The sequence below is a fragment of the Miscanthus floridulus genome, chromosome 19, assembly GCF_019320115.1.
Source record: "Miscanthus floridulus cultivar M001 chromosome 19, ASM1932011v1, whole genome shotgun sequence".
Taxonomy (NCBI): Eukaryota; Viridiplantae; Streptophyta; class Magnoliopsida; order Poales; family Poaceae; genus Miscanthus; species Miscanthus floridulus.
In genome coordinates, this window is record NC_089598.1 from 75942419 (window position 1) to 76014507 (window position 72089).

Sequence of the window (72089 nt, forward strand, 5' to 3'; positions counted from 1 at the left end):
TGCATAAAACCACGATTTATGGGTGTCCCGTGGACAAAATTCTCTTTTCATTTTTGTTTGGCCCCTGCGTGCTGCCCGGGTACTGCTGCTCGTGTTGTTACTGTCGGGCTGTCAGTCAACAATGACGGCCATGGCCATGCTCTACAGAGCTGTACTACGTGTCCTTCATCAACTATCAAGAATGCGTACGTCTCTGGCGTATATGCACCGATTAATGGATGGGCGGAAGTCGCTGCGTTCTAGAACCAAGCACGGAAAAAAACAACATTCGAGTCTCGTTTGTAGCATGCAAATGGCAGAGTAACAAACTATGTCCACAACTGATCACCATAGAAATCCCGTGAAACTAGCATCGGTATATACCCATCCAAATTGTAGTAAGCTCACAGAAAGTCACAAACCCAGCCTTTCCAGGCTTACCTGAACGCCGAAATACCATAACCAAACGTTTTTTTTCTTCTAATTATTATATATACTCTAACGACAAACTTTTCTATGAAAAATCAATAGAATTTTGACTTTTTGAGTCGTCCCGTCCAAATCAGATAATCCAAATCAACCATATAGCCATATAAAAAAAGGATAGTTATATATGCCGTTGCCCCTCACTAAGATGACTGATTTGCTTTGTGCTATCACGCTAATAGAGTTGCTCCTCATTTGGAATCAACCGCTCCACTGCTGCTACTTTCTTATGAACTGGTCCCCACTTTTTTTATATTTGTTTAATCTTATCTAAAAAAATAGAGGAATTTGTAGGCTTTCCCTTCTAAAGTATAATTACTCTAGCTTTTCTAAATACTCCCTCTGTTCCTTAATATAAGCCATATAGATTTTTAAAGAAAATTTCAAAATATAGTACGTATCAGTTCCCACGCCGATTAGTTTGGAAACCTTCCCACCATACATAGCACATGCCCCAACCAATCCCTTAGATTTAGGAAGCAATCTGATTGGGAGAGAGAAGATTGTCTGATTTTCCTTTTTTTTCTCGGTCTCACATCCTTCCCCAAGCCGTGCGTTAATATTGGTGCTAAAAACTATATGGCTTATATTAAGGAACGTAGGAAGTATATAGTTTGGGAAATTATTTCCTCCTCCTAAAATGTAGTTACTCACATGTGTATATCTTATAGTGTATATGACCCGACAAAGTGTAAGTCGGAGTATATGACCATACTAGACTATTTAGGATAGTATGTATGTCAAGTATGTAATTATACATAGAGTATATGGTTATACTTATTTTATATAATACCAAATATATTTAAAAATATAGGCTCTTTCGAGAAAGCTCCACGCATGGAGTATCTTAAAATGAGTATATAAACATACTCAAACTGATAAACAAGTACACAATGTGGTTTATTGAAGACAGGAGTCACTGCTCCTAGGAGTAGAAAAAATGTACTATGTATTTAGATATGCTAGAATGATTTATAGTTTGGAACAGAGGAAATAGTTTTCGAGAAAGCAAGCAGACAAGTTTAGCAAACCAAAGTAAAGATCCGATCCTAGCCCATTGGACCCATATATGTTACACTTCCTACAAATCTAAGTTCCAGGCATCTCTCTCCATCGGCCAGGTTTTCACCTAAACAATAAGCAAATGCTTACATATCATTTGCTGCTTATTCAGGCTAAAAGATATTTTAATGAAATAGATGATCGATTAAATGGACATGACCGACCACCACGTAGTGTTTAAATGGGCTAATAATCATTTAGGGGAACGATGGCACTAGCTTCCACCTGACTCCACATCCTCGCAACATGTCTTCTCTGAATTGTCCACTATTTCTCCTTTTCCATCGCAAACCCAGTGACCCCCTCTGTGGTCCTCTGATGAGGACACCACTCTTTCTGATACAGACGTCGTTCCTCCAACCCCAACTATGCAAGGACCCATTACTATATCTTAAGCACAACAATTAAATTTACAAATGAGCTAGTTCCTAAGTGATCCTTTTTGTGGTTATAAGTATAAATTACTACCTAATGATGCTATTATTCTCAAAAATATTGGAGAGGATAAAAAAAGACTTGGAGAAAGACTCGGAGGCGGAGAGGACCAAATGGAGACACATTGTCCAACTCGAGTTAGAGTCCTCGGATTTCATGAGTAGGCCCCACTAAAAACGTCGTCCACAATGCATATGGACTCTGATTTTGATGTCTAAATATCCACGGAAAGCTAAGGAGATAAGTTTTGCAATGCAACCTAAATCAAGTTAAAACTCCTTGAGTCAATGAAAATCGTCGAAATAAGTGGGCATCTAGAATCTATCGGGTGCTGCTTTTGGGACAATGCCTCCATGACATTAGTACCAAACTGACCATCCCGCTAGTACATAAATAATTTTTACAGGCGCCACCTATTCTTTTTAAGGACGGTTTACTTTGTAACTGAGAGCACTAAAGCTTATAAACAGAGCCTGAAAATACATTTTCAGGGTGCCCGGCTTAAGAGAGCCGCTCTTGAAAGTATGATTTTTATGGACTGTTGCTTATATCATTTGTCTTTAAAAATGGATGATTTCTAGGGACCCCAAGAAATTGACTTTCAAAGGCATCTAACTAAGCGAACTGCCCTTAAAAATAGTTGTAGCAAAAAAATCATAACTTTTCAAATGAAGTCTGATGAAGATAAATTTATATTAAAATTCTAGATCTTGACAAGATCTAAAACTATGTAGTTGATAAATTTTTATTTAAGATCGTTTAGGATCCCATACGTATATATATTAAGTTCCCAGATTTTGAATTCCCATTTTTTGATTTTTTTCTTCAAATGACCTTATATGGAGACATGTCCTATATCAGTGTTATAGTGCTCGATGAGATAAAAAAAATTTATACATTGAAAATTTTGCCATTTAAGATGATCATTTAGAGTCAAATTATTGATTACGAGATTCTTATGTATTAGTGCAAATGGATAGCATCATATAGGAAAAAGTCTATGTGACCCCCAACTATTTAGGGTGGACCACTTCACCCCCAAACTATAAAACCAGATTTTCTACCCCTTGAACTTTCCAAAACCGGTCAAATAACCCCCAAGCGGTTTTGGGACGGTGGTTTTGCTACCGTGACGGTGGTTTTGTATTTTTCCTTTTTATTTATTCCCACTGAATCTTTGAAAAATCATAGTAAATCAGAGAAAAATCATAAAATAAAAAAATCTAATTTTGCTAGACTTCACATGAGTAGATCTATACAGTGAACACATAATATAGTTTTCTTTAGTACAAAGTTTTTGTTGTAGCTTTAGATCTATGCTTTTATATAATTAAATGAAATAATTCATAGCTGCAGCTTCTATGGTCCAATTATGGTGAAACTATGATGGGATAATTATTGTATGCTTGAATTATAGTAAAAATTTCATACTCAATGGATCATATATAACTTAGTTATAGATAAAGCATAGATTTAACAAGTATAAACCTAAATAAATCTATAACTAAGATACGCATGATCCAATAAGTATGAAATTTTTACTATAGTTCAAGCATACAATAATTAGCCCACCATAAAAATTTCACCACAATTAGACCATAGAAGCTGCAACTATGAATTATTCTAATTAATTATAGAAAAGTATAGATCTAAAGCTATAGCAAAAACTTTATACTAAAACATACCATATTATATATTCACTGTGTAGATCTACTCATGTGGAGTCCAACAAAATTGGATTTTCTATTTTATGATTTTTCTGTGATTTACTATGATTTTTAAAGATTCAGCGGAAATAAATAAAAAAGAAAAAGACAAAACCACCGTCAGGGTAGCAAAACCACCGTCCAAAACCGCTGGGGGTTATTTGACTGGTTTTGAAAAGTTCAGGGGGTAGAAAATCCGATTTTATAGTTTGGAGGTGAAGTAGTCCACCCTAAATAATTGGAGGTTATGTAGACTTTTTTCGCATCATATAGGTAGTCACAAGTGACTGTGTGCCCTGAGATGTGAGAGCTTGTGTGTTCGATTCCCTACGGCTGTACTTTTGCAAAATGAACCAAAAATTAAATTTTGTGAGTGGTAGTTTGTTCTGTAGTCTTCTGGTCGCATTAAAATATATTTTTTTTTCTTATTTTACGACTTCTAAATGATTTTTAAACAAGTCTAAAATCATTTTTAAAGATGGTTGACTAAATCAACTGATTCTAAATTTTTTTAGGGGCAGTGGACTCAACCAAACCAATTCTGAAAATCGATTCTTATGGGTGGTTGTCTTAAGAAAACCGTCTCTGGAAATAATTTTTTTGAGCCAGTAAACCGTTTCTAAAAATGAATTATTTTGACGATCAATGGCATAATAACGGTTTTACTAATTAGTTCTAACAATCATTTTTTATTGTATTAAAATAATATTCATGTGGTAGCGTCCACTATCACAGTTTTTCTCATAGGATCACTGCACTATGAAAACTTGTGGTGCATCCCTATGCCCACTAAGTTCACCACAGTTCATAGTTGAAATACACACTGTAGAAATGATTTTTAATAATAGAACTATTTTTGGGCGGCAAAGGCGGCACAATCCTTAGCCATCTCCATAAAGGTCTCCATCAGTTCCCACAAACTCAATCACCTCAAGAATACAACCGCCTCTAAAATGACAATTTATATCCGCCTCTATAAATAGGGCTAATTTTAGAGGCAGATCAATCTAAAATGCCATTTATAGAGGCAACTCGTCTCTACTAATGGCTACAATATATATATTACATTGCTCCTGCTTCTTCCTCCTTGGACAAATATTGCAGCCCGAGAAGGAGCTTAAGCAACTTTCCAAAAATTACAAATATAAGGGAAGAAGGTTTTGCTTTTGATTCCTTTAGAGAAAGAGACTCTTGAGGGTAAGTAAATGCTATTCCTATCTTTTTGAAGGTTTAGTGATATATTATTTGGTTAATTAGGTCTTTTATTTTCGCTCTCTTGCATAGTGATTGACACATTTATGAAAGAAAATAGACTAAATCTTTGTCTTTCCCGTATCGGATTCTCCCTTGGCAAATTGGCCTGGTCTACCCCCTCCTCGGCAGTCGTTTATGGTCTATATGAGAGTACAACCCGGAGTCTGTGTGTAGTCGACAACAACCTCCAGCGCACGCTGCTCTCTGTCTTCCCCGGCCTAGAGCAGCTACGCTCACATGCTTCTCGACGAGCAGGCCTCCAAAACTCCGTGCAGCCATAGTGACACCTACACGGGTAGCGGACGATCAAGTTTTCGGAGGGCACTTCATCCAGCATCGAAGTGAGAGTGGCGCCACCAATACGGTTTGGCATTGGTCTCACCTCTTGGTATATACCTATAAGCATTAATATTTTATTTTTTCCATATGCATGGTCACTATACTAGATGTCGCTAGCATGTTAGTCATACAAATTTGATAATATCACCATGCACATATTTCTCACGTATAACATTCTATTTTCTGAATTAAAATGTGCCGAATTTGCCTAAATTTCCGGCATGGTCTCTATTTAGAAATTTTCCAGCCTTCAAAGTAGTCATTTTTGCTGGCAATTCGTTGTAAACTGGCAATTCTTAGATAAATCCTGCAAGATTTTGTCACATTCCAAGCATGGTCACCAGTGACATCTTTCTCAGCTTGTTCAGCAAAAGCAATTTGCTATTCCTACGGTTTCCTGTTTCTCAGCTTGTTCATCGATGTTCAATATAATCAGTGACTTCAAAGGCCAGCAGAAACAATAATATCCTCGCGTAAAAAGCAGGACACAAACAAAGCGTTGTGAAAGTTCCTACCTGAAAAGGAGAAGCTCTATCCATCGTTAGATTTACCACTGGCGGCTTCCTCGAGTTGTTGAACAAAAAAGCAGTCCGTTCCTACCCCTTTTCCACAGACGAATGACCACCACCAACTCCCAGTTTGGAACTCACAGAAACGGTACGGTGTCGGTGTCCAATTGACGGATCAGAAATCAGATAAAGCTCTACTACTATATACTTGTATGAAGATGCAGGTCGCCATCACAGGAGAATTCCGGTAGGCGCGGTCGTCGTCAGTGACTGATGGTATGGTAGCTCCGGAAACGGAAGGGTTGGATACTGGTCGTGGGTTGGGCAGGAGACACATGGAGATAGTGCTCGAGTAACTATCACCGTCTGCGTGCGTGTGCGCGCATGCTGCAAGCGTTCGGCAAGCTAGCTTCTTCAGAGAGTGCAGTATGTTTTGGTGTCACCGAGTGCCGGCCCGTGAAGGAATATTGTGAGTTCAGGGATTCAGGCCAATGGCAAGAGTTTACTTGTGCGACTGATTTACCCGGCTTTGACCGTGGTCAGAGTATGATTTGCGGCGTGCGCTCACCCACCAGTCGTAGAGGTTTTAGACATGGGGTAGGCCAGAAATTAGGCCCTAGATATGGATTTCAATCAGGGTCAGTACTCAGTAGGGTTTCATTTCATGGTCGATCGACTTGATCATTTACTACAGTACCCTTGTTCATTTTTACAGGTGCAATTTTAATTTATTGCTCGAGTATAATCAAGTTCATGGGTTGACCAAGGATTGGTCCAATAATATATATGTGGGATATATGCCATATAACTTAGTGAATTGGATCCTATTTAAAATACTTGCTAATGATTACAATCTTGTAACTATTTATTAATAAACTGTTGTAGAAAGAGAAGGTATTCACAGCTAAAATATACTAGATGATTCTTCGCACGTTGCGGTGGAATTAATTTTGTAGCACTTTATAGCGGATTTATTTGAGTGAGAATTGGTAAAATCATAAATAAAAGTTCTTATGCAGCCAAGAAAACATGTGAATCTAGCTTCTTTGGACCATAAAGATACACCTGGATTACACATGGTAGTGTTCGTCCTTTGTAATCCTCTATGTTTGGGTAATGTGTATTAGTAGAGCTATGGCTTGGACCAACCTAGCAGATTAGCCTTATCTTAACTCATGTTCATCGCCCATAGAAATGCTCTCTACCCTCGTCTATCCTATATCTTGTTGTCCTTGGACAAACCTGTACCGAAGATAGTACACTCCATGTCACTAGTACCAGAATTCTTTTTTGCGTGACGGCACCCTTTTTTGATTGGAGGCGGGTACCACTTTTGACCGCCTCCGTTATCACCAGCCAGGCAAGGCTCCCGAGCGGCCGCCTCGGTTAATAGTTAACGGAGGCGGTCGCCTCAACGTGACCGCCTCGGTTAATCACCCATTAACCGAGACGGTCGGCTTAAAGCAACCGCCTCCGTTAATCCTTTAACAGAGGCAGTCAATGTTGCCCAACCGCCTCGGTTAATAGCCATTAACCGAGGCGGACGCCTTACAGCAACCGCCTCCGTTAATCCATTAACCGAGGCGGCCATTGTTATGTGATTAACGGACGCGGTTTCCCTTACAGTGCCCGCCTCTGTTATTGCTGTAGCTAAAAATGCACCCAGCCTCCACCCCCTTTCTTCTTCCTCGTGGCCCTCTTCTAATTTTTAGGGTTTTGAGCTGCAAAACCCTAAAAATTGTGCAAAATCAGGGGGAGAAGTTTTGCTCTTGTTTTGTTGAAGGAAGACACCACAAAAGGTAGATACATGCTCTCCAAACCTCATTTGTCGCTCTTCATCATCATTTGGGGCTCTAGATCTTGATCTAGATCTAGATCTAGATCTAGATCCACCTTTTCATGGAGGAGAGAGAAAACAACTATTTCTTTAGCTCCAGATCTATTCTCTCTTCTCGGCGGCTATTTATTTGTAATAATATATGCTTTGTGGAATAAGGTTTGCAGGTATGGATAACAGGTCCGAATGGATGTACCGGATGAAGAGAATGGAACCGCAGTACCAGGTTCATGTGAGGAAGTTTGTTGCGGCTATAAAAGCTTACCGTGAGAGTCTGAATCGGATGACAACCATATGTCCATGTTCTCACTGTATGAACATGAGAGCCCACGTAGACAGGGAGGTGCAATCTCACTTGATCAGGTTTGGATTCATCAAAGATTACACGGTCTAGACTTTTCATTATGGAAAAGTAGATGCGACTGGCGGTGCATCTGGAGGAAACTCGTCATCATCGACAACGATCAATGCAGACCGTGTAGGATGACAACCTGCCTCCTCCTCATCATCATCAGCAGCCAGCAATGACAATGCTTGTGATTACATCACGATGGAGGATTTATTCCAAGACATGGCTGCTGACGACGATGGTGGTGGGGATGCTGATGAGGAGGCTGTTGACGGTAGTTAACATTCATTATAACCCATCAATATAACTTGAATAAATGGCTAAAATAGATCACCAATGTAGATTTAGGGGTTTAAACTGACAAATTCCATGAGTTTTGGTGAATCTGTGTTTCCAGCAGGATTTAATCAGAAAACCACCAAGGAGGACCTAATCGTCAAAGGAAATCACGGAATTCCGCCGCGTAATCAACGTGGGAAGACTCTAGAAGACTTTAGAAGGCGAATCACCGAAGCGGGCCACATGGCTCTGCCATGTGGGCTGGCTAGCCCCACCTGGAGGCCACCTAGTCCCTATGGGTCCCACCTGTCAGCCTTGTTGTTATGTCGGTTTCCCACCGCCTCCTAGGATGCCTCTCCACCATTCTTTAAGTTGGGTTGATCCAAGGGCTTACGTTGGACGCTCTGGGCTATATATACCAGCCTACACCCCCTCGAGGGCAGATGGCTCATTTGATCCTGAGAGCTGAGAAGACAAAAACCCTAATTCATATGTCCACCAGGATCAGAGCTAGCAATCCAGAGAAGATTAGTCCTCAATAGGATATAGTGTTATATTAGAGATAGTGAGATAGAGTGAGAGGGAAGATTTTGGAGGAGTCCTGGCCTGTCGGTGCTCCCTCCACGGCTTGTACCCAAGCGGAATCAAGTTCTTCTTGAGCTTGCTTCTGAGATTTCTCTGGTAATCGACTTCTAATTCAAGTAAGCATCTTGTTCATATTGATCTTTAGGTTTACGACTCTCTTTTGAGTACTTTAATCCTTGTAGGTCCTAGGTTAAAGTAGTATTCGTAGTGTAAGTGTGGTGCTTAGACTCGGTTACTCATGGATGCACCCTATTTTTCGGATCGGTGGTAGCAAGCTAGGGAGACTCTTATAGCCTCGTTGAATCCTTTATAGTTCACCTCCCATTAGTAGGCCTAGCAGGACTTTGTTACTATAGAAAATATAATCTGTCTATGTTCTCTCTAGTAATATCCCTAGAATTGAACAATAGAAGACAAAGCTTACCGAAGTTAGAACTAGAAGACCTTAGCAGTCTCCTCTACGCTTCTATTATCTAGCCTTGATTGTGAAGTTATGATAAGTTAGATTTAGTTATTCTCACACACGTTTCCTTGAGTTTGATATAAAACTGGGTACTTCCGGTGAAGTGCTAGTGCTACATCGGTATAATATCTATGCGCTTGTGGATTATTTTGCGTGCATTAATTTATACCAACAAGCATTTCTAGCGCCGTTGTCGGGGAAACGATTGCTGAGTTAACTTTGAACCTAGCTTATCCTTGTATCATTATTATTTTATTCTTTTCCTTTTTACCATGGATCTAGAATCCACCCCTATCTACCAATATGGTGCACCCACGAGCGCAAGTCTACAGCTAAAAGAGTCTTCAAAGCCTATCTGTTTACACCAAAATTTGGGAGAAGAACGTGGGAACTCGCAGACCTTCAAGATCGTGTCAATCAAGGAATCGGTCGCATGAGGATCGATATCAGCCGATTCAGGTACGACTCTAGAATCGGATCTCTTGGGATGACGTCAGCAGATAGCGATGATGAGTTACGGTTGGAGACAGGAAACTACATATCGGACTCTACAAAAAGAGAAGGATTAGGGTCCAAGTTATCTTAAACTAGGAATGTCTTCCTCTATGCCGAAAATTATAACGAGTCGTGCTCATATAGGATTCATGTTTAGACTCCAGGTATAAATACCAAACCCCGGCTATTGTAAAACACACAATCAATCAATCCAATACAAGTCAATTACTTTTTTTGGCTCTGGCCACCCCTTAGGAGTAGGAGTAGAGTAGATCTTGGTGAGTTCTTCAGGAAGTATGACTGCATCAATCCGGTCGACCTCCACTGCTTGTCTATAAGTACCATCTTGGCTTATACCTCTGTTCGTACCGCTGAATCGATCCGATCGACCTCCACTACAACTCTAGTATAAGTTAGTTATTGATTCTTGTCTAGTTTGAGTATGGCTGCATCGATCCGGTCGACCCCCACTGCATTAACTAGATTAAGGTCAAGTTATCGTTTCTACCTTAGAATGACAGTCTTTGGTAAATTCATTAAGTTATCGATATTGCTTATTGTTTTCATTGTTTATCTAATTACAGCAATATCACTCTGCTCGATTGAGATTGATCTAGATCGGCCTTATATCTTGTTTTGCCCATCATTTATTAATTTGAAACGGATCTAATCTACACTTTAAACGATGAGTTACGTTTTATCGGCTGTTTTATGTCAATCTTGATCATGCATAGCGTGCGGTTCGGGCATGTTGTGTCTTGAGTAGATCTATTGGCTAGCGAAAACCGTTCCATGGCCCGTTATCATGGCCTGTGTGATTCTACCTCACACCCCACTGTTGGCACCGTGGAGTGGGGATCGTTATTTGGTAGATCTATTCCTGACAAGGCATGACTTTAACTATGCACTATGCCTGAATCGGCTGTTTTAGCCGATATCGAGTGCTTTTACGAACAGTTCGCACCATGGGACCGTTGAAGTAAAGATAGGTTGAAAGATATGTTAGCCCCATGATCTTATTATTGTATTACGGCCTGCATGATTCTGCCTCATGCCCCACTGATATTAGTAATGAGTTAGGGTCATCGAGTCTATTGTTGTTTCTACAGCCTGCATAATTCTACCTCATGCCCCATTGGTCATAATGTTAGATGAGATCTAACATGGTCATTAGATTTATCTTTATGAAATGGTTAAATGGTGTTGAATTGTTTCTTTATATAAAAAGGGTTTGGTTACTTGTAATCATTGGCTTAGCATAAACCAATCATTATTGATATCTTATTGCCATTGATTAATATTTGCTCAAATAATGATATTTATCTTGAATGATAACAGATTCTTCTTATACAACCCCATGAGTTTTAACCGATTTATTCTTATGAATATGCTGGAATCGACTATTTAGTCGATCTCCTTTCATATCGGCTCTCGAAGCCGCACATTCGGGACTGTCTGGCAACACCGACACGTTCTGCCCTTAATTACTGATAAACTTTCTCTCCTTGTTAATTGCAGGGTCAAATTGACTAGCATGTCTCGGGAGGAGTGCATAGGATCGACCATCCCTGCGCTGAAGCTAGGTGGGTCTCCAGCTCCATCGAGCAGACCCTTCCGGCATGCTGCATGTGTCCTCGGCACGGGACGAAAGTTTCATGTCGACACATGTTTCTGGCACGCCTGGTGGGACCCCACAATCATCATGGTGGCTCACAACAACGACAACATCCTCATGGTACATTATGAAGATCTACCTGATGGAGATAAAGGTGTCATCGGCAAAGCTACAGAAGAAGTGTTTGTTGTCCTACACCAAAACACGCGACAACACAATTGTTTAGAAATTTCCACTACCAAGAGTTCTACTACACGGGCAGACAGATATAGCTGAAGATGAAGACAGGAGTTTCTTTACAGAAGTTGTAGACAAATCTATTCATGATGCCATATCAAGCTGTAATGAAGCTTTTGTCGACGCATTTCACAATGCCATGAAAGAGGCGATTCATGGGATTCCAATTAGTCAGGTTGGACCGACTTATTACAACATTCCAGATCCGTCGACCCAAGGGACTAATCAAGTTGGTACCAGCCTTCAAGAAGCAGCACCAGCTGGCAATGGTGATATCCAGGCAGTCCAGGTTTCATCTAAGCAAGCTCAAGGTACTAAATATAGTATAATCCTAGACCGTCAATACAGGATGTGCAACAGCCGGCGGGCAAGGTCAGAACCAGGTGATCAATTGTGGCACATCAGGCCACATACCGTCATCGGCTCAAAAAATAGCACCCTCAATTCAAAGGATCCATAGAGATATAGATCTTTATGTCTATAATTAGAGACTTCAAGCAACAAGCCAGCAGAGGACCCAGCATATCGAGATTCCACAAGGGTATCACTATGGCACATATTATAATACCCTCCACATGATGCCAAATCCAGGATATCAAGGCACATGGGATTTCAATCCATAGATGGGTCAGCAAGTACAGAGAAATCCAAATCCGCAAGCTGACGAGTTGCTGCTGAAGGTGACCGAAATGATGAAGAATCAGTTTGATCTGAAACCAAAAGGGCTAACCTTCTCATACAAATGCCCATATCCAGAATGCTATGATTTGGTCACTCTTGCCGCAAATTACAAGCTCTCAGAGTTTGCTAAGTTCACTGGCCAAGACAGCACAAGCACAATAGAACATGTTAGTCGGTATCTTACACAATTGGGCGAAGCATCAGTTAAGGATGCCCATCGAGTTTGTTTCTTCTCCTTATCCCTATCAAGGCCAACCTTCACTTGGTTTTCATCACTATCAGTCAATTCAATTGCCAATTGGGCTGACCTAGAGAAGTTTCATACATATTTTTACACTAGGACTAGAGAAAAGAAGATAACTGACTTGACAACCATAAGACAGAGGACTAATGAATCAGGCACTGAGTTTCTTTAGAGATTCCAAGAGACAAGGAACTTGTGCTTCTCATTGAACTTGGCCGATGATCAGCTAGCTGCTTTAGCCATCCAAGAAATGCTGCCAATGTGGAAACAAAAGCTGCTGGGGTAAGAATTTGACAATTTGGGTCAATTGGCTCAACGAGTGGCAGTGCTCAGTAGCCAATTCTAGAGTATGCGCAGAGATACCTGATTCTAGAAGAGTACCACAGTGGCTGGAGCTTATAATCCATACTCAGCCGATGACAGCTATGAAGATGAAGGAGAAGAGGTTGCTGTGACTGAATAGAATTGGGGCAAAAAGACCGTGATGGTGCCAAATCCTTGGGGAAGAGGAGTCGAGGAGAGCTATGACTTTGATGTCACCAAATCGAACAAACTCTTCGATTTCCTGCTTGAGAAGGGGCAGATCAAGTTGCCCGATGGTCATGTTATGTTGCCCCCTGACCAGTTGAAGAATAAGAAGTTCTGTAAGTTCCATAATGCTACTTCTCATTCCACTAATGATTGTAGAATCTTCCGGCAGCATATATAGAGGGCAATTCAGCAAGGAAGGCTCAAATTTAATACGCCTCGAAAGATGAAAGTTGATGATAATCCTTTCCTAGGAGATCAAAACATGGTTGATGCTAGGCTACTTAAAGGAAGGACTAAGGTTCTAACTTCGACCAAATCAAGAGAAGCCGAAACAGTCGATCCCAAGATGCAAATATCGGCTGGCGAGTACAAAGAGATTAGAAGACGTCGCGCTAAGCAAAAAAGCTGATATGAGCAGGGGGAAACATCAAAAGCAGGGGCGACAAAGCCGTGAGTTACATCTCGGATCCTGTTGAATAAGTGACAGCGACAAAAGGAAAAGGATTATCAGCATTGGTTAAAGGATCAAGAATTCTAGCGTCAACTAGAAATGGAGAAGTATGAAAGGAAACAAGCTGAATCACATTGGAATTGTCCTTTTTTCAGACATTGCTGGAATGAAGGTTTGAAGTTGACTACTAGATATGATTGTCCAGAATGCAGCAATCAATACTAGGAGTTTAGGCAATCTCAAATCAACTGCTGGTCTATCCATGCTCAAATTGCATATCATCATAATAACATGGATCGGCGCCTAAAAATGGAAGTGTTCATGATCGGCTTGGAGAAAGAGTTGTTGATCAAGACTGGGCTGATTATGAAGAAGGCAATGAGAAAGGGTATGTTTGGTAGGAAGGCCAGTGGTGTCCAGGAGGTTTGACAAGAAGCGAGAAGAGAAGGGTGCAACACCTAAGGAATAAAGAGTTGGAACAGGCTCAGGTATCCGGCAAGCCTCCAGTATGGCGTGCTAAGCAAACAACCGATAGAAAGCAACCATCGGCTAATATCCAAATGACTTTTTTGTTGCCATCAGAATTCAGAGCTCCAGCAAATCAAAAAGTGTATTCAGATTATGATGAATCGGAGTATGAGGAGATAGTTGCCAAGTTGACAGTTGTACAACAAGCAATATTTGATAAACTAGTCAAGCATCGGCACTTAAAGGCTTTGTATATGAAAGGTTTTGTTGATGGGAAGCCGATGAATAAGATGTTGGTGGATGGAGGTGCTTCTGTCAATCTCATGCCTTATACCACTTTCTGTAAGCTTGGCAAGGGACCAGGAGATTTACTCGAGACTGATATGATGCTCAAAGATTTTGGAGGTAATACATCTAAGACCTAGGGGGCAATAAACGTCGAATTGATGATCGGGAGTAAAACTCTGCTCACTACATTCTTCATCATCGATGGAAAAGGTTCCTACAGTTTACTCCTCAGATGTGACTGGATTCATGCAAATTGCTGTGTACCGTCAACCATGCATCAGTGTTTGATCCAATGGCATAGGGATGATGTTAAGCTGGTTCATGCCGATAAGTCTGTGAGCATTGCAATAGCCGATCCAGTCTTCTAGGAACTAGGAGACTTCGAATGCCTTTCTAGCAAGGTATGGGAAGGAGGCTTTATTAGGATTAATAATGAAGGCCAACAGCTGGTTCAAGCAATCAGCTCTGAGAGTTTGTTTTGATGGATAATTATAGCTTTGCGTCGGCCATTGGATGAAAGGAAATAAGTATTGATCCTGGAGATAGCTTTGGGCCGATGTATGTGAGTTCTAAGTCGAATCATAAGCGTAGTTCAGAGTTAATAGATCTGTTGGAGAGGGTTCTGTTCGCTCAATGGGATGCTTGACCTGGGTTGATCGATCGTTTAACCTTTGGAATGAAAAGTTCTAAGAGATGTGATCCTAGCATTCGATCGATACTTGATAGCCGATTCGTTCAGTCATTGGCTCTAATAGCCGGTACCAGAAAGGTATCGCTTCTAGTTCAAAAAATGAAAATCTCCAAAGACATAAAAGCCGATACAATATGTATCGCATTCAGAACAAAAAATAAAACCAAAAATAGTCATACACAAGGGCATTGCACCGAGACGCATTCATGAAAGAACAGGAGTCTTTGTTCCTCGGTTTATCCTAAGTACAAACTAATCGGAGACCTTGTTCACTATGTCCTAAGCGGATGTAATGTCCACAATGGCCTCTACAACAGCGACGAATTCTTCCATCCGGTCCTCATGCTCCTTAGGACCATCACCCATTGGGAAACCAGTCTCCGTGGCGTGGAGCTTGTGCCCAGTCTAGACCTGCACCGCAGTCAGCGCCATCGTCGTACCATGATGAACGCCATGGAGGGTGATCTCCCGAACGTGGGCTGGAATGTCATGGAGGCGAGCACCGATGAGGGAGCCGCGGGCATTGACGGCATCTAAAGCCGCATTCGCCGCCGGTTGGTGGGGCTAATAATCACAGAAACGAGAGAACTATCAAGATAAAGGCAATGGAAATCGGAATAGAGGCATCCCTAAAGTTCATCGTACTTGTCACCACAGCATCAGACTCAGCCAGCCATGCTTGGACAACGCTGGCTTCATCCTCGGCCGCGTGAAGAGCGGCCTGAGATACCCCGAGGCGGATCTCAAGTTGGCCATTCTCTCAAGTTGCCTCGGAATAGCGGTTCTGAGCCGCCCTCCACTCCCAGAGAAAGCGCCGGGCGTCATCACCGTTGTACAAATTGGAGGAGTCCGACGATGAGGCCGGCGCGGAAGACACAGCATCAGAGGGCTCGCCGGCCCTAGGAAGAGGACAAAGGCTGTCGTTCACAACAAACCTAGAAATAAAAATAGAAGAGTTCATCACTATGGGCAAGAGGTTACAGATCGCCGCCATGAGCAGAAGTCATCAACCTCACCTCATGCGGCGGAGGTGTTGGCTCATCGGCATGTTCTCCTCCAGGATCTCCTCTGCCGCGCGCTTGCCACGGTTATCCTCTCCAGCCATGAAATTGATTGGATCTGCGGGAAGAGGAGAAAACCGCTACAGAGTTTTGGAAGGTGGAGAAGTTTAAAAGAACAGGTACGAGTGGAGATGTGTTCAAGGCCAAAACCATCGGCTGGTATTTGAAGCCACGGGGTGAAGAGGTGGATGCCTCGGGCAGTGCAAAAGGTAACTGCAATTAATGGAAGGCGAAACGCCGCCTCACTAATGCTGAAGAAAATACGGCATTGGGCGTCTGAAGGTAGAAAATCGAAGGGTTCTCTTAATGAAAGCCGTGTTTTCAGACTCAACTGAATTAAGATTGGAAGTCTAGAATCGACTGTTTTTAATCGGCTCTTTAGCCGAAACAAGAGATACAACGAGACAACAGGAAAGTATGGTTATCGTCAGTTTTACCCAAGATACATGTGTTAACCTACAGATTACAAGTTCAGAACATCCTGGATGACTTTTAATATTTCTAGCCGAACAGCATCAACTTCTGCAATCTTTTGCTCATATTCTTTGGCTGTTCCAAGAGTGTTCTCAAGGCTACTATGGATGGTTCTGCTTTCTTTTACTTTGGCCAATAGTTCCTATTTCTTCTGTTTGATGGCATCAGGTATTTGGGCCAGAGTGGACTTGCGATGATCGATGGCAGCCTTCATGTTTTCCAGCTCCTGCTTAAGTTCAGCACGCCTGATTTCCAGTTGGGTCAGCTCTGGATCGGTCCTGAGGGAAGAATTTTTCAAATCATCAATGCGCCGCATCAACTCTTTGGCCTCTTGCCTGTTAGAGTTATCCTTGGCCAGTAAAGCTTCATGATTGGATAGGTTCCTTTGAGTCTTTTTTACTTTCAGGGCTTGATCTTCTAAAGCAGACAAATATGACAAGACTCTAGAGAGGGCTGGAGATGGATCACCCTTTATAGCCAAGAAGACTCTCTGCATTGAATCAATATCTTGGACCAAATCGGCTACGTTCTTCTCAAGCATTGGCAATATGTGTCTTAGCCGATTTCTGGTCTCCTCCGATAGAGCTTCGCTAGAGGAAGTGGCTGATGATCTGATCTCATCTTCATCAAAATATTCCTCAAGATTGAGAGAGTAGCTTCGGGATGGAGGATCGAGTACCTATGTATAAAGGAAATCTTGATTAAAAGGATTGGATCAGTTTATAATAGAATGAACAAGTAAGATGAGATACAGTACCTTTTCTGTGGTAACTTCTATCTAAAGGGAAGGAACAGCTAATGATACACTAGTAATATCTGGTTGAATCGGCTTAGAAATCTCAACATCGGCATCTGCAAACATCGGAAGATTTTTAGTTCATGCCTGCTGTAGAGAGACAAATTGAGCAAGTGAATCCCTCACCATCAGTTGGTTGCCAGACTAGAGAATCAATAGTCTGAGTATTGATGGTAACAAGACCACCTTCAACGCCGATAGGATCATTGAGCGGACTGTTAGGCTCCCGATCTTGCATAGGTGTTTTGTCAGGAAGTATCTGGCGTAGCAAGAAATCAGATGCAGGATAAAAGACTAAATAAGAGAAGTTAAAGAAAATACCCCAATAAGCATCAAAGATAAAACTCACATTCTCTGCTATTATGGAAGTATCGGTTATTTCAACCGAGGTTGGCTCCTTTCGTGGAACAGCCAATGGAAGTTTAGTTAGTGCTGAGTCGAACGCTTGGGGTAGCAGTTCTGCATCCAGAGCAAGTTGGGATGCAATGCTCGATAGCTGTGAAGGGACAAAGTCAGTAAGTGAATATCATTTTTAGAAGGAGGTGAATTGTTTACCTAAGCAGCTGATGGTCTAGTTCTATGCAGTCTCTTCCTGGTGGTGGTTTTCTGGGTTACCCCTTGGGTCACCTTGCGCTTTGAAGATTGATATGTCACTATTATGGGGGCAGCAGGAGTTTTCATCAACTTCTTTAGTGAAGGCGCAGCCGATCCCATTCTTGAAACTAGGCACGGTGGCTGGTAATCTATAGGATGCCCCTTTCTATCCAAGCTTAGAGGATCAAATTCGACATCCTAAAAAGGTCGATTAGGATGGTTAATAGAGGAATTCGTCAAGCAGTTTTCTTGAAGAGAAAATAGCAAATTACCTCCCCATCAGAAGCAAATTTTCTGTCTAGGGCTATACACAAAGGGTGGACCGGTCCACAGAAAAGATGAGAGCGCCATTCTTGCCACTAGGAGTTGAAGAGAGTAGAAGAAAGACTGATTCTAATCTAATAATGCAAACAGAGGGAAGGAAGATCTGATCCCAGTTGAAAAACTCTTCCGGCTTCCTGTACTTCACTGATATCTTCCCGAGGCTTCAATACATCCTTGAAGAATAGCCGAGGAGGCAATTGACTGAAACCAAACTGGTGAGCTACAAAGGATGGGTTGTAAAACTCATACATTGGAAGATTGCCTAGAATAAAAGAGTTGGTGGCCATTTTGCCATGGCCATGATGAAACTCGGCTGGAAGAACACATGGCTTGATGAAAGAATTGAAGGTTGCAGCCGCCACATCGTCCAAACAACCTGACTCAAATCAAAACTTGAATGGGAAGGTCAGCTCATCATTCTTGTCATCATATGGAAGCCAAGTTAGTATGTCTACATCAAACCCTCTGTAGAACTTCTTAAAGAGATGACCAATATCGAAATTGATTGTTATGGCCGATGCAGCCTCACCGTAGCTCATGCACTGCCGAGTTCTTCCTTCTTCACCTTTGTATTCCTCATCAAAGTTGGAAGATGGGAAACTCAGGTTTTTGAGATCAGGTCTCACAAGCTTATGCATGTATAGGTTAAGCCATAGTTGTATTAACCACCAAGGGCCACTAACAGTGTGCATGGGTTCATTCTTCAGTAATTGGACAACCACCTGATACATTAGAAGATAAGCAGCTCCTAGCAAATATTTTCCAAAAGGGATATCCTTGCCTAATGCTAGGTGCTCTGCCATGAGTTTGTGATTGTAGGTTGGACCACAAGATGACCCACAGAAAATGAATCTTTCCAACCACATGTTCAGAAAGGCCACATATTCCCTTTCGCTGACAGCTGATCCATCTTCAACGTGGTTCAGAATGTAACCAGCCCATCCTATGTAGTCTGCTATTTTGGCTAATTTCTTAGAGCCAGCACTCAAGTGCTCATAAGGCTGCATTGATCCAGTTATTCTGAGGCCAGTCAACATGTAAACATCGGCCAGGGTGATGGTCATTGGGCCATGACCAAAGATGAAAGCATTCAGGGCATTGGACCAAAAATAAGACACAGCAATCAGAAGTGAGTCGTTCCTCTCCATCCCAGACAATGAAAGAGTCAAGCATTGGTTCAGATCATAAAGTTCCCAATCTCCACCCTTTTTCTTGAACACCCTATGGAACCAATTCCTCCATCCCTTAGTCATCTTTGGCCAATTTCTAAAGAGAGTTTTGGTATTCCAAGAGGACAAATCCACTACAGATTGTTTGAAGGGGATTTGGTTGGTTTCTTGGCGAATGAAATCGGATCGATCGGGATCACCCATAGGCCCAAAAAAATAGATATTGGGGGAAACGGCTGATGGAATCAAGATTTCATTCCTCATTTCCTAAGAAATCGGACGAAATAAGTTTAGAGAAGAGAAGGAATACAAGGTAGTGGCCAATGATTGGAGAATGGAAACTTGGAGACATACCTCAGGGACGTGGTCGATGGTCGCCATCACAGTCAAAAATTGGTTTGAATCTGGTGAGGGTCGCTTGGATGACGACATGTTAGAACAGATGGTTTGCTAGGGTTTGGGGCCTTGGCGATGACAGCGTCGGTTGTTAAAGTTGACTTGAGGAAGAAGGAGAAAGCGAACAGGCCGAGTGAGGTGCAAAAGATACTATTGGGATGTTATATAAAACTCAGGCCAGGAAGTCAGGAGTCGCGCGTATATCTCGAGATAGTACAGTTGCGGCATGGTAGACCAGTGAACTGGAATTTTGGGATAAAATCATTTTATCCCAAAATTGGGGGGCATGTGTTTACACCAAAATTTGGGAGAAGAACGCGGGAACTCGTAGACTTCCAAGATCATGCCAATCAAGGAATCGGTCGCATGAGGATTGGTATCAGCCAATTCAGGTACGACTCTGGAATCAGATCTCTTGGGATGACATCAGCAGATAGCGATGATGAGCTACGGTTGGCGACAGGAAACTATATATCGGACTCTACAAAAAGGGAAGGATTATGGTCCAAGTTATCTTAAATTATTAATGTTTTCCTCTATGCCAAAAATTGTAACGAGTCATGCTCGAGTAGGATTCATGTTTAGACTCAGGGTATAAATACCAAACCCCGGCTATTGTAAAACACACAATCAATCAATCCAATACAAGTGAATTACTTTTTTCGGCTCTGGCCCCCACTTAGGAATAGGAGTAGAGTAGATCTCGGCAAGTTGTTTAGCAAGTATGGCTGCATCGATCCGGTCGACCTCCACTACTTGTCTGTAAGTAGTGTCATGGCTTATACCTCTATTCGTACGGCTGCATCGATCTGGTCGACCTCTACTGCGACTCTGGTATAAGTTAGTTATCGATTCTTGTCTAGTTTGAGTATGGCTGCATCGATCCGGTCGCCCCCACTACATGAACTAGATTAAGGTCAAGTTATCGGCTCTACCTTAGAATGGTAGTCTTTGGTAGATTCATTAAGTTACCGATATTGCTTATTGCTTTCATTGCTTATCTAATTACAGCAATATCACTCTGCCTAATTGAGATTAATCTAGATCAGCCTTATATCTTGTTTAGCCCATCGTTTGTTAATATGAAATGGATCTAATCTACACTTTAAACGATGAGTTACATTTTATCGGCTGTTTTATGTCAATCTTGATCGTGCATAGCGTGCGGTTAGGGCATGTTGCGTCTTGAGTAGATCTATTAGCTAGCAAAAACTATTCCATGGCCCGTTATCACAGCCTATGTGATTCTGCCTCACACCCCACTGTTGGCACCATGGAGTGGGGATCGTTATTTGGTAGATCTATTCTTGACAAGGCATGACTTTAACTATGCACTATGCCTGAATCGGCTATTTTAGCCGATATCGAGTGCTTTTACGAACAGTTCGCACCACGAGACCGTTGAAGTAAAGATAGGTTGAAAGATATGTTAGTCCCATGATCTTATTATTGTATTATAGCCTGCATGATTCTTCCTCATGCCCCACTGATATTAGTAATGAGTTAGGGTCATCGAGTCTATTATTGTTTCTACGGCCTGCATGTTTCTGCCTCATGACCCACTGGTCATAACGATAGATGAGATCTAACATGTTCATTATATTTATCTTTATTAAATGGTTAAATGGTGTTGAATTGTTTCTTTATATAAAAGGGGTTTGGTTACTTGTAATCATTGGCTTAGCTTAAACCAATCATTATTGATATCTTATTGCCATTGATTAATATTTACTCAAATAATGATATTTATCCTGAATGATAACCAATTCTTCTTACACAACCCCATGAGTTTTAACCGATTTATTCTTATGAATATGCTGGAATCGACTATTTAGTCGATCTCCTTTTATATCGACTCTCGGAGCCGCACATTCGGGACTGTCTAGCAACACCGGCATGTTCCACCCTTAATTATTGATAAACTTTCTCTCCTTGTCAATTGTAGGGTCAAATTGACTGGCACATCTCGGGAGGAGTGCGTAGGATTGACCATCCCTGCGCTGAAGCTAGGTGGGTCTTCAGCTCGATCGAGCAGACCCTTCCGGCTTGCTGCGTGTGTCCTCGGTACGGGACGAAAATTTTGTGTCAACACTATCCTAACACCTGGCTATGAGATGCACCCGCGATTAATTAATATGGTTCAAGATCAACCCTTTTTGGGCGAAGATGATGAAAACCCCTTTTCCCAACTAAATGAGTTTGAGCAGACCTATGCATGCCTACACATTGTGGGCATGTCATACGAAACCTTACGATCGAAGCTTTTTCCTTTCTCTTTGATGGAAAAAGCTAAACATTGGTACAATCTCACCATAGGGAGTAGATAAGGAGATTGGGAAGCCCTATGCTCTAACTTTTGCTTACAATTCTTTCCCATCACTAGGGTAGTCAAACTTAATTTAGAGATTCTATCTTTTAAACAAAAGAGAAAAGAATCTTTAGGCACGACATGGGAATGCTTTAATACTCTTATTAATACTAGCCCTGACCTTGCCATCCAAGACCCTATTTTTCTTCAACACTTCTATATGGACCTTACCATACCATGTGGAGACCCAGAAGTCTAGGGAATCATCATCCTATGAAGAACCTTTATATCCTTCTGAGGAAGCTTTCCTTAAAAAGACTACGAAAGAGCTAGTATCTATTATAAGCAATGAATGGTTAGAAGAATCAGAGCTTTCCTCTAATGTGATTCGTTTAGATTCACCATCTATATCCATTCGTTGCCAAATTAACAAAGCTCCTTTTAGTGCTCTTTACAATCCAGTTGTGGGTATTAATATCATGTCTACATCTTTTGCTCTTGATTTATTGGAACACATGCTATTAACCCCAACAACAAAGTTATTGAAAGGTCTTTTAGGACACATTCTCCTAAGTTTGGGAATTTTGTATGTCCTCCCTATCAATGTCAAAGGAACTAGAGTTCATTTGGGCTTCTATATCTTTGATATTATGGAGTTCGACCTGTTAATAAGACAACCAATTGGAAGACTTATCCTAGAAGGACAAACATGGAAGTTGAATATAAAACTTGGGAAAAACTTTAAACTTTCTATACCCATTACTCATTCTCTAAATGCTGAGAGTGAGCCAATTCCTGAGGAAGACCCAATGGAAGAGGTTAAGGTTGCATCTCTTGACTATTTGATTGAACCCAATCTTGAAGATTATGCCTAGTTCTTCATCGAGGAGGAAGAGGAAAATCCTATAGAGACTAGACATCTAGATTAATTGTTGGAACCACCTAAGCCCACCATCGAGCTTAAACCCCTGCCTTCTGGTCTTAGATATACTTTTCTCAATAATGATCAGGATTCTCCTATGATCATAAGTGATAAACTCTCTCAAGAAGAATCCCTACGCTTGCTAACTGTCTTAGAAAAGCATTGCTCTGCCTTTGGCTATTCACTCCAAGACCTTAAGGGTATTAGCCCTGCTCTTTGCACCCATCGCATCCCTATAGATTCTAACTCTATAACTTCTAGGGAGCCACAACGTAGACTTAACAATGCGATGAGAGAGATTGTTAAAAAGAGGTTTTGAAACTCTTGCACGTCGAGATTATCTATCCTATGCCACATAGTGAGTGGGTTAGCCCTATTCAAGTTGTGTCTAAAAAGGGAGGCATGATTGTTGTTAAAAATAAAAAGAATGAATTAATCGCCCAAAGAACTATCACTGGATGGTGGATGTGTATTGACTACCGAAAACTTAACAAGGCAACAAAGAAAGATCACTTTCCGTTGCCCTTCACTGATGAAATGTTGGAGCGATTGGCGAATCACTCTTTCTTCTATTTCCTTGATGGGTATTCCAGTTGTCACCAAATACTGATCCATCCAGATGACCAAAGAAAAACCACCTTTACATGTCCATATAGAACTTATGCTTACCGTAGAATGTCTTTTGGTTTATGTAATGCTCTAGCTTCTTTCCAAAGATGCATGATGTCTATATTTTCTGATATGATTGAATAAATCATGGAAGTTTTCATGGATGACTTTTCTGTTTATGGAACAACCTTTGATGATTGTCTTAGAAATTTGGACAAGGTTTTGCAAAGATGTGAAGAAAAACACTTAGTCCTTAATTGGGAAAAATGTCATCTCATGGTTAGAGAAGGCATAGTGCTTGGACACTTGGAGTCCGAATGAGGGATAGAGGTAGATAGAACAAAAATTGAAGTAATTGAACAGTTACCTCCTCCCATAAATATCAGAGGGATCCGTAGCTTCCTTGGTCATGCTGCTTTTTATCGCCACTTTATAAAAGATTTTCACATATTGCTAGACCACTTACAAATCTTTGGGCTAAGGTTGTTCCCTTTGAATTTGATGATGCATGTTTTAAATCTTTTAACATTCTTAAGAAAGCACTCATCTCTGCACTAATCATTCAACCCCATGATTGGTCTCTACCTTTTGAAATTATATGTGATGCTAGTGATTATGCTGTGGGGGTAGTTTTGGGACAAACTAAAGATAAAAAGCATCATGCAATTGCTTATGCTAGAAAAGCTTTGACATGACCTCAACTTAATTATTCAACAACTGAAAAAGAACTCCTGGCTGTTGTTTTTGCTATTGATAAGTTTAGATCTTACTTAGTAAGAGCTAAGGTGATTGTTTATACTGATCATGCTGCTTTGAAATACCTGCTCACTAAGAAAGATGCTAAACCTCGATAATAAGTTGGATTTTGGTACTCCAAGAATTTGATTTAGAAATAAAAGATAAAAGGGAGTAGAAAATTTTGTTGCCGATCACTTGTCTAGAATGTAGTTTGAGAATTCACAGGAACTGTCTATCAATGATTCGCTGTGGGATGACATGCTCTTCATGGTCATAAAATCCGACCCCTAGTACACAAATATTGGTAACTTTATGGTTGCATGTTATGTACCACTAGGGGAGAACAAAAAGAACTCATCTACGAAGGTCATCTCCACATATGGGATGAACCGTACCTCTTTAGAGTTTGCTCTGACACCCTACTCAGAAGGTGTGTACTGGTAGAAGAAGGCATCAAGATCATTGAACGATGCCACTCATCACCATATGGAGGACATTATGGTGCATTCCGCACTCATTCGAAGATCTGGCAAAGTGGATTCTTTTGGCCAACAATGTATGAAGACACAAAAGACTTTATCCAAAGGTGTGGCGCATGTCAAAGGCATGGGAATATGAATTCAAGAGATGCCATGCCACTCACCAACAACCTCTAGATTCAGCTCTTCGATGTTTGGGGAATCGACTACAAGCATGGGACCGTTTCCAAAGTCAAAGAACTGCGAATACATCTTGGTGGTAGTTGACTATGTCTCCAAGTGGGTTAAAGCCATGCCATGCAAAGCTACTGATGCAAAGAACTCCAAGAAGATGTTTGAAGAGACGATATTTCTAAGATTCAGTGTTCCAAGGATGGTGATTAGTGATGAAGGAACTCACTTCACTGACAAGAATTGTCATAATTACTTGTCAAAGCATGGAATCCGTCACAATGTCGCTACTCCATACCACCCTCATACAAGTGGCCAAGCAGAAACATCAAATAAACAAATCAAGAATATTCTACAAAAGATAGTTAATGAGATGGGACTACATGGAAAGATCGACTACCAGATGCATTATGGGCTTATAGAACGGCCTATAAAACACCACTTGTAATGTCACCATATCAATTGGTCTATGAGAAGACCAGTCATCTACCTGTTGAGTTAGAATTCAAGGCTCACTGGGCCATGAAGCGATGTAACATAAACTTTGAAGCCGTAGGAACTAAGAGGAAGATGCAACTCTCTGAGCTTGATGAATGGCATGAAAAAGCATTTCACAACTCCAAAATTTACAAGGAGAGAACAAAAAGATGGCATGACAAGAGGATCAAGAAGGAGTTTGCCCCCAGAGATAAGGTATTACTTTTTAATTCCAGGGTTAAATTATTCGGGCATGAAAAACTTCGGAGCAAATGGGAAGGACCATTCAAGGTAATATGCACTTCGTCGCATGGAGTCGTAACCCTTCAAAATGATGAAGGTATGTTATTGAAGGTAATGACCACCATCTTAAGATCTTTCTAGAACCTAAGAAACCACCTAAGGATTTAGATGAGATAGATTTCCTGATTTTACCATAGATTTACACCTCTGCCATCCTCCGTACGTTTCGTAACGCAAAAAAAATACTTTTCAGGATTAGATAAGTGATAGAAGTCATAGCGTAGAAGATGACCCCAAGAGGATGACATGTGGGGTTGGCTGGCCCCACCAAGAGGCTGCCCGGCCCACAGTCAGCCCCTCTCATGCCCGGTCAACTCTCTAGTGTCTTCTAGATCCTTCCTTGTTAAAATCCTATAGTTTTTTGACACATTCAGTTTTTCCTCGTTACGAGACCCCATATGGATAGATCTTAACCTTTTCTGCAAGTTTCCCCCCTATATAAACGAGCCTCTGCCTCCTCCATAGCCATCCTATCAAAGCCTTCTCTCTCCAACAGTAGCACAGCTCTCCTCCTCTCTAGTTCCCATGGCCAACAAAGAGATCATCACCTATGGTTTTTGATGAGGACATCACTCCTTTAGATGCATTCGCTGATCCTCCAACCATTATGCAAGGTCCAATGACCCGAGCTCAAAGGCGACAACTTAATTTAGAGGTGAGCTCGTTCTTAAGTGATCCTTTTCATACTTTTGAGAATAGATTGCTACCTAATGATGTTATATTAATTAGGAACATTGGAGAGGGTCATGAGGGACTTAGAGGAAGAGGTGGAGGCAATGATGACCAGCAAGGACGTCCAACAGAAATCGGAGGCCTGGTCCAACATGATTTCGAGTCTGTCTTGGCCTCTAGGACTAGTCTGCCTTAAACTGGTCACCCAGGACGTATCCGGACTCCATTTTTGACGATCCACATATGGATGGAAAGCTAATTTGATAAGGAAGCCAATGCAAGTGGTCTCATATCAAAATCTCTTCGGAATCCATGGGAATTGTCGAAACAAGTCAGCATCCAGAATCTGTCTAGGTGCCACGTCACCGTATTTGGTCCAATTGGCCGTGTATCGTCTTTGAGCCCGTTAGGGGGGGCGCGTCCAGGGTAGGCGATGACCCTAAGAACTTTATAATCATATGCCGCCATTATCATTAGGTTTTGGGTTTTGCTTAGATTAATCTATCAAGAACAGTTTTGTCGTTCATCGGTTTATGAGACCCCAACATCGTGAGATTAATCATTCATCTGCAATTTGGTTGTTTTCTTTCTTGTTCTTGCTTGTGTTCTTCATTGCGCAGGCAAGGGTTAGCCTTCTTGTCAAGGTCAACCGGATCCGTGTCTTGGTTGATAACCGGAGGAGTTGTGGTGCTAAGATTGCAGGGTTTGATCTTTCGATCTGAAGCCGGATCGGTGTGTCATTCTCCGCCACAACGATAGTTACTTCTACCTGACAGAAGATCGGAATGCCCATCCCCATTAAGTGGTATTCAGAGCTAATGTATGCCGTCGGGTTCACATTTATCCCCTAATTTTGAGTGTTTCGCGTTCGTCCCATAGTCCAGTGCCATACTCATTTTTCCTGTCTAGAACCTTCCGCGCCATAGCCTTTGTATATTTTAGTTTTAGAGTCCGTTGTGTTGAGTTTGTGTCCTGGTCGAGGTCTTGTTGCTGGTTAGGTCATGTTAGAGTCCAGTTCGTATTTTTCCCCATCATTTTCATCAAATCCTTCCTGTCGTGACCAATTTTGCGCGCATTGTTCCCGTTTTATCCTCTAATTCGGAGTCAGTTCTTAAAACTGGTCTAGTTTTCACATATGAACTCGGATTTTGACGTTCCATATATAAAAATTGATCAGAAATTTTTTTTGGATCCGTTCGTCCGCTGCTATGTTGGGGTCAGAAAATTTTATTTTGGCCAAAAACTGGTCACTAGATCCTCTTTTTGTGGTCACAAACTTTTTGTCAATTTTGAGCACGTCTTCTGAATTTTTCACAGGCCACGCCTTTCACTTGTTTAAGCTCATATTTTCTGTGGTTACTTCTTTTGTGCTCCTAAGTGAAGAAAAAATATCAAAAAAATTAAAAGAAAAAGTCAAAGTTTCCAAAAAAAACAATGATAACCCAAAAAAATAGAAAAAAGAGAGGGGCAAAAGAGAAACAATATCTAAAGGAGCACATAGAGAAGGCCAAAGTGAGCTATGTTAGCGCGTGCTGTCTGGTTCCGTGTTCGTGTTGCTCTTGCTATCCACCATACTTGTTTGTCACACACCAGGCACCTTGCTATCCACCATACTTGTTTGTCACACACCTGGCACTTGGAACATTTTAGACTAGCAATGAGAACAAGTACTTTGGACTATAATTCAGCATTACTTTCTGTTATTGACTTGTATGCCAAATATACATATTATTCTTTGTGTGCCTTCCAAGCTCCACAAACTCTTCAGAGCAGTACAGAAAAAAGGCCCTTGCAATCTCGGTACCACTGCCTCACAGGTATCACGAACCAGCCGCTGGTTGTACCGCCCACTGCTTGCGTTGGTAAGAACTTTGTAAGATCTTGGTAAGATGCTTCCACTTGCTGTGAAAAGTGACACCACTGCAACCACATAGTCATTTGGTAGGGATAACTTTCACCGTTTGTTCCTATTTTTGTGTTTACAATGGTAGGAGATTATCAGACTGGAGATAACAATCCCAAGGATTTCAATGAGTGTGTCAGCCAAGAACAACTACAAGCAGCTGTAGATAATGCCCAAAAAAGGATGAATGAGGCCATCAGGAAGGTCATCACTGACACACTCATTGAACTCAACATTGGCAACAACATGGAGAGATTGGACAAACGAATTTCCACACTAACCAACAAGGTTACTGAGTTGGAAACCTTTATGGCGGTCAAGAACGATGTCTCCGGCAGCAACACCAATGGTTACTTGCTAGAAGACACGGTGTATGATGCCAATGGGAACATAGATCGAGCAGCCTTCCGAGAAGCAAGATTACGACGATGTCTTCGCCACAACACGACAGGTATGGGTGGAGTCCACCACCATCAAGGTAATAATCATCGTGTGCCCAATGATCCTTATGCTAAGATTAAGTTCACAATACCATCTTTTTTAGGTCATTATGATGCTGAGGGATGTCTTGATTGGGAGATGACGGTAGAACAAAAGTTTAGTGCCCACCTTGTGCCTGAGCAACATAGAGTTTGACAAGCTACTAGTGAGTTTAAGGATTTTGCTATTATTTGGTGGAATGGGCTAGCTTCATAGGATGCCTTACCTGGTACATGGGAAGAACTTAAGATACCTATGCGTGATAGTTTTGTTCCTCCTTATCATAGAGACTTGCGTAAGAAATTGATGCGTTTAGAACAAGGGGAGAAATCTGTACATGATTACTATGGTGAGCCCCAAAAGGGATTGATGCATTGTAGTGTTGTGGAGGGGAGCAAAGATTCCATTTGTCGTTTTTATTCGGGTTTGAGGCGCAAGATTCAGGACATTGTTGATTATAAAGAACTTCACACTATCAACTAGTTGTTTCAGTTCGCTATGCTTGCAGAAAAGGAATTACAGGGGCGTGAACAGCAGAGCAAGAGCAAGGTCAGCACCACATACATGCCACGCTCGGCACCATCTTCGGGGCTAACCAAGCCAACCACTTTTTGGGCACCTCCAACAGTGAGCAAGCGACCAGCAGCCTCTGGAGTTACCGCTACACCTAAGGCACCTCCCGCACGACCTTCAGATTCAGGTAAAAATTCTTTGCAGGTGCCTGCCAAGAGTGCCTCATCCGTTGCATCAACGGGATGCACTTCGGGCGTTCAGTGCCACTGCTGCCATGGAATTGGCCATGTGCAGAAGGACTACCCAAGTCAGCGGGCATAAATTGCTACAGAAGATGGCTACATCAGCACCTCTGACACTGAAGATGAAGAATACGAAGATACAGATGAGGAGCGCGGTGAAGTCCTTAGTGACGAGGCCACGGTGGCCTATAGGAGCATCATTGTACAACGGGTGCTCAACACACAAGTACAGCAACCTGAGAAGCTACAATGCCATAACTTGTTTTAGATTTTCTTCGTCATCAGCAACCATCGAGCACATGTCATTATTGATGGAGGTAGCTGCAATAATTTGGTGAGTTCTGATTTGGTCAAGAAGCTTAGCTTGACCACACGCCCGCACCCATGTCCATACCATATTTAGTGGCTAAATGATTCTGGAAAAGCAAAGGTAACACAAACTTGTAGAGTTTTATTTTCCATTGGTTCTTATGCTGATTCTGTTGATTGTGATGTGGTACCTATGCAAGCATGTTCACTCTTATTGGGTCATCCTTGGGAACATGATAATGATGCTACACACTATGGTAGAAGTAATAAACACACTTTTGTGCATAAAGGAAAGAAAATTACTTTGGTACCTTTGACCCCTGCTCAAATTGTACAAGCTGATAGAGAACGCGCTGCTATTTTGAATGATGTTCAATCTAAAAATCAGCAAGTTGCTAATTCTATTCTCCCACCTAAAAAGGATAAGTCTACATCTATTTCTAAGACCGAGGGGATTAAATTGAAGGGTGATGTTATGCTTGCAACAAAATGTGACTTTGCTAAAATTTCTGATGATGATATTTGCTATGCCTTGGTATGCAAATGAGCTATGTTTTCGCTTGATGATATTATTAGCTCGGTGCCTCCTGCCTTCACTAACCTTTTGCAGGAATATGAGGAAATTTTTCTAGCTGAGATACCCCTGGGGCTGCCACCTATGAGAGGGATAGAGCATCAAATCGATTTGATTCCGAGAGCAACCTTGCCCAACCGTGCTGCCTATCGAACCAATCCTAAGTAAACTAAGGAAATTCAGCGGCAAGTCCAAAACCTTTTAGACCACAGGTATGTACGTGAAAGCCTTAGTCCTTGTGTCATTCCTATACTTTTGGTTCCTAAGAAAGATGGGACTTGGCGTATGTGTGTTGATTGTAGAGCCATCAATAATATTACTATTCGGTATCGTCATCCTATTGCTAGGCTAGATGACATGCTTGATGAGTTGTGTGGTTCTATAATTTTCACCAAGATTGACTTGCGAAGTGGCTACCACCAAATTAGAATGAAACTTGGAGATGAATGGAAAACCACGTTTAAAACCAAATTCAGGTTGTATGAGTGGTTAGTAATGCCTTTTGGTTTGACAAATGAACCTAGCACTTTCATGCGCTTAATGAATGAGGTTTAAGAGCTTTTATTGGTTGTTTTGTGGTAGTTTACTTTGATGATATATTGATTTACAGCAAATCTTTTTCTGAACATATGGATCATTTACGTGCTGTTTTTAATGCTCTACGTGATGCACGATTATTTGGTAACCTTGAGAAGTGCATCTTTTGCACGGATCGAGTTTCTTTTCTTGGTTATGTTGTAACTCCACAGGGAATTGAGGTGGATGAGATAAAAATTGAAGCCATAAAGAGCTGGCTGGTTCCCCAAACCGTCACACAGGTGAGAAGTTTTCTTGGTCTTGTAGGATTCTATCGCCGCTTCGTCAAATATTTCAACACCATTGCTGCCCCATTGCATGAGTTGACAAAGAAAGGGGTGGTGTTTCATTGGGGAAAGGCACATAAGGAGTCCTTTGACACTTTGAAGGACAAGCTCACACATGCACCATTGCTGCAACTTCCAAACTTTGGTAAGACTTTTGAGCTAGAATGTGATGCTAGTGGAGTTGGCATTGGGGGTGTTTTGATGCAAGATGGTAAACCCATTGCTTACTTTAGTGAAAAATTGCATGGCCCTATTCTGAATTATTCCACGTATGATAAGGAATTGTATGCACTTGTCCATTCTTTAGAGACATGGCGTCATTATTTGTGGCCTAAAGAATTTGTTATTCATTCTGATCATGAATCACTTAAGTATCTTCGCTCTCAACATAATCTAAATCGTAGGCATGCTAAATGGGTTGAATTTATTGAATCTTTTCCTTATATTATCAAACACAAGAAAGGGAAGGATAATGTGATTGTTGATGCTTTGTCTAGATGATATACCTTGCTGTCCCAACTTAATTGTCGGATTTTTGGGCTTGAATCAATAAAAGAACAATGTGCGCTTGATTATGATTTTAAGGACGTGTTACTGAATTGTAGAGAGGGACGTACATGCAACAAGTTTATGATCAATGATGGGTTTTTGTTTAGAACTAACCGCCTATGCATTTCAGTTGGCTCTGTTTGTCTTTTGTTGTTGCAAGAGGCACATGGAGGCGGATTGATGGAACATTTTGGTGCCAAGAAGACGGCGGAGGTGCTATCCACACATTTCTTTTGGCCAAGGATGAGGCGAGATGTAGAACAGTATGTGGCTCGGTGCGCCACATGTCAAAAAGCTAAGTCACGGTTGAACCCACATGGTTTGTATATGCCTCTTCCTGTTCTTTCTACTCCTTGGGCTGATATATCTATGGATTTTATGTTGGGTTTTCCAAGGACTAAGAGGGGGAGGGATAGTATTTTTGTGGTGGTTGATTATTTTTCTAAGATGGCATATTTTATTCCTTGTCATAAGAGCGACGATGTTGTTCATATTGCTGACCTTTTCTTTCAAGAAATTATTCGCTTGCATGGTATGCCTTCTACTATTGTTTCAGATCGCGATGCAAAATTCTTGAGTCGTTTTTGGTGCACTTTGTGGAATAAATTGGGGACCAAGCTGCTGTTTTCTACAACATGTCATCCCCAAACTGATGGGCAAACTGAGGTAGTAAATTGAACATTGTCCACCATGTTGAGAGCAATTTTGAAGCACAATTTGAAGATGTGGGTAGAGTGTTTGCATATAACAGGGCAGAACATTCCACCACTAAGGTAAGTCCTTTTCAGGTAGTGTATGGTTTTAACCCCCACGCTCCTATTGATCTTTTGCCTTTACCTACCACTGAGAGAACACATAGTGATGCTAGAGAGCATGCTAATTTCATTCGTAAGTTGCACGAAACAACTAAAGCAAATATTGAAAGAATGAATGAAAATTATAGAATTGCTGGTAGTAAAGGTAGAAAAGAAATTAAACTTGAACCGGGTGATTTGGTTTGGTTGCATTTGAGAAAAGATTGATTTCCTGAGCTACGTAAGTCTAAATTAATGCCAAGAGCATTTGGTCCTTATAAGATAATTGAGAAAATAAATGATAATGCCTACAAACTTGAGTTGCCACCCGAGTTCAGGGTTAGTCCCTCCTTTAACATTGCAGATTTGAAACCTTATTTGGGAGAAGAAGATGAGCTTGAGTCGAGGACGACTCCATTTCAAGAGGGGGAGGATGATGAGGACATCACTCCTTCAGATGCACCCGCTGATCCTCCAACCATTATGCAAGGTCCAATGACCCGAGCTCGAAGACGACAACTTAATTTAGAGGTGAGCTCGTTCTTAAGTGATCTTTTTCATACTTTTGAGAATAGATTGCTACCTAATGATGTTATATTAATTAGGAACATTGGAGAGGGTCATGAGGGAGTTAGAGGAAGAGGTGGAGGCAATGATGACCAACAAGGACGTCCAACAGAAACCGAAGGCCCGGTCCAACATGATTTCGAGTCTGCCTCGGCCTCGAGGACCAGTCTGCCTTAAACTAGTCACCCAGGGCGCATCCGGACTCCGTTTTCGATGATCCACATATGGATGGAAAGCTAATTTGATAAGGAAGCCAATGCAAGTAGTCTCACATCAAAATCTCTTTGGAGTCCATGGTAATTGTCGAAACAAGTTAGTGTCAAGAATCTGTCTAGGTGCTGTGTCACCGTATTTGGCCCAATGGACCGTGTATCGTCTTTGAGCCCGTTAGGGGGCGTGTCTAGGGTAGGCGATGACCCTAAGACCTTTATAATCATATGCCACCACTGGCATTAGGTTTTGTGTTTTGCTTAGATTAATCTGTCAAGAACAGTTTCGTCGTTAATCGGTTTGTGAGACCCCAACATCGTGAGATTAATTATTCATCTACAATTTGGTTGTTTTTTTCTTGTTCTTGCTTGTGTTCTTCGTTGCACAGGCAAGGGTTAGCCTTCTTGGCGAGGTCAACCAGATCCGTGTCTTGGTTGATAACCAGAGGAGTTGTGGTGCTAAGATTGCATGGTTTGATCTTTCGATCTAAAGCCAGATCGGTGTGTCATTCTCTGCCACAACGATAGTTACCTCTACCTGACGGATGATTGGGATCCCCGTCCCCATTAGTTTTGATCCTAGCAAGAAGCCAGATGTGCTTACACTGACCATCATTCCTCCTAAAGTTACTCCAATTCCCTCAAGTCAATCCTACTTCACCCATGCCATCTGTCAACCAGTGATCGCTCCGCCACCGCCACGTCTACTTCTCAAGGACATGCCACGTCAACCTGACGTACCGCCAACGATCAAGGTCCCAAAGGAGATCAACCTTCTTCCTCCAAGAGCAAATGAGGTGCTAATTGGAATAAAGACCAACAAGTTTGGAGATGTCACATGTGCAAAATACAAGTCGGTCGCCCCTCGTACTACCATTGATGGAGTTCGTGCTATGCTGGATCATATCAAGGTTGTTCCTCTGAAGGAGAAGAAGAGGAAGGCACCATCACCACCCATCCCAGAGGCTGAGAAGCATCCAAGGATGACTATGGCCCTCCTAGAAAAGAAGATTGAAGACCTATCTGATGTTATCTATACCCTAGAGCAAAGGATCGACGAGGAACACGTTTACCGCAAGAGCCTACAGTGCGATCTCAATGCTTTAAATCACTTTGTAGTTAAGATGAAGAAGTAAGAATTAGGTAGTCAATAATAAGGCACGAGTGTTTAGGTCGAGTGTTTAATGTTTAGGGTTACTCGTTTAGCTCAGATCGTTAGAATATTGAAGTTCGTGTTAGGTCATCAAAAGTTTGTGTTTTGTTTGTGCTTGTGTAATAAAGTGCCTTATATTGATGAAGTCTTATTATTATTATCTACTCATTATTTCTCTTGGATATGTGTTTTGTCTCCACATGTTGTGCATAAAAAGGTATACAAGAAAACAAGTGTGGGGGAGACACATCGCAACAAGACAAGATTCGATCAAGAAAATAACAAAGTTCAGAAAGCAATAGACCAAGAACCACGCTCACCAAAGTTGAATCGAAACGGGCCCAAGAGTGGGCCATGCGACCTCCTCCATGGGCCAGTCGGCCCATCACTATGCCACCTCGCTTCGTGTTTCATCCACGGTCAGGTTTGAGTCCAATACACTCTATTTTTATATGTTTCGCTTTCCGTTTCGAACCGAATTAAAAATCCTTTAATAAACAACTTTAAAACATGAGGAAAGATTATTTCAGTCATGACTTAAGGATAGACTCACATAATACTTTTCCTAGAAGTCATGCTACTATTAGGAACTTATTATTAGGGACCCCATGTTACTTAAGTTGTTGTGGAATGAGATATAGTAGAATAATGAGAACTTGATTCTTGATGTCTTGTAATTGGAGAGTTTTATTTCAAAAAGTTAAAAGAATAGCTATACCTCTCCTTTGTGGTAAGTAATATCCCACCAGAGTTAGATATAGACTAGAAAAATCTTCTACATATACTACTTGTCATTGTATTGAGTTTGGTCAAACCTTGTGACCCTTGTTGAGAAACTTATCATGCTCTCAAGATCAAGATCACATCCACTCCACATATATATGCTGCTCCTACATTGGGAGTACGCAACAACATATTTTCCATCCATCCAAAAATGTTTTTTCCTATAAAGGGAATAGACACAAAAATATGCTTGATAGGATAAATGCTCCAAGTTCTTGTAAATGTCTCTCTTGAAAAGTTTCAATTGCAGAAAGAGAGGCATGTGCTATGCAAAAGTTATTCATAAAAAAAGAAAGAGTTTTGAAAATGGACAAGTGTCCGAGATACTAAAAACAATGGGTACTTAGATGCCCGCCTGGAAAAAGAAAGAAAGAGATAGATGAATAAGATAGCCCATGTTTTCTTGTAAAAGTTTTTCAAGTTTCAATCAATAGAGATATGTTTCAAGGAGCATAGTAGAATTAGGTTAGCCACCATATATATAACTACTGTTCTGCAGCTGGCTATAAAATAACTTATTCTGTGGCCACTTTGAGTTACGATAATTACTATGCTAATTCACGAGATTATAGTAACTCCTTACAATGTGATTTACTATAACGTTACGGTAAATATCCTCATGTGTTATAGTAATACAACTATTGTAAATATGTATTCACTTTATCGTAAATTAGTATATAAAATTATCATAAATGGAGGTGGCTACAGAATAACTTATTCTGTAGCTGGCTACTGAATATACTCTCCCTATATATATATATACACACACACACACACACACACATGCACATCTTGATCTAAGAGTATGACATTTTTCTTCTTGGATCCTTGTTTTGACTTTACAATATACGCAATGCAAGTATGTTTTCATATTCATCCCTACCTAAGCTCCACATAAGCTTTTAGAAGTAGGTAAAAAGAAGGCAAGAACATTAATGCCTTGGTGAGGATCCAGAAATACCACATATGCAGAGTAATTTGAGAGTACTACAAAAGGAGAAGGTAAGCTATGTTTTGTTTTCAAAAATCTTAAAATGTTTTCTCCAATTGACTTGACTGAAGGAAGATGGTGATCTGTTTCAAGCTGTTCCATTCTTCAACCACCCAAAGTTTTATGGTAGACACTTTGAATCCTACAGTACATGCATGAATGGGAATGGTTGTATGTTGATGACTTGTCCTAAGGTTATGTCTTGAGTAATCCATCCTTTTATCGAGGACGAGTAAAAGCCTAAGTGTGGGGGAGTTTGTTGATGGTAGTTAACATTCACTATAACCCGTCAATATAACTTGAATAAATGGCTAAAATAGATCACCAATGTAGACTTAGGGGTTTAAACTGACAAATTCCAAGAGTTTTGGTGAATATGTGTTTCTAGCAGGAATTAATCAGAAAACCGCCAATGAGGACCCAATGGTCAAAGGAAATCATGGAATTCCATCGCGTAATCAACGAGGGAAGACTCTAGAAGACTCTAGAAGGTGAATCACCAAAGTGGGCCATGTGGCTCTATCATGTGGGGCTAGCCGGCCCCAACTAGAGAACGCCCGACCCCTGTGGGTCCCACCTGTTAGCTTCGTTGTTATGTCGGTTTCCCACCGCCTCCTAGGATGCATCTCCACCATTCTTTAAGTCAGTTTGATCCAAAAGATCACATTGGATGCATCAAGCTATATATACTAGCCTACACCCCCTTGAGAATAGATGGCTCATTTGATCCTAAGAGCTGAGAAGCCAGAAACCATAATTCATATGTCCATCAGGATTAGAGCTAGCAATCAAGAGAAGATTAGTCCTCAATAGGATCTAGTGTTGTATTAGAGATAGTGAGATAGAGTGAGAGAGAAGAGTTTGGAGGAGTCCTAGCCTATCGGTGCTCTCTCTATGGCTTGTACCCTGGCAAAATCAAGTTCTTCTTGAGCTTGCTTCTACGATTTCTCTGGTAATCGACTTCTAATTCAAGTAAGCATCTCATTTATATTGATCTTCAGGTTTGCGACTCTCTTTTGTGTACTTTAATCATTGTAGCTCCTGGGTTAAAGTAGTATTCATAGTGTAAGCGTGGTGCTTAGACTTGATTACTCGTGGATGTACCCTATTTTTTTGATCGGTGGTAGCTCACGAGGGTGACCCTTATAGCCTTGTTGAATCCTTTATAGTCCACCTCCCGTTAGTAGGCTTAGCAGAACTTTGTTACTATCGGAAATAAACTATGTCTGTGTTTTCTCTAGTAATATGCCTAGAATTGAACAATAGAAGACAAAGCTTACCAAAGTTAGAACTAGAAGACCTTAGCAGTCTCCTCTATGCTCCTATTATCTAGCCTTGATTGTGAAGTTAGGATAAGTTAGATTTGGTTATTCTCACACATGTTTCCTTGGGTTCGATATAAAACTGGGTACTCCCGGTGAAGTGCTACATCGGTATAATATCCGTGCACTTGCGGATTATCCTGTGTGTATTAAATTATACCAATAGAGGCTATTGTGAGGGACCTTGAGGGTGTAGAGCTTTTGGAGGGGATAGCTAACCACCTCGATGAAGATGACATTCTATTTGGGAGCCTGAGGTGGTTGGAGAATTTTAGAGACATGAAGTAGGCGGCAATTGACCCGCTCTATAAGGACTGTCCGAAGCATTGGATGGCACTGCGTTTTAACCTCTATATGCTGATGTTGAAGGCTCAGCATGGCTAGTCTGACACTAGGTTCAATGAGCTTGTAACACCCAAAAATTTGCATGATTTTAAAATAGGATAATTTGATTTATTATGCAATTTTGTGGGCATTTGAATTTAGAAAAACAATAATTTTGTTCAAATTAAAAATCAAATATAGGCCTACATACATGTTTGTGCATTCATGCTGCTGCATATTGTTTTTGTATTGTGTTTGAAATCAAATTTCAAATTGATTTGAATTTGCATTCAAAATTGGGTTGGAAAATTGGCAAAGAAAATAGAAAAGGATTTCTCTTCTCTCTTTCGGATATCGGCCCTGATGCCCTGCTCTTCCCTCCAGCCCACTCTTGCCCCCACACTGTTTTTCCTTAGCGTGGCCCAGCTCCCTTTCGGTTTCTTCCACAGTAGCCCGTTTTGGTTCTTCGTAGATGGCCCAGCCGAAGGCCCAGGTCCACATCGTGCCGCATCCGCGTTTCCCCTCCCTCTCTGAGTCGCTGATGGCTTAGTCCCACCTGTCAAGCGTATCTTCCTCCTCCATCTCGTGTCCAACATGGAGACCATCACTATTGAGTCTGCCTCCACTACTCCCTCATGGTGGCGAGCTTCCCACGTCGCCCTGTCTCATAAATACCGATGCCCGTGCCTACGGTGCCTCCCAATTCCGCCCTACAACCAGCTTTTGCCTCGCCTAGAGCTCATAGCCACTGTAGCCCTAGCACTGCCATCGTTGTTGGGATCATGCAGCCGCCGCACGCCGTCGTTGTTTCCCCGCTCGAGATTTCGGTTTCGGTGAGTCCGCCTTGAGCTCCTCTCCCTCCCCGTGGTCTTGGTTCTCCCAGTGGTAGACCGTAGGCCACGATTCGCTAAGCGCCACCGCTCCGACCATGGCATCACCGCAAATAAGCTCGCCACCGGCCACCTTCACCGTCCGATTCAATCCTGGCCGCCCGAATCTAATCCAGCGGCCCAAGATCAAGGATACCCCTTCGCCGGTCTATTTTGCAAAAGTGCCCTTACAATTATTCTAGTCTTAACCTGCAGTCCCTGTTTTATTCTAAAGAGCCCTTGACCTTTCTGTAAATCATGCCCGCAGTCCTCGATTAGATTTTAAACTCAGGTTTTATTTATTTTAATTCAAAAATAGAGTTCCACTTATTTATAGATCTGCCACTACCTTCTATAGGCCATAAAATCACCGTTTTAACTCCAATTTGATCCATTCAACTTGTGTTAGGTTCATAATTCCATAATCTACATGTTTATGCTACTGTTAAGAATGTTTCAACTTTTACAATTTGAAGTTAGATTTAATATATTATTTTACTAAATGAAATCTTGTTTAATCCAGAACTTCTTCGTTTTAGCTTCGATTTTTGTGGTCTTCGCGTCGGTGTGTTTGTAGTGAGACGTAGATTCGTTTTATAAACTTTTCATCTTGATTTTATGTTGATTGGTGTACTGTTCTAATCTATAGCTTTTGTTTGCTATGCATGATTGCTTTTGGATGCTTGTATGTTGTTGTGGTTATCAAACCTTTGAAAGGCTTCATAGTGACCCCTGCCTGCTCACCTTGGAAGTGTTTTGGGAGTTATAAACCTGGGCATATGGGAATCATGACTCACAGTGAAAGTGTACAACCTTTGTAGAGTGTAAAACTGGTATATCAGCCATGCTCACGGTCACGAGCAGCCTTGGAACCGTTATGGAATAGATGAACACTAAGAATTATCTGTTTATGCTATTCATTATTTATGTTTACATTGATCATGTGTTTTGCTTTGGGAATTGAACCAACTAGTTGCTACTCTTATGCTAAAATTGTGACAACTAAAAGCTGAATGCTATTAAACTTATGTCAAGCCTTTTTAAGCCTCATGAACCCCATGTTACACTTGTTGAGTATGACATGTACTTACACTTGTTTATTTTTACTATTTGGATAAAATCCTGGATGGGTAACAGATGGCTATGGTAATGACGATTTCCCTGAGGATTACTAGACTTGTGGTCAACCAGTTGACGTCCCTGTGATTTGGAGCTTTCGAGAGAGATCTTTTCTTTATACTTCCTCTATATTTATGTGAAGACTCTATATTATTATTCGTGATGTAATAAACACTTGTGATGATACTATCCATAATTTGTCGGCTTATGTGTGTGACTGATCTCTGGGCGCACATAAGATTTTGCATCCCATTGTATCCTTAAAATCGGGTGTGACAGATTGGTATCGGAGCCGTGTTGACTGTAGGATGCAAGCCTAGTTAGCAATGGTCATTTTAGCTTCTTTTGCTTCACTCATTTCATGCTTCCATCTTACCCTTGGTATTTGCTAAAGTTTTATGCTTCTTTTGCCTTACTCTGTTATGAAAATTATTGCTTCTAATCTAACTAAATCGAATTCTGTAGATGCCTCGTGCCAATAAGACCACTCGCATCAGCACCGGAGGCTACTACCCGTTCATGGTTTGTCCATGGAGCCACATGATGAGGAGGAACCTCAGGAATAAGAAGTTGATTCGCCGACACCTGTACCTACGCCTGAGCCTGAAGAAGAAGAACACGAAGAAGTAGAGGTCGTCTTATTATCTGATGATGATGATGAGGAGGAGGAGGAAGACGCTGTTGAAGAGGATGAGTCGATCCCTCCCCTGGAATGGACGATGAAGGTCTGGTACAAGCCGGGGTGTGAAACCTCTGTCTCGCACCACCGACTCATGGGGATTCTTCAGACCAACTATGGTGATTGGGACGCAGCTATGGAGTATGTCTGCACCGAGCGTACGCACCCTCAGGAGGACACCTACTGGAAGACTAGGGTGTGCATCTCTGTCAAGGATGAACAGAAGGGCACATATCAGCTGGATTCAAACTATGCGCATCACGCTCACTGTGCTACCATGGAGGATAGCATAGAAGATGCAGCAGCTGTAGCTTGCATGGGACTTCATGGTCGTCGATTTGAGGATATGAAGGATGACCAATATCGATTCCTCCCTTGCCGGCACCCTAAATTGGAATGGGCAATGATGGACCCTCAGGGCACGGATCCAACTACCCAAGTGATGGTACACTTTGGTTATGAGTCTATCGCGAAGATTCGGTGACTGGAAGATCAGTTGAAGGCACAACAAGAAACCCTTAAGAGATACCGACAGGTGATAGATGAGCAAAGGGTGTGCTTCAACCTGCCAAAGATGTACGAGGAGCTTCCCTATAAATTTTTCCCATAGGTGGTGGAGTCCCTTTTATGTAATAAGACATTAGTAGAACGAGTCAAGTTGAGTCGAGTCTATTAGTGCGGTGTGAACAATGTTGTGCCTAGTTGATTTCTGATACTGTTTATATGTGAGTTGGATTTTTGTAATGAGTGCTGGAACTTTGTGGGCATGTCCGCAAGTTCTATAGTTAAGAATATTAAAGTTTGAGTCAATAAATAAATAGTTGGGTTTGGTACATCATGTTCTCTCGGATCTGTTTTTCGGAGCAATCTGTCGTTATCTCAATGCCAATAAAAATCTACTTGACCAAAAATTATGAGATTTTTATGGGAATAACTAGACTTAAGTATATTTACCAATTCCTCTGGAATCACCCTTATATCTGATCTGGTTTGTGAGATATGGCTGTTTCAAATTAAAGTTTCTGCGCAGTCTGAAATCTAGAACAGGTTCAGTTGTATCCTGTTTTGTAGTAACCTAACAATAGAATCTGGAAATATGGTCTGAATAAAAGTCGTAGATAATTTCTTAAGCTTTCCATCCATGTATATAACGCCTCTTTTGGATATTTTAACTCGAGATATAACTGTTTTACCGAGCTGCTGATGTTGAGACTCGTCCAGAAAAATTTCAGAATGTATTCTATGTCTTTATAAGTGTCTATAACATGGAAATCTCTAAATTTTGAATATTTGTGTTGGATGTCATATGTCTAGAAAAGGAAGAGGCCGAGGTCATGAAGGTGTTCCCCCACATCCACCACCACCACCGCCACCGGCTATTGAACAACTCTTGGCAGTGCAGACACAGCTGATGTAAGCTCTGGTGCAGAATCAGCAGAATCAATAGATTGGTGGAGCATCCCGTGACAAGCGCGGCAAATTCTTGAAGGGCCGTCTCCTAGTGTTTTCTCATGCCACTGATCCACTGGAAGTAGATGATTGGCTTAGTGCAGTGAGAAGCAACTCAACATCGCGCAGTGCGATGACCAACAGAAGGTGTTGTACGCTTCAGGACAACTCTAGGGAGAAGCCCAAGACTGGTGGGAGGCGTTCAAGTATGGACGTCCCGCTAATGCTCCTCCTATCACCTGGCAGGAGTTTAGAGAGAATTTCAGATCCTACCACATACCTAAAGGATTGATAGAGCTCAAGCAGGAGGAATTCAGAGCTTTGAAGCAGGGATCGATGTCCGTAGCGGAGTATCGTGACAAGTTTGCTCAGCTGTCACATTACACTCCGAATGAGGTGGCTGATGATGCTGATAAGCAACGCCGCTTTCTCAAGGTTCTGTATGATGGTCTGCAACTCTAGATTATGTCCAATACATACCCTAATTTCCAGACACTAGTGAATCGCGCTATTGTTATTGACAACAAGCGCAAGGAGATGGAGGTCAAGAAGAGGAGGCTTCAGGATAGGCCTTTAGAAGCTATACTCGTCCGTGTACCAATTCTCAGTAAGGTTTCTAGCAGAGGTACCAGGGACCTCCCAATTAGTGGAATCATGGGCAGTACCCTCAGCGCAACTTGAACCACCAGTAGAATGGCAATCAACGTCCTCAGCAATAGAGTGGTCAGCAGACACCATGACAGGAAGCGCCTAACAACACTCCTATGAAGACTAGTGCCCCTAGCACTCCCAACAAGTGTTTCCACTATGTAAAAGAGGGTCACCTATCATATAATTGTTCGGAGAAGCCCAGCCAGCAAACCCCCGAGAGGCAGAATAGCAACCAGAAGCCCTCACATTATGGGAATGTGAACCAGGTGTCTACTGAGACGGCACTTGTGGAACCAGAAGTCATGCTCGGTATGTTTGATATCAACTCAACTCCCACCACTATTGTTTTTGATTCTAGAGCTTCGCATTCATTCATATCACAAGCATTTGTTAGAATGCATAGTATACCCTTATGTGCCATGGAAGATCCTATATTAGTAAGCTCATCAGGAGGTAGTATGCAAGCTTCTTATCATTGCCTTCCAACTAGTCTATCCCTAAGGGGGGTAGAGTTCAAAGTGAGCCCCATTGTGTTGAGGACATCTGGTATTGATGTGATTCTAGGTATGGACTGGATGAAGCAACAACAGGCAGTCATTCAATGTCAGGAGAAGGTAGTTGTTGTGACCGCACCGAATGGGGATAGAATCAGTGTCGATGTGGTAGTATGAGCACCGCCGATAGCCACAGTGAACCAACTTGATGATAACGCCAACAAGGAGGACCCAATGGTGGATGAGTTTCTAGATGTGTTCCCCGATGACTTGCCAGGTATGCCACCTGACCGTAACATTGAGTTTATTATTGAATTTTTACCTAGAACTACACCTATAGCTAAGCATCCATATAGAATGGGAGTTAATGAACTAGAGGAACTTAAGAAACAAATAAAGGAGTTATAGGAGAAAGGTTTCATTTGTCCTAGTTCATCACCTTGGGGAGCACCGGTTATATTTGTTGACAAGAAGGATTGTACTTAGAGTATATGTGTTGATGATCGGTCACTCAATGATGTTACTATCAAGAACAAGTATCTATTGCCTAGAATTGATGACTTGTTTGATTAGTTGAGAGGTGCTTGTGTTTTCTCTAAGATTGATCTCATTCTGGTTATCATCAACTGAAGATTCGTGCAACTGACATACCTAAGACAACCTTTACTACGAGGTATGGTTTGTATGAGTACACCATTATGTCGTCTGGTTTGACCAATGCACCTGCATCCTTTATGTACTTGATGAATAAGGTGTTCATGGAGTTTCTGGATAAGTTTGTGGTGGTATTTATCGATGATATATTGGTATTCTCCAAAATAGAAGAAGAGCACGCTGAACATCCAAGGTTGGTCTTGCAAAAGCTCAGAGAACACAAGTTGTATGCTAAGCGAAGCAAGTGTGAATTCTGGTTGAAGGAAGTTTCTTTCCTAGGCCATGTTGTCTCTAATGGTGGAATAGCAGTAGATCCAAGCAAGGTGAAAGATGTATTGAATTGGAAACCACCAACTAATGTGGGAGAGATTCACAGTTTCTTGGGATTGGCTGGATATTATAGAAGATTCATAGAAGGTTTCTCTAAACTTGCCAAGCCTATGACAACTTTGTTGGAGAAAAATGCTAAGTTTGTGTGGTCCAAGAAGTGCCAGGCTAACTTTGAAGAATTGAAGAAGAGGTTGACTACAACCTAGTATTGGTTTTGCATCACGTCAAGGTCTCAGATGTGTTCTTATGCAAGAAGGCAGATTAGTGGCCTATGCATCCCGATAGTTGAGAAAGCATGGGCTAAACCATCCTACTCATGATTTGGAGTTAGCAGCAGTGGTTCTTGCTCTAAAAATTTGGAGGCACTATCGTATCAGACATAATAGTGATATCTATACTGATCACAAGAGTTTTAAGTACATATTCACTCAGACAGATTTGAATATGAGACAACATCGATGGTTAGAGACGATTAAAGATTATGATCTAGAGGTACACTATCATCCTGGAAAGGCAAATGTTGTTGCCAATGCTCTTAGCTGGAAGAGTTATGCCAATGAGGTGCAAGTGGCACCTATGTCAAGTGAGTTGTGCGCTGAATTTGAGCGACTAAACTTGGGCTTTGTCACTAATGCAGTGGAGTTGGTGTTGGAGCCTAAACTAGAGCAAGAAATACGTAAGGGCCAGTTACAGGATGCAAAGTTGAAAGAGATAGCGGAGAACATAGTGATTGGTAAGGCACTAGGTTTCCGTATGGATGATAATAGAACTCTTTGGTTTGGGAAAAGACTATGTGTGCCTGAGAATAAGGCTATATGAGAGGCAATTCTTCATGGGGCACATGAGTTTGCATACTCTATTCATCCTAGGAGTACCAAGATGTATTTGGATCTGAAAGAGAAGAATTGGTGGTACGGACTGAAGTGAGATGTTGCCGAATATGTTGCTTTATGTGATACATGTCAGAGAGTCAAGGCTAAACATCAAAGACATGTAGAATTATTACAACCAATGAAGATACCTGAGTGGAAGTGGGAAGAAGTTAGTATTGATTTCATTGTGGGGTTACCACGTACTCAGGGAGGTTACGATTCAATATGGGTGATAGTGGATCGGTTTACTAAAGTTGCTCACTTTATACTAGTCAAGACTACTTATAATGGACCAATGTTAGCCCAATTATATATGGAAAGAATAGTGTGTCTACATGGAGTTCCCAAGAAAATTGTGTCTGATCGAGGTACTCAATTTACATCTCATTTTTGGTAGCAAGTACATAGTTCGTTGGGAACGAAGCTAAATTTTAGTACATCATATCATCCTCAGACAGATGGACAAACTGAGAGGATTAATCAAATATTAGAGGACATGTTGAGAGCTTGTGCATTGCAGTATGGTACTAGTTGGGACAAGAGTTTGCCTTATGCGGAGTTCACGTATAACAACAATTATCAGAAGAGTCTCAATATGGCACCTTTCGAAGCTTTGTATGGACGAAAGTGTAGAACCCTGTTGTTTTGGAATCAAACGGGAAAAACTCAAGTGTTTGGACCCGATGTTTTAAGAGACATAGAAGAACAAGTAAGGATGATCAGAGATAACTTGAGAGTGGCACAATCTCGATAGAAGAGTTATGCTGATACTCGGAGAAGAGAATTGGTTTTTAGGGTAGGGGATTATGTTTACTTAAAAGTACCACCTATGAGAAGTGTGAGAAGGTTTAACATGAAAGGAAAGCTAGCACCAAGGTATATTGGGCCTTTCAAGATTTTAGAGAGACGTGGAGAAGTAGCTTATCAGTTGGAATTACTTGAGAGTTTGTTAGGTGTACACGATGTGTTCCATGTGTCTCAATTAAAGAAGTGTTTGCGTGTACCAGAGGAGCAGATACCGTTAGAAGAGCTTATAGTTAAGGAAGATCTTACATATGAGGAATTTTTGGTAAAGATTTTGGAGACAACAGAAAGAGTTACAAGGAGCCGAGTCATAAACATGTGTAAGGTTCAGTGGAATCGGTATACAGAAGATGAGGCTACTTGAGAAAGAGAAGAGGATTTGAGAAAAACATGGAAAACATACCCGCAGCTTTTTGAGTAAGCATCGTCCGAATCTCGAGGACGAGATTCATTTTATGAGGGGTAGAATTGTAACACCCTAAAATTTGCATGATTTAAAATAGGAGAATTTGATTTATTATGCAATTTTGTGGGCATTTGAATTTAGAAAAACAATAATTTTGTTCAAATTAAAAATCAAATATAGGTCTACATACATGTTTGTGCATTCATGCTGGCATATTGTTTTTGTATTGTGTGGTTTGAAATCAAATTTCAAATTGATTTGAATTTGCATTCAAAATTGGGTTGGAAAATTGGAAAAGAAAATAGAAAAGGATTTCTCTTCTCTCTTCTAGATTTTGGCCCTAACGGCATGCTCTTCTCACCGGCCCACTCTCGCCCCCGCACCATTTTTCCTCAGCGTGGCCCAGCTGCCTTTCGATTTCTTTCGCAGTGGCCCATTTCGGTTCTTCGCAGCTGGCCTAGCCAAAGGCCCAGGTCTGTGCCGCGCCGCGTCCGTGTTTCCCCTCTCTCTCTGAGTCGCTGATGGCTCAGTCCCACCTGTCAGGCATATCTTCCTCCATCTCATGTCCAGCATGGACACCATCACCAGTGAGTCTGCCTCCGCTACTCCCTCGTGGTGGCGTGCTTCCCAAGTCACCCCGTCTCATAAATATCGATGCCCGTGCCTGCGCTGCCTCCCTATTCTGCCCTATAGCCAGCTTTCGCCTCGCCTAGAGCTCATAGCCACTGTAGCCCTAGCACCACCGCCATCATCAGGGTCATGTAGCCACCGTGTGCCATCATCATTTCCCCGCTCGAGATTTCTGTTTTGGTGAGTCCACCTTGAGCTCCTCTCCCTCCCCGTGCTCTTGGTTCTCCCAGTCATAGACCGTAGGCCACGATTCGCTAAGCGTCGCCTCTCTGACCATGGCGCCACCACAAATAAGCTCACCGCCGGCCACCTTCACCGTCCGATTCAATCCCGGCCGCCCGAATCTAATCCAGCGGCCCAAGATCAAGGATACCCCTTCGTCGGTCTATTTTGCAAAAGAGCCCTTACAATTATTCTAGTCTTAACCTGCAGTCCCTGTTTTATTCTAAAGAACCCCTGACCTTTCTGTAAATCACACCCATAGTCCTCGGTTGGATTTTAAACTCAGGTTTTATTTATTTTAAATCAAAAATAGAGTTCCTCTTATTTACAGATCTGCCACTACCTTCTATAGGCCATAAAATCTCCGTTTTAACTCTGATTTGATCCGTTCAACTTGCGTTAGGTTCGTAATTCCATAATCTACATGTTCATGCTACTGTTAAGTATGTTTCAACTTTTACAATTCGAAGTTAGATTTAATCTATTATTTTACTAAATGAAATCTTGTTTAATCCATAACTTCTTCGTTTTAGCTCTGATTTTTGTGATCTTCGCGTCGGTTTGTTCGTAGTGAGACGTAGATTTGTTTTATAAACTTTTCATCTTGATTTTATGTTGATTGGTGTACTGTTCTAATCTATAGCTTTTGTTTGCTATGCACGATTGCTTCTGAATGCGTGTATGTTGCTGTGGTTATCGAGTATAGACGGTGAGCAATTCATGGAGACCAAGAGTATCACTTTGACATGCCGGATCAATAGGAGTACTTTGTTCAAGGCAAGTATAGCATGGGATCATCCTTATTTTCTGTCAACTTTAATACATTTAAATCATGTTGCATGTGTCACCTTGATAGGGATTCCCTAGAATTGAGCTTATACCTCGTCACCTATGGGATATGCATTGGGTAGCTTTGTTAGTGCTCAATTAAACCATGATCTTGTAACTTGACTAATGGTATATGCAATATACATTAAAACTTGACTTTTTAGCAACTTGGAAATAGGGGGCTGGAGTGTTTAGCTACTTTATGAATGCTTCAGATTCCTCTTCCTAAGGACTTATCTGTAAGTGATCATCCTAGACTTATAGTACAGCTATGAGAGCTATATGGCTTTGGCTTTAGCTCAGTATGATGACCTTTTCTAGCTTGTTAGAGGTTATCTTTATGGCGCAAGCGGGGTGTGTTTCGGGTTGGATATAGTGCGGCCTCTATTCGTCAGTGTATAGGCTGCGCGTCATTGTGCCTGCCAAAAGGAGAGCCCTACATTCCTAGGCCATAGATACCTAGCAACCCTAACTTGTTAGACGAACCTTTGAAAGGCTTCATAGTGACCCCTGCTTGCTCACCTTGTAAGTGTTTTGGGAGTTATAAACCTAGGCATATGGGAATCATGACTCACAGTGAAAGCGTACAACCTCTACAGAGTGTAAAACTAGTATATCAGTCGTGCTCATAGTCATGAGCGGCCTTGGAACATTTACAGAATAAATGAACACTAAGAATTATCTGTTTATGCTATACATTACTCATGTTTGCATTAATCATGTGTTTTGAATTAGGAATTGAAGCAACTTGTTGCTACTCTTAAGCTAAAATTGTGATAACTAAAAGCTGAATGTTGTTAAACCTGTGTCAAGCCTTTTGAGCCTCATGAACCTCATGTTACACTTGTTGAGTACGACATGTACTTATGCTTGTTTATTTTCACTATTTGGATAAAAATCCTGGATGGGTAACAGATGGCTATGGTAATGACAATTTCCATGAGGATTACTAGACTTGTTGTCAACTAGTTGACGTCCCTGTGATATGGAGCTTCCGTGAGAGATCTTTTTTTATACTTCCGCTATATTTATGTGAAGACTCTGTCTTATTCATGATGTAATAAACACTTGTGATGATACTATCCATAATTTGTCGGTTTATGTGTGTGACTGATCTCTAGGTGCACATAAGATTTTGCATCCCATTTTATCCTTAAAATTGGATGTGATAGAGCCCTTAAGCGTCCTTGCTGGCACATACCCAAAGGATAACATGGTGCCCGCCAATACCTATCAGGTGAACAAGCTAATCTGGCCAGTGGCGATGAAACTTAGAAAGTTTGATGCCTGCCCTAACCACTGTATCCTTTATCGGGGCGAGTAGTTTGAGAAGTTGGAGAGCTGTCCGCACTGCGGCGCGAGTCAATATAAGAGGAATGCCGATTATTGCATGGATGCGAATGACGATGGAGCCTTAGGTGGGCCGAAGAAGAAGGGGGCCAAGAAGAAGGGGTGAAGAAGAAGCAGATATCATCTTAATAGGACGAGGAAGAAGAGGGTTACATGTAGAGGAAAAGTCCTACATTGTCGATGTGGTACCTACCTATCATTGATTGTCTACGAGCTATATTCAGGAACCCCGAGGATGCCAAGTTGATGTCCTGGCATGCATCTGGTGATCGCACGAAGGACGACGGCAAGCAGCGGCACCCTTCCGATGGCAAGCTGTGGAAGGATTTCAATGCCACGTTCTCAGAGTTTAGCAAAGAGGCCAAACCCTAGTTTTGGATTAGATGTGACCTAACAAGGTTAAAATCATAAGCATAGCTTTGTTTTATGCCACATGTGTAATTAAAATTCCTAAATAAATAAATCATGCATGCATCCTTAATTCCACTTGTGATTTGGATTCTTTTGCCTTATGTGATGTTTAACTAACTTACTTAATATTTATGATAAACCCTAATATATGGGATGTATTTTGACCACCATTTAAAACACCTTGTGGGACCCACTACATAACTCAAAGCTCAAGTTTTAAACTCTATCTAAATTTGAATCAAAGCAAAAGAAATAACAGAAAAAGAAAAGGAAAAGGAGGGAGGCAGCAACACAGCCTAGCCTGCCTTGACCGGCCCAGCTAGCCCAGCCGAGCCTCGCCTACCCTTTCACGTGCACAACCACTGATGAGCTGGACCCGCCCATTAGCCGTCATGCACCGCACGCCGCCGCATCAGGATAAGCTGACAAATGGGCCCCCTCTATCAGCCGCCTAGCTACAGCGTCGTCGTCTTACCCACGCTCCCTCCACCACGCGACCGAGAGCCGACCATAGAGCAGACGCGGGCCCGGGGTCACGCACATCACATGACCCTGTTCCCCCTTGCGCCGCACCTACGCTACCACACACGAGCCGTCGGATGCGCCGCACGCATCACCACTGCCCGATCGCCGTCCGTCATTGGAGCCCTTGGAGCTCGGCTATAAAAGCCAATGCCCACGAGCCCTAACCCTTAGCCTGTTCACCACCGCCGTTGGTGGCACAACACCACACCGCGTCAAGCCAAGAGAGAGGGAAGAGGAAGAAGCAAGGAGGAAGGAAGCCGCTGTAGAACTAGACCTCGACGGAGATAGGAGCGTCGCCCCGATCGGCTACAGCGATGTAGCTGCTCGGCACAGCACTGCATCGCCTCATCACGACCTCGCCTCACCAACGCACCGCCATCCTACCGCCACGAGCCCTACGGTGAGCCATGTCATTCACTGCTCACCGCGCTAGCCATACTCGCCATGAACGCCACCGCGTTCCCACACCTGGGGGATGCAGAGGCGGAGCATTCCCGCTCCTAGACACGCTGCACATGCACCGCACGCGCATAAGCCCAAGGCCTGGCCTCACCGACCCCTAGCAGCTCGGGAACACTGGCACGACCACTCCTAGCCTCTCGGACACCATGAACGGACCATGTCGGAGCACAAGCTCTTCCTCCGGCTTAGCCAACCGGTAGCATAGAAGGACCACCACGACCCTCTTGTTGAGCCAAAAGGAAACACGAAGCAAAGGGAAGAAAGGGAGCGACACCAAGCCCTCTGCTCAGGAACGCCAGTGCCGAGTGCTCTGCTTATGCCATGCATACGCATCGCATGCACGCACGCGCTCACCATGGCTAGAGCACAACCATGGCGAGACCACCGTGTCTTCTACGACGCGGTAAAGGCGACATTGACACCCTGACTGGCTCTGCCATGATGAGAGACACACCGCGCTCACGTTAGCTAAGCATGAAGCCCACTAGAGCCCTACGTTGCCGCACCGCACCTCGTCGGAGCGCCACCGCCTCCGCTTTGCCCCAACCACCGTGGTCGGAGGTGTTAAGAGCTCCCGGAGCCCCTTCGACCTGCTCGCCATGGTCGTAGAAGCACCGTGGAGCTCACATGCTCCTCCAACTAGGCTCTCGCTACCACTACAACCCTGTCCATGCACGCTGATGAACCCACGCTGCCGTTCACCGCGGCCAGCCAACTGGAGCCGCTCGACCACCACATTAACTTCACCGGGACACCCGCTATGGCATGGCCAAGCTTTTGCCCACCTTAATTGCATACCCGCACCGCTGGAGGGGCTCATCGGTGAGCTCACCACTAGCGAGAGCACGATGGGGAAGAAGATTGGGATTTTCCCCTCGCCGGCCACACGTCCGAGCACTTGGTGCACGTGAAACGAACACTAGAAAGGAGTAAGTGGACCCAGTCCTTCATAGACCGGCTCTGCGGTCTATGGACCAATGCAGGTGGGTTCACCATGAACCACGCCTCACCTGTCAATCACCGTTTGACCCTGGACCCACCTGTCAGTGACCAACCAAGATGATGATGTTATGCTGACGTCAGCGGGACCCACCTGTCAGCCGTGGTATAGCTCTAATGACACCATGCTGACGTCATACCGAAGATGAGACCACACCAGCGTCAGGGATCTTGGCGATCTCTCCGACCACCCTGGCAATCTCTCCGACCACCCTAGCGAGCTCTCTAACCACCACGGCAAGCTCTCCGACCACCTTGGCCTGCCTTCTGACCACGACAGTGACCGCTTTGACCACTTCAGCGATCTCTCCAACCACCGCTGCAACCTTTCTGACCACCTCTGCAACCTCTCCGACCACCTCACCAGCTGTGTCCCTACATGCCACATGAACCAGTCACAGCGTGACACATGTCAGCCCAGGATTAATTCAGCCTTTTTCCATTGTCAGAGATGATTTAATCTTCAAAAATTCATAACTAATTCATACGACCTCAGAAAAATATGAAACTAGGACCAAAATTCATCTAAAATCGAGCTCTACGCAATGAACCCATGTTTGAGTGCATTTGGCTCTTTTGAATTTTCATTGCTTCTTTGTGCTATTCTATAGACGTCGCTAACGCGACTATAATGCGATCGTTTGCAGACTTAGAGGAGAACCGAACAGACAAGGATCATGAGTACCATGAGGAGTACGGAGACGACTACACTAAAGGTGCCACATCCCACCCAACCTCGTAGCACCTATTACGCATGGCTAATATAGAACTGCTATTGCTTTACTTTATTGTTATAATCACACTATGATAGGACTTGCATGGTAGTATGCTTTCTTGATGGCCTTTGCCTTGATGCAACCTTACCCCTGCTCACCCTGCTATTAGGCTAGTCACACGCTTGCTACTATATTTCATTGCTTATTACTTCTACTACGCTTGCACTACATTGATGCGTGGTGGAAACTGGTGTTATCTGGACTATGGGGAGAGTGCTGCGTGTGTGACTTGGGTGCGTGGAGGGTGAGGGTTGTGTCGACCAAGTTGGAGTATATAATGAGCCTAGGGCAAATCTTGCCATGGGGTGCTACCTGGGCACCCCTAGAATGGATACCTATGGTGGGTAAATGGTATATGAGGTGGCCCTGGGTGTGAACCTATGATGGGAGGAGCCTAGGGTGGAGGTGCTGTGGTGGCACAGTAAATGGAAACGCTGATGAAGACATTCTAGCTTGGTCATCTCTAAGGACTTACTAGTACTCAGATTCACCGGGAAGCCTTACGTACCACTCGCCCTATATGGTGCGGGACGGCCGGACTACTTGGTAGGATATTGCCACTACTGCTAGGTTGATAGCGGACAGTGTAAGGAGGTACGGGGCGTAGAAGATTTCCCCCACACCCTTCTGAGACTTCATGGAGACCTTGTGGACCTGACTCATGACTCACAGTTTCAGCCACCCCAGACCAGACTTGGGGTGTACCAGGGCTGAATGGTAGAGTGGCATTATCCTAGGCTAGCAAGCAGCTGGAATCAGCCCAGTTGACGACGATTAGCGAGGAAGGCGGATCTTGTGGTTATGTAAAACCTCTGCAGAGTGTATGGTTGATCGATCGATACATATGCCGACTTGTCGGCTATGGACCTTTCCTGCGTTTCGCTTAAACTAGATAGTGAGACGAGTCCTTCTCTTCTCCCCCTGGGAGTGAGTGTTTGGACGTAGCTAGGGGCTATGGGCCTTGAGACAGTGCCGAGAGGGAGTTGGCCTGTTGACTGAGCGATTGTATGGGTGTGGTATGGTGATGGTGTGGAGATGGTGGTATATCGATCCCAGTATCGAAACCTGGCTCTAGACGGAAATGGGGTGGAATGGGTGTGGAAATGGTGTTAAAACTTGACCAACTAATCTTACATACTTGATATGCTAAAACATAGGAAACCCCAACCTTATAGGTTCCTTGTTGATTATATCCAACTTACATCCAATTTCCACAAAGCAATGCTCATAGGGTGGGAGTGGCCAGTACAAATCGTACTGATAAATTTTGGCACATAGGTTCTGCTGAGGAGTATAGCTCCGAGGAGTTTGACAGTTGAGGGGTTCATTCCTACGCTCAAGTTTGGCGATCTTATCTTCAAGCTGTTCTGAATGAATGCTACTTTTGATTCCGCCAATGCGACGATGTAATAATTTATGTAATTCCACACTATTTGTACTCTGATATTATCGTTGTATGGATGTGATATTCGACTGGAATTTGGGTAATATGATCTACAACGGTCTTATTACACTTCGACTCTGTGGATTTCCCTTCGCGGAAATCAAGTCGTTTCACATCTAGAATCTATCGGGTGCTGCTTTTGGGACAATGCCTCCATCACATTAGTACCAAACTGACCATCCCGCTAGTACATAAATAATTTTTACATGAGCCACCTATTCTTTTTAAGGATGGTTTACTTTGTAACTACCTCTGAGAGCACTACAGCTTATAAACAGGCCCTGAAAATATATTTTCAGGGCGGCCGGCTTAAGAGAGCCGCTCTTGAAAGTATGATTTTTATGGACTGTTGCTTATATCAATTGTCTCTAAAAATGGGTGATTTCTAGGTACCCCAAGAAATTGACTTTCAAAGGCATCTGACTAAGTGAACTGTCCTTAAAAATAGTTGCAGCAAAAAAATCATAACTTTTCTAATGAAGTCTGATGAAGATAAATTTATATTAAAATTCTAGATCTTGACAAGATCTAAAACTATGTAGTTGATAAATTTTTATTTGAGATCGTTTAGGATCCCATACGTATATATATTAAGTTCCCAGATTTTAAATTCCCATTTTTTGATTTTTTTTTGAAATGACCTTAGATGGAGACATGTCCTATATCAATGTTATAGTGCTCGATGAGATGAACAAATTTATACATTGAAAATTTTGCCATTTAAGATGATCATTTAGAGTCAAATTATTGATTACGAGATTCTTATGTATTAGTACAAATGGATAGCATCGTATAGGAAAAAGTCTACATGACCCCCCAACTATTTAGGGTGGACTACTTCACCCCCAAACTATAAAATCGAATTTTCTACCCCTTGAACTTTCTAAAATACGTCAAATAACCCTCCAAGCGGTTTTGGGACGGTGGTTTTACTACAATAATGATGGTTTTATATGTTTCCTTTTTATTTATTATCACTAAATTTTTGAAAAATTATAGTAAATCAGAGAAAAATCATAAAATGAAAAAAATCCAATTTTGCTAGACTTCACATGAGTAGATCTACACAGTGAACATATAATATGGTTTTCTTTAGTACAAAGTTTTTGTTATAGCTTTAGATCTATGGTTTTCTGTAATTAAATGGAATAATTCATAGCTGCAGCTTCTATAGTCCAATTGTGGTGAAATTTTTATGGTGGAATAATTATTGTATGCCTGAATTATAATAAAAAAATTCATACTCAATGGATCATATATAACTTAGTTATAGATAAAGCATATATTTAACAAGCATAAACCTAAATAAATCTATAACTAAGTTATGCATGATCCAATAAGTATAAAATTTTTATTACAGTTCAAGCATACAATAATTAGCCTATCATAAAAATTTCATCATAATTGGACTATAGAAGCTGCAGCTATGAATTATTCTAATTAATTATAGAAAAGCATAGATCTAAAGCTATAGCAAAAATTTTGTACTAAAACATACCATATTATATATTGACTGTGTAGATCTACTCATGTTGAGTCCAACAAAATTGGATTTTCCATTTTATAATTTTTCTATGATTTACTATGATTTTTTAAAGATTCAGCAAAAATAAATAAAAAAGAAAAAGACAAAACTACCGTCAGTGTAGCAAAACCACCGTCCAAAACTGCTTGGGGGTTATTTGACCGGTTTTGGAAAGTTTAAGGGGTAGAAAATCTGATTTTATAGTTTGGGGGTGAAGTAGTACACCCTGAATAGTTGGAGGGGTTATGTAGACTTTTTTTGCATCATATAGGTAGTCACAAGTGACTGTGTGGTGCCTTGAGATATGAGAGCTCGTGTGTTGGTGTTTCGAGTAAGCACCGGCTAGTAAATTTGTATATTGCACATCTGACCCGGATGGTGTGCTAAGAGGACATAAGGATTATACTGGTTCAGGCCAAATATCCCTACATCCAGTTTCGAGCTGCTCGTGTTGCTAGCACCGAGTTTGTAGTAGGGGGTTATAAACGAGCGAGAGAGGGAGGTAGCTCCCAAGTCTCTGAGGTTCGGTGTGTTTGTTCGATGAATCGATGCAATGCGATGTCCAAATGAACCGATCCCTTTAGTCGGATGCCCTGCTTTCTCTTTTATAGGCCAAGGGAAAGCAGGGGTTATAGCCGAAGGGAAGAGGGAAAAAGAAAAGAGAAATCAAGCTCCTAGAGATGTGCCGTCCTCCTCCTTGCGTGGGTCCCGCTGACCCTGTAGATCATGGTGGCAGCGGCGTGGTACCAGGGTCCTGTTGATCGATGCAGCTTACGTGTGGGCATAGCATGCCATTCTTGTCTTCCGTTCCATTCGAGAGGATGGAACGGTCAGAGGGTCCTCTGATAGAGGCCATTCGGGGGGCTGGCGGTATAGCACCAGTCAACTGACGTCGGCTGACTGATCGTGGAGGGTGCTCAGATGCTGAGTTGGCAGCATAGTGCCAGCCTATTGACGCGATGGGCGACGTGAATCTCCCAGCATGGCCCGATGCAACCGCCAGTCGCATTAGGATGCGTCCGAGACATGTTCCCGGGCGTGCACCTCCATGCCGTAGTGGTTGAAACGGTTCAAGCCCGACCCTAGGACCATGTCACACCTGCTTTTAAGGATAAAATGGGATGCAAAATATTATGTGCGCCTAGAGATCAGTCACACACATAAGCTGACAAATTATAAATAGTATCATCACAAGTATTTATTACATCATGAATAAGATAGAGTCTTCACGTAAATGTAGCAGAAATATAAAGAAAAGATCTATCGCGGAAGCTCCATATCACAGGGACATCAACTGGTTGACCTCAAGTCTAGTAATCCTCAGGGAAATCATCATTACCATAGCCATATGTTACCCATCTAGGATTTTTTTCCAAATAATGAAAATAAACAAGCATAAGTACATGTCATACTCAACAAGTGTAACATGGGGTTCATAAGGCTCAAAAGGCTTGACACAGGTTTTGATGTAGACAAGGCCCGATCTTTCGAAAGGTATGATAGTGTCGATTGGTGGAGACTCGACGTTCATGATCTAGGCTTCGAACCAAGAATAATTCGGACCCCCGCAACCATTACACCACTACTCCGTTGGTTATCAACCACGCAAACGCGATTGACCTCGCCGAGAAGGCTTTCCTAAAAGCGAATCGAGAACACAAGCAAGAATGGGATGAACGCAATATGAAATTGCAAATAAATATGAGGCTTATGAAAACAAGAAGGAGTTCAAGTCTTTATTCAAAAGGACTAATCGCCATAGGCGAACAAGATCAAGAACTGGGGCCTGGTTCATAGCAAGCAGCCTTGGCGGCACAGTTGCAGCAAAATGATGTCTGTTTCATGAGGAAATCAAGAACTAAATAAAACCCAAACCCTAAGGAGAGTGATGGCTGGTATTTATAGAGTCTTGGGCATCACCCCCTGGACACGCCCCCTAATGGGCCCAGACACGATACATGGTCCAATGGACCAAATGATGGTGTCGCAGCACCCTGACAGATTCTGAATGCTGACTTGTGACCATGATTCCTGTTGACTCCAAATAGCTTTTGACGTGAGACCACTTGGATTGACTTCCTTATCAAATTAGCTTTCCATCCATATGTGGATCATCAAAAACGGAGTCTAGATGAGTCCTAGGTGACCAGTTTAAGGCAGACTAGTCCTGGAGGCCGAGATGGACTCAAACTTGATTTGGGCCTCCACCATGGTGACTCAAACCAGATGAGCTTCGGGCCTCCTTCTCACTTAGGACTCCCTTGCTGATCTCCTTGGTCTCCATATGGTTCTCTAAGCATGGTTATGGAGGTCATGTCCTCATCATCCTCCATTTCTTGACTAAAAGCCGTCCTCGGCGTCGATTTTGTTTGAAGTCGATCCTGCACAACATGAGGACAAACGAGGTTTCTAAAATAATAGGAATGGACAATGTTGTGAGAAAGAATATGACCATATGTCCAGGTTTGTAGCATGTCTTGTCCTACAGACATGTAGTCTGCTCGACTTGAAATACACATGATCTTTGCCAATACTATCCTACAAAAGATTAGTACTAACAAGAAACATATGCTCCCTTTCTTTGAATTCCACTTGTGTTCGAAAAGCAAAACTAGAGGAATATGGCTATAACAATAGTGTTGATTTTACTATCCTCTAGTTGATCATTACTTTGCACAACAAAAGGAGAATTCGAATTTGTACAAATATAAACTCAGTTGTATCAAATATGGCCCTTGGTTGTTATATTTACCAAAAATATGATATGTATGTCTAGAGAACCATGGCAAATCAGCATATGCATAAAGTTTTTCTTCTAAAGAACTAAGATTACACAGAACATCAAATTCAATAGTAACCCAAAGTATTTAAAGAAGACAACAATTTCAGCTCATCAACTTCACTAGCATTATGAATAACAAGTCTATTTTCTGCACAAGTGCTCGATTTCAGCACACATATAGCGTGATCATTCTTCAATGATTGCATGGGTATAACATATATATCATCATGCAAATCATCTTCGTCACAAGAAACATCAAACAAATCATCTTGTGACAAAGGTAAATCAAGCAAAGGCTCCACTAAAATTTGCTCTATCATAGCATGATTGGTGGAAAAATTCAGCACATCAAGAGAACTCTCACCTTCCGTGAGTTTAGCATCGTGGGCATTACCTTTGCTCGCATGTTCAGCAGGAGTAATAGTTGATGGTTTGGAATTTTCACATGAGGCTGTGAGCATCTCCTTTTCTGTCACATCATCCTCGCTCTTTTGTACATTGTCCTACAAAAGGTTAGGCATAGCAGGAGGAATAACAAGAGATTGATCTAGTTGATGCACCTCATCATTTGAATTAATTACAAGAGATGAATTAACAAAATTTTCTCTCATTAGATGTTTCATATCATTCCAAGTTTGAGGTTTATCAGAAGGATCTAAAGACTTCCACCAAGATAAAGCATAATATCACAAAACACTAGCTGCATTTTTTACCTTCCTCCTTGGACACATAAAGCGAGTAGCAAATATGTTATCTATGGCAATTTCCCACTCCATGTACTCATCAGCACCTATACCATCATAAGTCGGTGGATACGAACAACCTATCATTGTTAGAAGACAGCAAAAGACAACACAAAAGTATTATCCCTATCAACTACTTAGGTTGTAGACAAGGAAAAACAAGGCACTCAACTCTCAAGCGTCTTACCACGGTTTTACGAGTGTTCTTACCAAAGCAACAGGCGGTGCAATCGGTTGGTGACTGTGATACCGTTGTAGCTTGAGTGTAACAGTTACAAGGTGAACCTGTACTTGGTTAGAAGAAAGTGGAGCTTGGACAGGCACAATATAGTAGCAAGGAAAAAAAATATTCGCAACTAAGTAGCAAAGCTGAATAAGTATCCCAAGTACTTGTCTTAGTTGCTGGCCTACTCACGTTCCAAGTACCAGATGTTTCAAGTGATGTGAACAGTAGGAATATGATTATGAACAAGGTAGCAATCAGCACACGCAAACACAGCTCAAATGGCGCTCTCTATGTGCTCCTCTAGATATTGTTCCTCTTTTGCCCCTCTCTTTTTTCTATTTTTTTGGGCTGTCGTTGTTTTTTGGAAAATTTTGACTTTTTCTTTTTATTTTTTTGATATTTTTTCTTCACTTAGGAGTACAAAAGAAGTAACCACAGAAAATATGAGCTTAAACAAGTGAAAGACGTGGCCTGTGGAATTTTCAGAATACGTGCTCAAAACCGACAAAAACCTTGTGACCACGAAAAAAGGATCTTGTGACCACTTTTTGACCAAAATAAAATTTCCGAACCCCGTAACCACGGGGAATGGATGGATCCAAAAAAAATTTCTGATCGATTTTGATATATGGAACGTCAAAATCCGAGTTCGTATGCGAAAACTAGACCAGTTTTACGAACGGACTCCGAATTAGAGGACAAAACAGAAACAATGCGCGCAAAATTAGTCACGGCAGCAAGGATTTGATGAAAACAGTGAAGACAAGTGTCACAAATTTGATGGTGTGGACTAGGGTTTGATGGATACAAAAGAAACATAACAAAACTTGAAGGTGTTCATAGATTATGACGAAAACAAAGGGAAAAACATAAACTGGACTCAAAACGATCTAAAACCAGCAACCAGAACTTGACCTAGGGCACAAACTCAACAACGCGAAACAGAAACGAAATTGCACGACACAACAAGGCTATAGGACAGGGAATATGTGGTGGCGTATATATTTTTTTTGGCTTTTTGTGGACTATAGGTAATGCAAAAACAGTAACAATCTAAAGGGAAAAACAAAGTTATACCTAACGGGCAACAAGGTCTCTGATACCACTTGATGTAGACAAGGCCCGATCTTCCGAAAGGTATGATAGCGTCGATTGGTGGAGACTCGACGTTCACGATCTAGGCTTCAAACCAAGACTGATTTGGACCCCCGCAACTGTTACACCACTGCTTCGTTGGTTATCAACCACGCGAACGCGATTGACCTCGCCGAGAAGGCTTTCCTGCAAGCGAATCGAGAACACAAGCAAGAACAGGATGAACGCAATCTGAAATTGCAAATAAATATGAGGCTTATGAAAACAAAAAGGAGTTCAAGTCTTTATTCAAAAGGACTAATCGCCACAGGCGAATAAGATCAAGAACTGGGGCCCTGGTTCACAGCAAGCAGCCTTGGCGGCACAGTTGCAGCAAAACGATGTCTGTTTCACGAGGAAATGAAGAACTAAACAAAACCCAAACCCTAAGGAGAGCGATGGCTGGTATTTATAGAGTCTTGGGCGTCACCCCCCTGGACGCGCCCCCTAATGGGCCCAAACACGATACATGGTCCAACGGACCAAATGACGGTGTCGCAGCACCCTGGCAGATTCTCAATGCTAACTTGTGACCACTGATTCCCTATTGACTTCGAAGGAGCTTTTGACTGTGATACCACTTGGATTGGCTTCCTTATCAAATTAGCTTTCCATCCATATGTGGATCATAAAAAACTGGAGTCCGAATGCGTCCTGGGTGACCAGTTTAAGGCAGACTGGTCCTGGAGGCCGAGATGGACTCGAACTTGATTTGGGCCTCCACCTTGGTGACTCGAACCGGATGAGCTTTGGGCCTCCTTCTCACTTAGGACTCCCTCAGCTGATCTCCTTGGTCTCCATATGGTTCTCCAAGCATGGTTATAGGAGGTCATGTCCTCATCAGGTTTAACAGCATTCAGCTTTTAGTTGTCACAATTTTAGCTTAAGAGTAGCAATAAGTTGTTTCAATTCCCAATTCAAAACACATGATCAATGTAAACATGAGTAATGTATAGCATAAACAGATAATTCTTAGTGTTCATCTATTCCATAAATGTTCCTAAGGCCGCTCGTGACCGTGAGCACGGCTGATATACCAGTTTCACACTCTGCTAGAGGTTGTACACTTTCACTGTGTGTCATGATACCCATATGCCCGGGTTTGCAACTCCCAAAACACTTCCAAGGTGAGCAGGTAGGGGTCACTATGAAGCCTTTCAAAGGTTCATCTAACAAGTTAGGGCCAGCTAGGTTTCTGTGGCCTGCGAATGTAGGGCTCCCCTTCCGACAGGCACAAAGACGCGTAGCCTATACACTGATGGACAGAGGCTGCACTATATCTAACCCAGAACACACCCCTCTTGTGCCATAAAGGTAACCTCTAACAATCTATAAAAGGTCCTCATACTGAGCTAAAGCTAGAGCCATGTAGCCCTCATAGCTGTACTATAAGTCCCGGATGATCACTTAGAGATAAGTCCTTAGGGAGAGGAATCCAAAGCATTTAGAAAGTAGCTAAACACTCCAGCCCCCTGTTTCCAAGTTGCTAAAAAGTCATATTTTAATGTTTATTGCATATACCATTAGTCAAGTTACAAGATCATGGTTTAATTAAGCACTAGCAAAGCTACCCAATGCATATCCCGTAGGTGACAAGGTAAAAGTTCAATTCTAGGGAATCCCTATCAAGGTGACACATGCAACATGAATTTAATGTATTAAAGTAAATAGGAAACAAGGATGATCCCATGCTATACTTGCCTTGAGCAAAGTACTCCTCCTAATCCTGCACGTCAAAGTAATACTCTTGGTCACCCACGAACTGCTCACCGTCTATACTCGATAATCATAGCAACATACAAGCATCCAGGAGCAATCATGCATAGCAAACAAAAGCTATAGATTAGAACAGTACACCAACATCATAAAATCAAGATGAAAAGTTTGGAAAATGAATCTACGTCTCGCTACGAACATACAGACATGAAGATCACAAAAATCAGAGCTAAAACGAAGAAGTTATGAATTAAACAAGATTTCCTATAGTAAAATAATAGATTAAATCTAACCTCAAATTTTAAAAGTTGAAAACCCTACTTAACGGTAGTATGAACATGTAGATTATGAAATTACGAGCCTAACGCAAGTTGAACGGATCAAATCGGAGTTAAAACGGAGATTTTATGGCTAAAACAAATCTAGTGGCAAAACTGTAAATAGCTGAAAACGTATTTTAGATCTAACCGAAACAAAGTACGCTTTCAAAAGAAGAAAACGAAATCTGGAAAGTCGCTTTGGACTGCAGGATAGGACTCATATAATTATAAGGGCTCTTTTACAAAATTCCAAGACGAAGGGGTATCCTTGATCTTGGGTCCGTCGGATTAGATTTGGATGGTCGTGATTGGATTAGGCGGGGAGAGAGAGAGCATGGCCAGGCCAGAACAGGGCCGGCAGGTGAGGTTTCCACGTGGCGGTACCATGGAAGAGCTCACCGGAGCTCTCGGTTTTTGGCCTACAGAGCACGGTTTGACGAACCGAAGACACGGGGAGTGATGTAGACTAGGCCCGATCTTCCGAAAGGTATGATAGCGTCGATTGGTGGAGACTCGACGTTCATGATCTAGGCTTCGAACCAAGACTGATTCGGACCCCCGCAACTCCAAGCTTGCGCGATGCTAGGGTTGACCTACTCAGCTCGAGCAGGGGCGGCGCTTGCTCTGGGTTTGGATAGAGAGGCGGCTTGGGCGGTATTTATGAGGGCGATGTCTTGGGAGGCATGGCACAGGGCTCATGGCAGAGCCGAACACGGATGGCATCGGCGTGGTGGTGTCCGAGGTGGACACGGCGTGGAGGAAGGAGGTGCGTCTAATGGGTGGGCCAGCGCGGTCAGCGAGAGGGAGGGAAGGAGAACACGCGGCGTGGGCGTCAGGCTGCGTCGGGGCGCGTGCTGTTGGGCCGTGCGGTGCGGGCGCGGGAGGGAGTGAGGCGGCCGGCGCTGGAAACGGGCCAAGGGAGATGGGCCAGTGTGGGACAGGAACAGCCCACGAGCGAGGGAAGAGAGGCAGGCCAACTGGGCCGAAAGTAGGGAAAGGAGAAGGGAGGAAGAGAAATCCATTTTTCCTTTTTCTAATTTTTCCAAAGCAAATCTCAAATGTAAATTCAAAACAATTTGAAGTTTGATTTCAAATCACACCACTCAAAAAACATTATGCAGCAGCATAAATGCACATACATGATTATGACCTTATATTTGATTTTTTATATAAAATTATTATTTTCCTAAATTCAAATGCCACAAAAATGCATAATAAATCAATTTCTCTTATTTTAAAATTATTGCAAATTTTAGGGTGTTACAATTCTACCCCCCTTAAAATGAATCTCGTCCTTGAGATTCGGACGATGCTTACTCAAATAACTGTGGGTATGTTTTCTTTAGATCCTCTTCTCTTTCTCAATGTAGCCTCATCTTCCGTATACCGATTCCACTGAACCTTACACATCTTTATAACTCGGCTCCTTATAAGTCTTTCTGTCGTCTCCAAAATCCTTACCGGAAACTCCTCATAAGTGAGATCTTCCTTAACTATAAGCTCTTCTAACTGTATCTGCTCCTCAGGTACACTGCAAACACTTCTTTAACTAGGACACATGGAACACATCATGTACACCTGACAAACTCTCAGGCAATTCCAACTGATAAGCTACTTCTCCACGTCTCTCTAAAATCTTGAAAGGTCCAATATACCTTGGTGCTAACTTTCCTTTCATGCTAAACCTTCTCACACTTCTCATAGGTGACACCTTCAAGTAAACATAATCCCCTACTTCGAAAACCAATTCTCTTCTCCTAGTGTCGGCATAGCTCTTTTGTCGAGACCGAGCCACTCTCAAATTATCTCTGATCATCCTTACTTGCCCTTCTGCGTCTCTCAAAACATCTGGTCCGAACACTTGAGTTTCTCCCATTTGATTCCAAAACAACGGGGTTCTACACTTTCGTCCATACAAAGCTTCGAATGGTGCCATATTGAGACTCTTCTGATAACTGTTGTTATATGAGAACTCTGCATAAGGAAAACTTTTGTCCCAACTTGTACCATACTGCAATGCACAAGCTCTCAACATGTCCTCTAATATCTGATTAATCCTCTCTGTTTGCCCATCTATCTGAGGATGATATGTTGTACTAAAATTCAACTTGGTTTCCAATGAACTATGCACTTGCTGCCAGAAATGAGATGTAAATTGAGTACCTCGGTCAGACACAATTTTCTTGAAAACTCCATGTAGACACACTATCCTCTCCATATATAATGCAGCCAATTGGGGTCCAGTATAGGTAGTCTTGACAGGTAAGAAGTGAGCAATTTTAGTTAACCGATCCACTATTACCCAGATTGAATCATAGCCTCTCTGAGTGCGTGGTAACCCGACAATAAAATCCATACCAAGTTCTTCCCACTTCCACTCCGGTATCTTCATTGGTTGTAATAATCCTGCAGGTCTTTGATGTTCATCTTTGACTCTCTAACATGTATCACATAAAGCAACATATTCAACAACATCTCTCTTCAATTCGTACCACCAATACTTCTCTTTCAAATGCAAATACATCTTGGTACTTCCAGGATAAATAGAGTAAGCAGACTCATGTGCCTCATGAAGAATTGCCTCTCGTATAGCCTTATCCTCTGGCACACATAGTCTTTTCCCAAACCACAGAGTTCCATTATCATCCATATGAAAACCTGGTGCTTTACCAATCACTATGTTTTCCGCTATCTCTTTCAACTTCACATCCTATAACTGTCCCTTACGTATTTCTTGCTCCAATTTAGACTCCAACACCAACTGCACCGAATTAGTGACAAAGCCCAAATTTAGTCGCTCGAATTCGGCACACAACTCACTTGACATCGGTGCTACTTGCACCTCATAAGCATAACTCTTCCTACTAAGAGCATCGGCAACAACATTTGCCTTTCCTGGATGATAGTGTACCTCCAAATCATAATCTTTAATAAACTCTAACCATCAACGTTGTCTCATATTCAGATCTATCTAAGTGAAAATGTACTTCAGACTCTTGTGATCAGTATAGATGTCACTCTTATGTCCAATAAGATAGTGCCTCCAAATCTTCAGAGCATGGACCACTGCTACGAACTCCAAGTCATGAGTAGGATAATTTAACTCATGCTTTCTTAACTGTCGGGATGCATAGGCCACTACTCTTCCCTCTTGCATAAGAACACATCGAAGACCTTGACGAGATGCATCACAATAGATCAAAAAGCTCTTGTTCAAATCTAGGTAAAACCAACACTGGAGCGGATAGTCAACCTCTTCTTCAACTCTTCAAAGTTAGCCTGGCACTTCTCGGACCACACAAACTTAGCATTTTTCTCCAATAAAGTTGTCATAGGCTTGGCAAGTTTAGAGAAACCTTCTATGAACCTTCTGTAGTATCCAGCCAATCCCAAGAAACTATGAATCTGTCCCACATCGGTTGGTGGTTTCCAATTCAATACATCTTTCACCTTGCTTGGATCTACTGCTATTCCACCATTAGAGACAACATCGCCCTAGGAAAGAAACTTCCTTCAACTAGAATTCTCACTTGCTTCGTTTAGCATACAACTTGTGTTCTCTGAGCTTTTGCAAGACTAACCTTATATGTTCAGCATGCTCTTCTTCTATTTTGGAGGAATACCAACATATCATCAATGAATACCACCACAAACTTATCCAAAAACTCCATGAACACCTTATTCATCAGGTACATAAAGTATGCAGGTGCATTGGTCAAACCGAAGGACATAACGGTGTACTCGTACAAACCATACCTCATAGTAAAAGCTTGTCTTGGGTATATCGGTTGCACAAATCCTTAACTTGATGATAACCGGAACGAAGATCAATCTTAGAGAAAACATAAGCACCATCTCAACTGATCAAACAAATCATCAATTCTAGGCAACGGATACTTGTTCTTGATAGTAACCTCATTGAGTGATCAATAATCAACACACATCCTTTGAGTACCATCCTTCTTGTCAACAAATATAACTGGTGCTCCCCAAGGTGACGAACTAGGGACGAATGAAACATTTCTCCTATAACTCCTTTATTTATTTTTTAAGTTCTTCTAGTTCATTAACCCCCATTCTACATGGACGCTTAGCTATAGGTGCAAGTTCTAGGTAATAATTCAATAATAAACTCAATGTTACGGTCAGGTGGCATACCTGGCAAGTCATCGGGGAACACATCTAGAAATTCATCCACCACTGGGTCCTCCTTGTTGACGTTATCATCAAGCTGGTTCACTGTAGCTGTTGACGGTGCTCATACTACCACATCGACACTGATTCTATCCCCATTCGATGCGGTCACAACAACTACCTTCTCTTGACACTGAATGACTGCTTGTTGTTGCTTCATCCAGTCCATACCTAGAATCACATCAATACTAGATGTTCTCAACACAATGGGGATCACTTTGAACTCTACCCCCTTAAGGATAGACTAGTCGGAAGGCAATGATAAGAAGCTTGCATATTACCCCCTAGTGAGCTTACTAGTATAGGATCTTTCATGGCACATAAGGGTATGCTATGGTTTCTAACAATTGCTTGTGATATGAATGAATGCAAAGCTCCAGAATCGAAAAGAATAGTGGCAGGAGTTGAGTTGATATCAAACGTACTGAGCATGACTTCTGGTTCCGCTAGTGCCATCTCTGTAGACACATGATTCATCTTCCCATAATATGATGGCTTCTGGTTGCTATTCTGCCTCTAGGGAGTTTGCTGGTTGGGCTTCTCCGGGCAATTATAAGACAGATGACCTTCTTTACCACAATGGAAACACTTGCTATGAGTGCTAGGGGCACTAGTCTTCATAGGAGTATTGTTAGGCGCTCCCTGTCGTGGTGTCTACTGATTGCCATTTTGTTGCTGGTTTTGGTTGCGCTAAGGGTACTGACCACGATTCCACTGATTAGGTGGTCCCTAGAACCTCTGCTAGAAGCCTTGCTGAGGATTGGTATGCGGACAAGTATTGCTCTCAGAAGCCTGTCCCTAAAGCCTCCTCTTCTTGGCCTCCATCTCCTTGCGCTTGTTGTCAATAACAATAGCACGGTTCACCTAGTGTCTGAAAGTTAGGGATAAGTATTGGACATAAGCTAGAGCTACAGACCATCATACAGACCCTTGAGAAAGCGGCGATGCTTATTGGCATCATCAGCCACCTCATTCGGAGCATAACAGTGCCAACTGAGCAAACTTATCACGATACTCAGCAACGGACATGGATCCCTGTTTTAGAGCTCTATCAATCCTTTAGGTATCTGATAGGATTAGAAATTCTCTCTAAACTCCTGCCAAGTGACAGGAGGAGCATTAGCAGGATGTCCATACTCAAATGACTCCCACCAGTCTTGAGCTTCTCCCTAGAGCTGTCCTTGAAGCGTACAACACCTTCTCCTAATCATCGCACTGCGCTATGTTGAGATGTTTTTCCACTGTACGAAGCCAATCATCTGCTTCAAGTGGATCAGTAGCATGAGAAAACACCGGGGGACGGCCCTTCAAGAATTCACCACCCTTATCACGCGGTGCTCCACCAACCGGATGGTTCTGCTGATTCTGCACCAACGCTTGCATGAGCTATGTCTGCACTGCCAGAAGTTGCTCAATTATCGGTGGAGGTGCAGGTTGTGGATGTGAGGGGAACAACTCCATGACCTCGGCCTCTTCCTTCTTCCAGACATCTGACATCCAACACAAATATTCAAAATTTAGAGATTTCGAGATTTCCACGTTAGAACACATTCTGAAAATTTTCTGGACGAGTTCCAACATCAGCAGCTTGGTAAAACAGTCATATCTCGAGTTCCAGATATCCAAAAGATACATACTTTGTATGGTTAGAATGCTTAAGAAATTATCTACAACTTTTATTCAGACTACATTCCCAGATTCTGTAATTAGGTTACTCATAAATAGGATGAACCGAAACTGTTCCTAGATTCCAGACTGCAGCAGAAACTTTTTCTTGAAACAGTGATATCTCACAAACCATATCAGATATAGGGGTGATTCAAGAGGCATTGAAAAGATACTTAAGTCTATTTATTCCCATAAAAATTTCATAATTATTGGTTGAAGTAGATTTTAATTGGCATTAAGATAAAGGACAGACTGCTCCGAAAAACAGATTCCGAGAGAACAAGATATACCAAACCCAACTATTTATTTATTAACCCAAACTTTAATATTCTCAACTATGAAACTTGCGGACATGCTCACAAAGCTCCAGCACTCATTATAAAGATCCAACTCACACATAAACATAATAACAAATTAACTGGGCACACCAATGTTCACAACGCACTAATAGACTCGACTAGACTCCACTTGATTCGTTCTACTATCGTTTTATTACATAAAAGGGACTCCAATATCTATTGGTGAAATTTATGGGGAAGCTCCTCGTACATCTTTGGCAAGTTGAGGCACACCCTTTGCTCATCTATCACCTGTTGGTACCTCTTAATGGTCTCATGTTGTGCCTTCAATTGATCATCTAGTCGGTGAATCTTTGTTACGGACTCATAGCCAAACTGTACCATTACTTGGGTAGTTGGATCCATGCCCTGAGGGTCCATCATTGTCCATCCCAATTTAGGGTGTTGGTGAGGGAGGAATCGATATTGGTCATCCTTCATATCCTCAAATCGACGACCACGGAAGACCTATGCAAGCTGCAGCTGCTGCATCTTCTATGCTATCCTCCTTGGTAGCACAGTGAGCGTGATGCGCATAGTTTGAATCCAGCTGATATGCGCCCTTCTATTCAGTCCTTGATGGAGAAGCACACCTGGTCTTCCAATACGTGTCTTCTAGATGGTGCATATGTTCATTGCAGACGTACTCCACAGCTGCATCCCAATCCCCGTAGTAGGTCTGAAGAATGCCCATGAGTCGGTGGTGCGAAACTGGAGGTTTCACACCCCGGCTTGTACCAGACCTTCGTAGTCCATCTCAAGGGGAGGGATCGGCTCATCCTCTTGAACGGTGTCTTCTTCATCCTCATCATCATCAGACAATGTAACAACCTCCACTTCTCCGGGTTCTTCCTCAGGCTCAGGCGTAGGTACAGGTGTTGGTGAATCAAATCCTTGTTCCTGGGGTTCCTCCTCCTCAGGCTCCATGGACAAACTACTAGGCGGGTAGTATCCTCCGGTGTTGATGTGAGCGGTCTTATTGGCACGAGGCATCTATAGAATTAGATTTAGTTAGTTAGATTAGAAGCAATAATTTTAATAATAGAATAAGGCAAAAGAAGCATAAAACTTTAGCAAATAACAAGGGTGAGATAGAAAGCATGAAATAACTGAAGCAAGGAAGCTACAATGACCATTGCTAACTAGGCTTGTGTCCTACAGTCAACACAGCTCTGATACCAATCTATCACATCCGATTTTAAGGATAAAATGGGATGCAAAATCTTATGTGCGCCTAGAGATCAGTCACACACATAAGCTAACAAATTATAAATAGTATCATCACAAGTATTTATTACATCACGAATAAGATAGAGTTTCACGTAAATGTAGCGGAAATAAAAAGAAAAGATCTCTCACGGAAGCTCCATATCACAGGGACATCACTGGTTGACCACAAGTCTAGTAATCCTCAAGGAAATCGTTATTACCAAAGCCATTTGTTACCCATCTGGGATTTTTATCCAAATAATGAAAATAAACAAGCATAAGTACATGTCATACTCAACAAGTGTAACATGGGGTTCATGAGGCTCAAAAGGCTTGACATAGGTTTAACAGCATTCAGCTTTTAGTTGTCATAATTTTAGCTCAAGAGTAGCAACAAGTTGTTTCAATTCCCAATGCAAAACACATGATCAATGTAAACATGAGTAATGTATAGCATAAATAGATAATTCTTAGTGTTCATCTATTCCGTAAATGTTCCAAGGCCGCTCATGACCGTGAGCACGGCTGACATACCAGTTTTACACTCTACAGAGGTTGTACACTTTCACTGTGAGTCATGATACCCATATGCCCGGGTTTGCAACTCCCAAAACACTTCCAAGGTGAGTAGGCAGGGGTCACTATGAAGCATTTCAAAGGTTCATCTAACAAGTTAGGGCCGCTAGGTTTCTGTGGCCTGCGAATGTAGGGCTCCCCTTCTGACAGGCACAATGATGCGCAACCTATACACTGACGGACAGAGGCCGCACTATATCCAACCCGAAACACACCCCTCTTATGCCATAAAGGTAACCTCTAACAAGCTAGAAAAGGTCCTCATACTGAGCTAAACCTAGAGCCATAAAGGTAACCCGAAGCACAGCTATAGTGTAAGTCCCGGATGATCACTTACAGATAAGTCCTTAGGGAGAGGAATATGAAGCATTTAGAAAGTAGCTAAACACTCCAGCCCCCTCTTTCCAAGTTGCTAAAAAGTCATATTTTAATGTTTGTTGCATATACCATTAGTCAAGTTACAAGATCATGGTTTAATTGAGCACTAGCAAAGCTACCCAATGCATATCCCAGTAGGTGACAAGGTAAAAGTTCAATTCTAGGGAATCCCTATCTAGGTGACACATGCAACATGAATTTAATGGATTAAAGTAAATAGGAAACAAGGATGATCCCATGCTATACTTGCCTTGAGCAAAGTACTCATGCTGATCCTGCACGTCAAAGTAATACTCTTGGTCACCCACGAGCTGCTCACCGTCTATACTCGATAATCACATCAACATACAAGCTATCCTAGAAGCAATCATGCATAGCAAACAAAATCTATAGATTAGAACAGTACACCAACATCATAAAATCAAGATGAAAAGTTTGGAAAACGAATCTACATCTCGCTACGAATACACAGACACGAAGATCACAAAAATCGGAGCTAAAACGAAGAAGTTATGAATTAAACAAGATTTCCTATAGTAAAATAATAGATTAAATCTAATCTCGAATTTTCAAAGTTGAAAACCTACTTAACAATAGTATGAACATGTAGATTATGAAATTACGAACCTAACGCAAGTTGAACGGATCAAATCGGAGTTAAAACAGAGATTTTATGGCTAAAACAAATCTAGTGGCAAAACTATAAATAGCTGAAAACGTATTTTAGATCTAACCGAAACAAAGTACGCTTTCAAAAGAAGAAAATGAAATCCAGAAAGTCGCTTTGGACTGTGGGTTAGGACTCAGATAATTATAAGGGCTCTTTTGCAAAATTCCAAGACGAAGGGGTATCCTTGATCTTGGGTCGTCGGATTAGATTTGGATGGCCGTGATTGGATCGGGCAGGGAGAGAGAGCATGGCCGGCCAAAACAGGGCTGACAGTGAGGTTTCCGCGGTGGCGCCATGGAAGAGCTCACCGGAGCTCTCGGTTTTTGGCCTACAGAGCATGGTTTGACGAACCGGAGACACGGGGAGAGAGAGGAGAGGGTGGAGAACTCACTGGAACTGAAAAGAACGAACGGCAAACGACGAAGGCTGCGCGGTGCTTGACGAAATAGCGGCGGCACTCCAAGCTTGCGGCGGCGCTAGGGTTGACCTACTCAGCTCGAGCAAGGGCGGCGCTTGCTCTGGGGTTTGGATAGAGAGGCGGGCTCGGGCGGTATTTATGAGGGCGATGTGTTGGGAGGCACGG